The 72,089-nt window shown below is 39.0% G+C and overlaps 2 protein-coding genes across 13 annotated transcripts; both read left to right on the top strand.

The window, feature by feature from the left end:
• Positions 1-13,047: 13,047 nt before the first annotated feature.
• On the top strand, positions 13,048-19,721 carry LOC104589146 (uncharacterized). Of its 2 annotated transcripts, none has more exons than XM_010247357.3 (3): positions 13,048-13,529; positions 13,903-16,942; positions 19,073-19,721. In XM_010247357.3, the coding sequence occupies exons 2-3, from the start codon at positions 14,002-14,004 to the stop codon at positions 19,453-19,455; spliced, it is 3,324 nt and encodes a 1,107-aa protein (XP_010245659.1). In that variant the 5' UTR covers positions 13,048-13,529; positions 13,903-14,001; the 3' UTR covers positions 19,456-19,721. The 2 variants fall into 2 exon arrangements, with proteins under 2 accessions (XP_010245659.1, XP_010245658.1); XM_010247356.3 differs by having other exon boundaries at positions 13,049-13,529; positions 13,951-16,942.
• A 34,891-nt stretch (positions 19,722-54,612) lies between these two features.
• LOC104589147 (transcription factor PIF1-like) lies at positions 54,613-70,718 on the top strand. Of its 11 annotated transcripts, none has more exons than XM_010247358.3 (10): positions 54,613-54,998; positions 55,100-55,210; positions 55,289-56,063; positions 59,387-59,485; positions 59,589-59,654; positions 59,741-59,806; positions 68,228-68,281; positions 69,107-69,493; positions 69,699-69,762; positions 70,254-70,718. In XM_010247358.3, the coding sequence occupies exons 1-10, from the start codon at positions 54,871-54,873 to the stop codon at positions 70,256-70,258; spliced, it is 1,755 nt and encodes a 584-aa protein (XP_010245660.1). In that variant the 5' UTR covers positions 54,613-54,870; the 3' UTR covers positions 70,259-70,718. The 11 variants fall into 11 exon arrangements, with proteins under 11 accessions (XP_010245660.1, XP_010245663.1, XP_010245661.1 ...); XM_010247361.2 differs by having other exon boundaries at positions 54,614-55,002; XM_010247359.3 differs by having other exon boundaries at positions 54,615-54,998; positions 55,295-56,063.
• The last annotated feature ends 1,371 nt before the right edge of the window (positions 70,719-72,089 follow it).

Below are 72,089 nucleotides of genomic sequence, written 5' to 3'. Positions count from 1 at the left end.
TTATAAAAGGCTCCTACCCCCCGGAAATGAGGTATGCTAACTTTTGCGCTATCTGGTTTATCTTGCCTTTGAAGGATTCTAACTTGAGCTTCGGAGCCCTTACGCCGGGTTCTCCCTGGAGCTTCTCTTCTCCTTCCGTTTCAGGTCCCTGTTACTCAGTTCAGAGGCAAGATCATTGACAGCTAAGACCGGCCAGATTGTGCATCATCAATTGGCGCCGTCTGTGGGAACACTTCAAAAGGCCTCCCTCCAAAACTTTCATACCCTTTTCTTCTTCTCTGAAAAACTCAATACTCATGGCCTCATCCAGCAACGCCGGACGCGGCACAGAGACAAACACCACCGGGGAACAGCCCCAAGTTCCCATGGTGTGTGTTGGGCAGTTCACCATCCCCCTCTCGGTGGATGGAATCCCCAATCTGACTACGCCACAAGCAGTGGTGCCTGTAAGCCTATCTGCCGCAAACATCCCCTTCCCTCTTCCCATCGAGACTACCTTCACTGAACCAACCGTCGTCCCCCTGGCAGCCAGCCAAAATCGGTTGGACGACCTAATGCAGTGCATGCGGGCAATGCAAGCCCAGATGCAACAGTTCCAGCAACACCAGCTTCACCAGCACCAAGTGTTGCACAACCTCTCCCAATACCACTACCAACAGTAGTTCCCCCAACTGACACCGAACCAACCACTACTTCCACCTCGCCACCCTACCCCGAAGCCAGTCAAGGCCTCTCCGCAGGATGGGCGCCTCCACCAAGGAAAGGCCTCTAGGCCCCAGAATCCCCCAAACAGCCAGGCCTCGTCCCCAGGCCGGAGAGAGAGAAAAGTCATCCCCGCCTCACGGCTCACAGGCAGATCGGGGACCTCGCCCGCGAGATCGGCACCTCGGGGCTCCAAACCGGAGTTCCCACTGGTGGAAAACCGATTCGGCGCACTGGCAGCAGCGGACTACCAGCACTCCGGGCCCATCGAGCTCAGCAACACGGAGGCCAGCAGCGCCAGTACAAGGCCCACTCAGCAGCGAAGGCGTCGTCGAGGTCGACGAACCGCCACCCGCGTCCTGTCAGAGCTCAGAGGCAAAGGCGAGACGAGCTCGGACGAGGTAGGAGTTGCCCCGATTCTCTTAGTTCCTTCCCCCCTCGCATCAGAACTCCTGGCAGTCCCCTTGCCCAGAGATTTCAAGCTCCCGCCCCTAGACAAGTATGACGGGTCCTTCGACCCCAACGAGCACGTGGACGCTTTCCAGTCCCAAATGCACCTCGCTAGAGCCAGCGAATCATGCATGTGCGTGGCTTTCACCACCACCCTCAAGGGGGTAGCCCGCATTTGGTACAGGAACCTGGCCCCCTGATCGATAAAGTGTTGGGCTCAGTTCGTGCAGGTCTTCACTGCACACTTTGTCACCAGCAAACGATGCCCCAGAGCAGAGGAAAGCATATTCGGGGTAGTCCAAAGGGAAGGAGAACCCATACGGGGCTACATCAAACGATTCAACGAGGCATGCTTACAGATACCGTGGTTAGACCCCGCGGTGCAGCTCGCCGTAGCAAAAAGAGGGGTGACGCACAAGGAATTCAAGTGGCACATGGTAGCTAACCAGCCCGCGACCGTGGCCGAGTTCCTCAAGCTTGCGGACAAGTTCATGAGGACTGAGGAGGAAATCAACCAAAGAACCGAGGGCGGAAACGAGAAAAGAAAGAGGGACGGCGAGCCCTCTAGCTCGGTCGACCGAAAAAACCCGACCCGGGACCGAAAACCGAACCAGTCGTTCCGAGCTCCCCTGCCAGTTCGGACGGATTACACGCCCCTGAACACGAGGCGGACCGAGATCCTAATGACGATCAAGGACGCCCCATACGTGAAATAGCTACCTCGCCTAAAGGGAAATCCGAACGAAAGAAACAAGAATTTGTATTGTAGTTTCCATAGGGACCATGGTCACAGTACCGAGCAGTGCAATAACCTCTGAGACGAGATAGAGGGGCTCATCCGTCATGGATACTTAAGAAACTTTGTACAGCACAACAATAATAGCAATAAAGCGGATCGACTAGGCGAGCACGAAAATGATGCCCCCGAAACCAGCAGCAGGCCTGCCGAACCGATGCAGCGACAACCTCCGGCAAAAAGGCCAATTCGGGGAACCATCCATGTAATCGTGGGAGGTTCGGTGGTAGCGGGGTGTACATCAGCAGCAGCCCGGACTTCAGTTCGCGAAGCGGTCCTCGAGGAGCGGAACCCTCCGAAAAGGCCAAAGACCGAGGAGCCGATCCTCTTCACAGAAGACGACGCGCGAGGAGTTCGCTACCCTCACGATGACGCACTTGTCATTAAACTCAAGATCAGCGACTTTGAGGTTAGGCGCGTACTTGTAGATTCAGGCAGCTCGGCGGACATCCTCTTCAAATCGGCGTTTGATCAGCTACAGCTACCGCGGAGCGAACTAAAGCCCGCAAGCACTCCCCTGGTGGGCTTCAGCGGAGAGGAAGTCAGGCCCCTTGGAAAAATAACGGTGCCTGTGGAAATCGGCACGTGGCCTTGTGCGGTCAGACTCAACCACAACTTCCTAGTGGTCGCGACCCCCTCCCCATACAATGCCATAATAGGGCGGCCAATCACGCATATTCTGCGGGCGGTGGTCTCCACCTACCATTTGTCCATGAAGTTCCCTACGGACTTCGGTGTGGGGGTAGCGCGGGGTGACCAGCTCGAGTCCCACAAGTGCTACGTTGCCGCCCTAAAGGGAAAGACCAAGGCGGCCGGCAACCTCGATCTGAAGCGGCCCACGGAACAAGGCGAAGAACGAGCCTCGCCCACAGAAGAAACAGTCGCGATCCCAACCTCGCCTGCGGACCCAGCTCGCGCGCTCCAGATCGGTGCTTCCGTCAAAGAACCCCTACGGACCGAACTGGTAAGTTTTTTACTCCAAAAATTAGATATTTTTGTATGGTCTGCAGCCGATATGCCCGGTATTAACCCTAGTCTAATAACTCACAAACTCAACACTGATCCTTTAGTCAGACCCGTTAGACAGAAGAAACGGAACTTAGCCCCGGAGCGCTGGAAGGCGGTCGACGAGGAAGTCGAGAAGCTCCTCGCGGCGGACTTCATAAGGGAAGTCCATTACCCGAGCTGGGTGCCCAACCCTGTGCTAGTGAAAAAGGCGAACGGCAAGTGGCGCATGTGCGTCGACTACACTGACCTGAACCGAGCTTGCCCGAAAGACTGCTTCCCCCTTCCTAGGATCGACCACCTAGTGGACGCGACCTTGGGACATGAACTGCTAAGCTTCCTGGATGCCTACTCAGGCTACAACCAGATCCGGATGGACCAATCCGACGAGGAAAAAACCAGCTTCATAACCGAGTTCGGTCTATACTGTTACAAGGTCATGCCCTTCGGATTAAAAAATGCCGGGGCGACCTTCCAAAGACTTGTAAATAGGCTATTTCGGCCCCTGATTGGCACAAAGATAGAGTGCTATGTAGACGACATGGTCGTCAAAACACGGTTTTCGCGAGAAATAATAAAAGACCTGGACTCTGTCTTCCAAATCCTGTGTCAGTTTAACATGAAGTTGAACCCCAACAAATGTGTCTTTGGCGTCACCTCGGGCAAATTCCTGGGCTACATTGTCAATCAACGCGGTATCGAGGCCAACCCGGACAAAATAAAAGCCATCCTAGATATGAGACCACCTTGGAAAATAAAAGAAGTCTAGAGGCTAAACGGTCGCATAGCCGCTCTAAGCCGCTTCATGTCCAAGTCGGCAGATCGCTGCCTACCCTTCTTCAAAACAATAAAAGGCAAAGGGTTCGAATGGACCCAAGACTGTTAGCTCGCGTTTGACGAACTAAAAGGCTACCTCGCCAGTGTGCCAACCTTAGCTAGGCCCGAGGAAGGCGAAGTCTTAGAACTGTACCTCTCGGCTAGCGACAAGGTGGTCAGTTCGGTACTAGTAAAGGAAGCAGACCGGGTCCAACGACCCATATATTATGTTAGTAAAATCTTGCAGGGAGCAGAGACAAGGTACCCGTAGATAGAAAAGCTAGCGTATGCACTGGTGGTAGTAGCACGGAAACTCCGCCCGTACTTCCAGGCTCACACCGTCATCGTCCTGACCGACAAACCTCTGAGACAAGTTTTACTCAAACCCGAGGTTTCCGGCCGGCTGACGAAGTGGGCCATCGAACTCAGCGAGTACGATCTCCAGTACAAGCCAAGAACTGCCATTAAGGCCCAAGCCCTGGCAGATTTTATCGCAGAATGCACGTTTAGCCTCGAAGCCCCCGAGCCGGTCGAGCCCGAGATCCCCAGTTCGGGCGAACTCGGAGCTCCCAAGCCAAACGAGTCTGAACCCCGTGAAGTAGCAGCCAGTGTGGCATCCCTCCTAGTTAGACCAAGCGCGAACTGGGATGAGGAGCCTTGGATCCTTCACGTAGATGGCTCCTCGAACCAACAAGGCAGCGGGGCTAGAATAGTGCTACGCGGCCCGAGCGGAACAAAACTGGAATACGCACTACGCTTTGAGTTCGCGGCGTCCAACAACGAGGCGGAATATGAGGCACTGATAGCCGGACTAAACCTAGCGCACAAGGTCGGAGCAAAACACATGGTTATCTGCAGTGATTCCCAGCTCGTGGTCTACCAAGTTACAGGCGAGTACGAAGCACGCGAGCTCACTATGATTGCGTACTTGGCAAAAGTAAAGGAAGCTCTGCTGAACTTCCAGTCACACTTCATCAAGCAAATCCCGAGGTCAGAGAACGCTGAGGCCGACGCCCTGTCCCGACTGGCTAGCACGAGCCACAACGCCAGGAGAACCGTGTACGTAGAGGACTTACCTCGGCCCAGCATTCTCAGTGGGGCAGAAGAGGTCGCTCCCGTCACTGAAGCAGAGCCGAGCTGGATCGACCCACTCGCGAGCTTCCTGTTAGACGGAACCCTCCCCGCGGACCGCAACGCAGCCAAGAGGGTGCAGCGCCAGGCAGCCAAATACGTCATGATAGACGAACGGTTGTACCGACGATCCTACACGCTCCCCTATCTGCGATGCTTGCGCCCAGCCGAAGCCGAGCTGGTACTCCGCGACATCCATGAAGGCTTGTGCGGCGGACACCTCGGGGGCAGAGCCCTCGCCCAAAAGGCACTTCGACAAGGATACTACTGGCCAACGATGAAGACAGAGGCAATCGAGCTCGTTAGAAAATGCGACAAGTGTTAGAAGCATGCCAGCATCCACCATCAGCCCGCTGCCAACCTCAAATACCTCACCAGCCCATGGCCCTTCGCCCAATGGGGGATTGACCTCCTGGGGCCATTCCCACCAGCGACAGGCGGGAGAAAATTCCTAGTGGTGGCAGTAGATTATTTCACAAAGTGGATAGAAGCCGAACACCTGGCAATAGTTACAGCCCGAAACATACAAAACTTCTTTTGGAAGAACATTGTATGTCGCTTCGGGCTACCTCGGGTACTGATCTCCGACAACGGCAAACAGTTCGAAGATATCAAGTTCCAAGAATGGTGCCAAAGTATGGGAATTAGTCAGAACTTCACATCGGTCGCACACCCACAGGCAAATGGCCAAACAGAAGTAATGAACAGAGCCATCCTCCGCGGACTGAAAGCGCGATTGGACCGAGCCAAAGGTTTGTGGGCAGACGAACTACCAAGTGTTCTATGGGCACACCGAACCACGGAAAAAACCGCCACAGGTGAGACCCCCTTTAACCTCACCTACGGCACCAAAGCAGTGATCCCGACGGAAATTGAAGTGCCTACGTTGCGACTAGAAGCGTACGACGAATAGACAAACGAGGGCGAGTTACGCACCAACCTCGACCTACTGGACGAAGTGAGAGACCTCGCGCACATCCGAACTGCGGCCTACCAACAAAAGGTAGCTCGGTACTACAACGCGCGAGTAAAGAAGAGGAACTTCCGCGTCGGCGACCTGGTTCTCCGTAAGGTCATGGTGCCCGAACCTGGCGTAGGGAAACTTGGACCAAACTGGGAAGGACCCTACAGAGTAATGAAAGCACTTGGTGGGGGAGCATACGAGCTCGGAACCCTAGAAGGAAAACAAGTACCCCGAGCATGGAACGTCGTCAACTTAAGAAGATACTACCTATAAACCACCAAGGCAAGCACCCCGAAGCCTAGGCAGAAAACGGACTGAAGGACCGAAATGGTCAGTTCGGCAAAAGATGCAGCTCGACGACGACCAGAAAAACAGCCATGTCAGAAAACGAACTGAAGGACCAAAATGGTCAGTTCGGCAAAAAACGCAGCTCGAAGACAACCAGACTTGAACAAAAGCCATTTCATTCCAGATAGATGTGTACATTCAAAAAAAAAAGCCATTACAAGCCAGGGGCCACTTCATCATTATCAGAAGCCACTTCGACAACGCCCGAAGGACCTGCCTGCCCCTCGGAGTCCGGTTCGACATCCGCAGCATTAGCCATCTCTTGAGTAATGCGCGAAGTGGATATGGCGCTGGTATCGAGGTCGGGGTACGTATTCTGGATCATCCACCGGCTTAGCTTGAAACCCCTCCTGTAGGAGTCCACCATCAGATCATCGAAATCCGGCGAAGAAATGTAATCACTGACAGCTTTCTTCTTCGCGTCCTCGATGCCTTGAGAGAAGATCTGAGTCCTCTCCCTGATATCCTCCTGAAGATACTCGACCTGGTGCTCCAGGTCCAGCTTTAATTCTGCCATATGCTTCACCACCACTCCCATGGCCTCGGCATCTCTCTGAGACCTCAGCTGCCTAGACCGCGCGCAGCGAGCAGCAGCCTCAGCAGCATGAGCATTCTCCTCGGCAGTTCGAGCAGCCTCCTCGGCAGCTCGCGCCTGCCTCGAGCATCTCTCCACTTGGTTCGCCAAGGCGTGAATGGAAGAGTTCACCTATCAAAGGAAAACGGGATCAAAGGAACGAATAGAAGAATAAAATCCGAACTCTAAAGAAGGGAGCACTTACCACCATGGCATGAGTAACAGCACGACAGGCCACTTGGTGTAGAGGGAGCTCGGTCCACGTCGCAACTTCCTAGGGAAACATCGCCTCCTTACTCCGTTGAAGAGCATGAACAGGCGACAACACGCTCCTGAAGTCCCCTGGGGCCTCCGAGCCCGACGGCCCAGCTCGCGTATGGGCAGACTCGGAGTAGGCGGGAGCCCCCGTGTGTGTGATTTCGGCATAAGGAGCCCCCGCCGGCTCCTACATAGGAGGAACCATCTCGGGCTCCTCTGCCGGATAGTCCGGCACCTCGGGCTCCGCACCCTGGGATGGCTCGGCGCGAGCTCGCTTAGCCACCCATTTTCTCCTCTTCATGCCTTGGAACAAGTGCCCACCTCGGGTCCCTCGAGAGTCTATCGTACCTGCGAAAAGGAGTTCGGCATCAGTAAGACACGTAAAAGAAGAGCAAGACAGGATCACTAGGGAAAGAACCTACCCGAACTCAAGCCCGCAGCAATAAGCTTGGCCTCCGTCAGATACCATTGACAATCCAGCCCAAGCCGCGCCCATTGCCGGAGGCCCTTCGCCGTCTCCTTATCAAGTGTGATGCCGGAATCGGGAGCGGCCATCCCCCAGCCGGTCTGAAACGGCCACCCCAGCGCACTTCGCACCCCGAAATAGTCCCGCTTCCACGCCGGGACCTTATTGGGGAGTCCGTGTAAGAGCTTGAAGCCCGGGCGAGGAGACAGGTAGTATGCCCGCCTACGCCCAGGAAGGAGACCCGCTTGTTTTTTCAGCATTAAAATAGAGGAGAAAATCTCCAGATCCAAAGGAAAGTTCTCGTCACAAAATAAGGAGATCGTCCCCACTAAATTTCTAATAGAGTTCAGGTGAAGCTGGCCGACCGTCATACCGAAGTGGTTTAGAACCTCGACGAGAAGAGGATGAAAGGGAAGTCGTAGCCCCGCAGCAAGCTGTTCCCGGAAAATCACGATCTCATTAGGACCATGTTCCCAAGGGAAGCTGCCCGTAGGGATGAAGTAACCGTGCTCCCCGGGCAAGTTGTAGTAGTCTACGAGGGATTGAAGTTCCTCAGGCGTCATAGTCGAAGGGCCGAACTGATCTACAACCCGGCCACGACGGGAGGTGGACGCCGACCTACCCAAAGCACCTCGGGCTGTAGGCCCGACCCCTTCCTCAGGACCTACATCGGGCTCACTTGAACTACCGGGGGACGCAAACTGGTTCGTAGAACCTACATCAGACCCGCTTGAACAGTCTGAACCCTCCAAACTAGACATCGGGAAACGGAACGGGATTCCAAAAGCACTCACCCGGGAAGAAGACTGAAGCAGACCACGAAAGCTCGAACAAGCAAGGAACCTGGGACGCGAGCTGAAAAGCCTGGACGCGAGCTGAAACTTAGGCGCGAGCTCAAGATGTACAACAGTAGCAAGGACTCCCCCCCCCCCCCCCCCCCCCCCCCCCCCCCCCCCGCGCGCTATTTATATCCACAACGGCCGGAAAGCGACGGCCCAGATCGAAGCCAATCCAACGGCCCACAGTCGCGGTAAACCGCACGTCTTCCAAAACCAATCAACGCACGTCTCTCCGAAACCAACGAGGCATCGCGCACGTCTTGTCAGAGGACAGGACTCCCAGACACGCGCCCTTTTTTGAAAATCAAATTAGAGCAAGCGCGCTCAGCACGAACCAAAACCCTCCTGCTACCTTGCAAACTCCCCGCGCCAAGACGGGACCCTTGTCGCAGGGAGTGGGGGGCAATTGATGAAGGGGAATTTGGCCTGACCTCGCAGTTACCCGACACGTGGCAGAAACAAGCAACTCGGGACAGTAGAGCGCCCGAAGCAAGCACCGAGAGCAAAGTCCAAGCTCGCTACTGAGCCCGAACTCCAGACCGCCCCACTAGGAGCCCGAGCTCCCCACCAAGGGCCCGAGCTCCCCGCCAAGAGCCCGAGCTCCCTACCACGAGTCCGAGCTCCCTGATAAGAGCCCGAGCTCCCCGCCAAGAGCCCAAGCTCCCTACCAAGAGCCCGAGCTCCCTATTTAAGAACTCGGAGCTCCCTACTGAGAACCCGAGCTTCCTACAATGAGCACAAACTATATTGGGCCCCAAGCCTCGCAAAGCTGTGACCCAAGCTGGCCCGTGGCAGCTTGGAACACTCCCCAAACCGAACTCAAGACATCTCGCTCACTCCCAACACTTCGCCTCCGAAACACCAGGCTGATCAAACGTACCTGACGCCAGGGACGTCCGTATCCTTGGGCGACGCACCTGACTGATTTGGGATCCGACGCCTGACAGCCGCACTTCAAACGGCCTCCTGCTACCGCCACCTGCCACCGTCGTTACTAACCGCAGAGACGGCTCTGACAAAGGAACAGTGGCGGTCCTGACCGGCCAGAGGAAATGACATCCGAACTGGCAGGAGTTCAGAAATAATCATGCCCGATCTGACAGAAGCCTGGGAGTGAGTGCGCGAGGTGGTTATAAAAGGCTCCTACCCCCCGAAAACGAGGTATGCTAACTTTTGCGCTATCTGGTTTATCTTGCCTTTGAAGGATTCTAACTTGAGCTTCGGAGCCCTTACGCCGGGTTCTCCCCGGAGCTTCTCTTCTCCTTCCGTTTCAGGTCCCTATTACTCAGTTCAGTGACAAGATCATTGATAGCTAAGACCGGCCAGATTGTGCATCATCACTTGCCTATGATCATGTTCATCATCTCAGTACACAACAGCATCATACTCCAGCTTTTAATGGAATCTTCCCCTTATTATACCAGCTCTTCTTATGTTTCAAATTTTCAACTTAAGTTTTCCCAAATAAGAATTTATCTAAAAGGGGTTTTAAGCTGAAACTTGCCCTGAAAGGGCATGAGAGGAATATAGGAGGAGGCCCTTTTGGCTTACCAACAAAATTACTATATAGAAGATTCCTGAATTGTTCAGATCCATTTACTAAATGGTCTGACTATCAGACGCATCACAACTTCAAACTTATAAAATAAAATGCCCCAAGACCCAAACAAATCATTCTTATTCTACACATTGTGCTTGATCAAAATTGCAGCAAAAACAGATATATGGTGATGTGGTAAATACATGGATACCTTTTCCCCAGAGTCTGGTTCCACTTCAAAAAAAGAAATGATGTGTGGCCCATCAGGGCCTGACAGCTGCCCCCTGAACATGCCCATGAGGCCCCGAGTTTCCACTCAAAAGAGCCCTCCAACCCTGAGACACATCATTGGCTTACAAAGCTGCAAACAGCATATCCCCAACTCTCTTTTGTACTCTAAAGAAGTCATTACCTAGAATATTCTAACATGTCTCATTTATTTGTAAGAAACCAGCATCTCTCTTTGCAGCTCCATCCAGGTTGTGGTCCTTGTGGACTCACTGCTACTTCCTTTACTTTCTTCATTTATTTATTCCTCCTTACAATTTTTCTTATTTTTTTTTTAATTTGGGGTGGTGATTTGAGTACAACCCATGTTTAATAAACCACCACACTTTCATGGGTTATCTTCCATTCTTTTGTCTTTTCCTTTATCAAAAACATGTGTGCCCAAATCAGCCCCTTCTAATGCCTTCACACTTATTTAAATTAAAATAATTAAGGCCCTGAATCCAACTGTTTGGTTGGAATATGGGTCTGGAATTGGAATTGGAATTGGAATGAGCTATTTAGATTCTAACCGTTTGGTTTAATATCATTTTCTCATTTGAAAGAATGGTCATTCTCTACCTACCTCTCCTTTAAGAATGAAATCTCATTCTTATTAATTCCAATTTTTATTCTCATTTCTCTCTGAATCAAACAAACCATAAAAATAGACTATTCCGATTCCGGTTCTGATTCCACTGCAAATCAAACCCACCCTAAAATCGTTATTAGGAACAATTATCTCTTAAGCAACTCAAATAATTTAAAATTAACCAGAGGCAACCCGCGCTGTTCAGCGAGTCTTACTCCAGTTGTCTATTTATGTACATCGTATAAGTAGTTAAATGCATTATTTTTATTAAAAAACACGTGTCAGTATCTCTGAAGTTGTAAAACAATAATTTGGCATCTTAAATTTTTATTATAAAAGTTAATTTGGTATTTGTGCTTTGTAACAGAGATACTATTGCAGCAATTATTTCTACTTTTAAAAGATTGTCAGTATCTCTCTGATTATAGACAAATTTGATATCTTAGGGAAATACTTTTGAAGTTTTTTGGAAATCAACTTTGGCCACCAACTTGCAATTTGCATTTATAAAAAGCAGAAATACAGAAATATCATTAATTAACACATGCCTTTTCTTGATCCTAGGTTGAGAATGGAGAAGGGTTGCCTAGATTTTTTATTGTGAGTTGCAAGCAATGAGGAATCTGTGGGCCCAAATATCAATTGATCAAATGATCATCTTTCTCACCCACAACCACAAGAAGAAAGAAAGAAAAAAGTGCTTTTAAATCATATTGTTTCAACCATGGGATTGGAACAATTTGTGGAAACCACTAGTCAATGTGATATTGTCCCACTAGATCAGTAATCAGTTTCCTGTGTCGGAAGGACCTGAGAAAAGCACTTTTTAGGTCCGAGGCAAATAAATCCTTATGCTCATTATGAATTGGTGGGCCATCGTAATACATTTTCCATTGGACTTTGGATAACTTAAATTAAGAAAAAAAAAATCTGGAAATACACAGTTAAAAATAGAGCCATTTACTTAGAGACCCCTCTACTTTGCCTTATTATTTAGTAAAACCTACCCTAGTTTATAATCACTTTTTTAACTGACCTTCTTTGGGATTTTTTTTTCTTTTTTTTTTGTAATTTCGTTTGAGAATAATCACATGATCTCTGAAAACAAGTGGAAAAGGCATGAGCTTAGGGTTAAATCAACAATTTGTGTTTTAATTAATTTGATTGAACAGATAGATGTTAGGGTCACAAACATTATTTCGTAATTAGGGTGTGGACATCGAAAATGTATAAAGGTCTGGTCTTAGAGTTTTTTATTCCAAAAATACCCCTATCAGAAGCTCTCATATCAAACTTCTAGATACAAAAACTAGGGCTAAAATCAACAATTTGTTTTTTTTTTAATTTTTCTTTTGATTTACTTGGTCGAACTGATGTTAGGGTAAAAAATATCATTTATTTAATAGAAATGCAATTCAGGGTGTCTCGAATTAGCATTTTATATTGCTTTAGTAGGGGTGGTCACGAGCCAAACTCTTCACGAACTATTCGAGCTCGGCTCGACTTGATTTCAACCAAGTTTTGAGTTGAGCTCGAGCCCAATTTATAAGCTCGTTTATTAATCGAGCCAAGCTTGAATAGTTACATAGTAATAATAATAATAATAATAATATTATTATTATTAATAAAATTGTAGAAAATAATATATATATATATATATAATATTTTTATTTTATATATAATAATAACTAATTATTATAATTCTTAATTTTTTAAATATCAAATAAAAAATATTTTTTATATATAATTTTTTTATTTTTATAAAACAATTTTCTAAAATCGAACTTGAACCGAGCCGAACTCGAGCTTACAAGCTTTTGACTTGAACCAAGCTCGAACTTATTAGCTTTTAACTCGAATCAAGCTCAAGCTCAAAGTTCTAGCTCAAACCAAACTTGAACTCGAATTCAAACCTTGTATTGCCTTGGCGAGCCAAACTCGAATAATTAATTATTCGGCTCGACTCTGCTCGAATCCACCCCTATGCTTTAGACTTTAGGTCAGGTCCTATTCCCAATTCCATCTAAAAATGTAGCAAAATGTAAAGCGGTTGCAAATTATAAGGTGTCGTAATAAGAAACAAATTATAGGGTAGGTTTTGGTAGCTATAGACAATTAAAAAGTGTATTTATGTAAATATCATTAAAAAGAAAAAATAAAAGAGAAGAAAAAAAGAAAAAGGTAGGAAAAAAACTTCCAGTACCTACCCCGAGAAATTGAGTTTATCGAGAAATTAAGCTTCCGGGATATGGCAGGAAAGTAGTTTAACTTCTTACCTTTACGGAGCACTAAAAAATTTAAAAATACAGTTAATTCGAGAGAGGGAAGAGGTGAGAAAGTTTATTTTGTCGGCCATTAATGCTTCAGTGTGGAGCTTTCTTTCTTTCTCTCTCTCTCGGCCCTCGGATTCAGCATTCAGGAAACGATTTTCTTCTCATTTGGGTTTGTATGCTTTTGTTGTTTGATTAGAGAGGGAGCAAAAGGGAGAGAAAGTTGTGATCCATTGCACTTGAGTTCGACTGAGAAAGGAAAAGCTAGATTTGATGCATGAGTTTGTATATCAAAAAGGTGGATTTTACTGAAAAATTTTTGCCTAGAAATCGAAGCTGTCGCTATTTTGAAGATCTTTGCGTGAAAAGGCGAGTTGGGTTTTTTTATCTCGTCTTGTGGGTAATGAATTTTACGGTTTTGATGTCTAGAGTAATCGGAAATGGTGGACTTTGTGGGGTGTTTTTGATGAACTATGGGCTCAGAGGCATGTAACTGCGTTACCTTGTGGAGGTGGGTTCAGAATTGTTTATAGCTCTTGTTTCCTTTCCAGAGTTTGATTGCTAGTTTCTTACAGTTGTAATTTGAGTTCCTTAACCGTTAAGGTGTTCTTTAGTAGATAAAAAAGTTTATTTCTTTTTTCTGTTTATGTATTTCTTATGGAGGAATGAGGGATCAATCTTTTCTTTTATTTTCTTTAAGCTATGGTCTAAGTTATGAGTTTTGATATTTTTGGAATTCAGTTCTGGATTTTCTTCCAATTGGGAACTTCTTTTGCTGAACAGAACAGCTTTTGTTGATAATTGTTTCTATGCGTTTTCATGTATTTCAGATTTCAACTCTGGGTTTCTTCAAAATGTTTTTCTTTTGGTGAATATGGGTGCAGGATACTGGTTCGTTAGTGTGTTAATGTAAGATAGCTAACCTTCTGCAGGTTCTTATATTCTTTTTGGGTGTTAACTTGAGTTGAGAGCCGACTATTAAAATGTTGAGGATTTTGAAGTCGAAGCGAGGTTCTTTTATGGGCTTTGGTGGATTTTTACTGGTAGCAGCTCTACTGATTTGGGTTTCTGAGGGGCTAAATTCGGAAGGGCAATACCTCCTGGAGCTGAAGAGCAGCCTTCATGATGATATTAACCATCTGAGTAGCTGGAATGCCAGAGATGAGACGCCATGTGGATGGGTGGGTGTGAATTGCACACTCGACTACTACAATCCGGTGGTCTGGTCTCTTGATCTTAATTCCATGAATCTTTCTGGGACCCTTTCATCGAGTATTGGTGGTTTGGTCCACCTGACATATCTCGATTTGTCATACAATAAATTCTCTGGAAGCATACCAAAGGAGATTGCTAATTGTTCAAAGTTGGAGGTTATTTACCTGAACAACAACCAGCTTGAAGGTGAAATACCTGTAGAATTGGGCAACCTTCCTTTATTAACAGAATTAAATGTATGCAATAACAAAATATCTGGACCTCTTCCAGAGGAGTTTGGAAATCTTTCATCTTTGGTTCAATTAGTTGCATATACTAACAACTTGACAGGCCCATTGCCTCATTCACTTGGGAACCTGAAGAAATTGAGAATTTTTCGAGCAGGGCAGAATTTGATATCCGGAAGCATACCTGCAGAGATAAAAGGATGTGAGAGCTTGGAAGTACTGGGTCTTGCCCAAAATCAGTTAGGTGGTGAATTACCCAAGGAGGTTGGGATGCTTGGGAACTTGAAGGAAATCATCCTTCAAGATAATGAGTTATCTGGGGTTATTCCAAAGGAGCTAGGGAATTGTACGAACCTCAGGACTCTTGCTCTGTACCAGAACAATCTTGTGGGTGAAATACCTGCGGAGATTGGAAACCTGAAGCTTCTGGAAAAGTTGTACCTTTACAGGAATTCGTTGAATGGGACAATTCCAAAGGAGATTGGAAATCTTTCTTTGGCAACAGAGATAGACTTCTCAGAGAATTCATTGTCAGGAGAAATACCAATAGAGTTAACTAAGATAAAGGGTCTACGCTTACTCTATCTTTTCCAGAACCAGCTTACAGGCATTATTCCAGATGATCTCAGCAACTTAAGGAATTTGACTAAGCTTGATTTGTCGATTAATTACCTCACAGGTCATATTCCAGTTGGATTTCAATATTTGACTGAACTGCTCCAGTTACAGCTCTTCAACAACTCACTGAGTGGTAGCATTCCTCAAGGGCTTGGAGTGTATAGCCGACTTTGGGTGGTTGATTTCTCGGAAAATGATCTAACTGGAGAAATACCCCGTCATCTTTGCAGACATTCTAATCTGATTTTATTGAACCTAGGTTCAAACAGACTGACTGGAAATATCCCTACAGAGGTCACAAATTGCAAATCACTGGTTCAGCTTCGCCTTGTTGGAAACAGCCTTACTGGGAGCCTTCCATCTGATTTATGTAAATTGGTTAACCTCTCTGCTATTGAATTGGACCAAAATAAGTTTAGTGGCCCTATTCCTTCAGAAATAGGGAATTGCAAAGCATTGCAAAGACTTCACCTCTCTGATAATTACTTTACATCTGAGTTGCCAAAAGAAATAGGTAAGCTTTCTAGGTTGGTGACCTTTAATATCTCATCAAATATGCTTACTGGACGAATACCACGAGAAATTTTCAATTGCACGATGTTGCAACGACTTGATCTCAGTAGGAACAGATTTGTAGGTTCGTTGCCAGATGAGCTTGGTAACCTTTTCCAAATGGAGCTTCTCAAGCTTTCAGAAAACAAGTTCTCAGGAAGTATACCTGCATCATTAGGCAACCTCTCCCGTTTGACTGAGTTACAGATGGGTGGTAATGCATTTTCTGGTGAGATACCACCAGAATTTGGTGGTCTTTCAAGCTTACAGATTGCATTGAACCTCAGCTACAATAATCTCTCAGGTGGAATTCCACCTCAGATTGGGAATCTCATCTTACTAGAATTCCTCCTGCTTAACAACAATCATTTGACTGGTGAAATTCCTGGGACCTTTGGGAATCTATCAAGTTTATTAGGGTGCAATCTTTCATACAATGATCTCACTGGTCCTTTGCCTTCCATTTCACTGTTTCAGAACATGGCCATCAGCAGCTTTATTGGAAACAAAGGTCTTTGTGGAGGACCTCTTGGGGAATGCAGTGGATCTCCATCTTCACCCTCTTTCCAACCAACTCCACAAGTAGAAGATCCACCTCTTGCTAAATTTGTCACAATAGTTGCAGCAGCTATTGGTGGGGTTTCTCTCGTTCTAATTGTAGTAATTGTATATTTCATCAGACGTCCAGTTGATACTGTTGCTCCTTTACAAGATAAACAATTATCTTCTCTCTCAGACATATACTTTTCTCCAAAGGAAGATTTTACTTTCCAAGACCTTCTTGAAGCAACAAACAATTTTGATGACAGTTATGTGCTTGGAAGGGGTGCTTGTGGAACAGTGTATAGGGCAGTTATGTCATCTGGGCAGATAATTGCTGTTAAGAAGCTTGAGTCCAATAGAGAGGGGAACAATATTGACAACAGCTTTCGTGCAGAGATTCTAACACTGGGGAAGGTCCGGCATCGGAATATTGTAAAACTATATGGTTTCTGCTACCACGAGGGTTCTAATCTTCTTCTCTACGAGTACATGGGGAGAGGCAGCCTGGGAGAATTGCTTCATGGGGAATCTTGTAGCTTGGAATGGCAGACACGATTCACAATTGCTCTTGGGGCTGCTCAGGGGCTGGCTTATTTACATCATGACTGCAAGCCTAGGATCATTCACCGAGATATAAAGTCTAATAATATCCTACTTGATGATGACTTTGAAGCTCATGTTGGTGATTTTGGACTGGCAAAGGTGATTGACATGCCGCAGTCCAAATCAATGTCTGCTGTTGCGGGATCATATGGTTACATTGCCCCTGGTAAGTTCCATTTGGCCCTTTATATGAAAATATGTAATCCATCCTTCTGATTTCCTGGTTAGTTTTATTGGGTGACTATGTTTTGCATGCTATCTTCACTTAGAGTAGTGTAAAAGGGTGCTTCCTTAATGGGTTTCTTCAAGCCATACTACATGATATGACCAACACAGTCTGAAGTGTTGGTGAAAATTATACATCTAGGATCTGTTTTGAGTATTTAGTAAACAGTTACTTATGTTCCGTAGCTTTTTAGGAAATCTAGAAAATTTGAGAAGAGATTTCGATATAATAACAGTAACATTTTAATTTTGTACTCTGGATTAATAATAATGACAGTAATGATCAAATAACAACAACAATAAAAAAGATAAATATAAAGGGTAAAAAACCAACATGGCAACAACCCCATAGGAAAGTAAAAATTCCAAGGAGCCCAGAAAGCCCCTGGAGGAGGGAGAAAACACTGTAACCCAGTTGATTTGCATAATATTCAACTAAAATAAAATTTTATGCACCTATTTAATTATTAGAGATTTTTTTGAGAAAATTTAATTATTAGAGACCTTAAATCAAAATCTCTTCCATCTGTAATTTTTGTGCCTACATTTTTTTTTCTCAAAGTGATCTTTTACCATAAGCTTTGGTTTTAAAATGGAGAAAAAGGACTAACTTTGTTCTTTTCATAAAATTAATTTGAATATTAGATATCACAATGGAAGTTTATCTAAACAATCACTACTTACACCAAACTTGAGACCAACTTTTCTCCAATTGATGAATAATTATGTTGGTTCTTTCTGATGATTATAAGTTTGTTCTGGAAATATCCAATTTGCACTTTTAGCTCATTTGAAGCTAAATCGACTACTGAAAACTAATAATGATTTTTTATGGATACTTATAGCTATTTTATAATTTATTGAAGCTAACTTAGGGAAACAGATGAGTTTAATTTCACAGGCTTCCAGCTAAGTTCAGGGTTTCATTTCTTGCAAATAAAGATCATCAGACATCTCAGGCAGTTTTTTGAGTTATCGAATAAAAATTTTTAACTCAGGCTTTTAGAGTTCTTTTGAAAACTATTTTCTGTTTCCTGACTTAGTATATTGGAGGAGGCTGTCACTTTTTCTGTTTTCTCTTTTGGTTTCTCACCATGACTAGTTAATGAGTCCATACTGAGTAGTGTGATACTATATGTAGTTATTTTGTTTGAATTCCACTATCCATGTGGTAATTCTTGAAGTATATATTTATGGGATTTCATTTGCTTTGTTCCAATAGAAAAATGCTTTTCCCCCCCTTTTTTCAGGAAATTTTCAAAAGCAATCAATATGAAGATTTATTTCCCCATTTGCTGGAAAATACCTAGTTGGTGAAGTTTTACATGTGAGGGTCATGACTTGAGGTTATGCTTAAATGGTTAGGCTAAGGGAGTGTTCTGTAGTGTGAATATTTCTGTAGATCTGTTGGTTATGGAACATACCATGTCCATTAGGCCTTTTTTAAGGATGTGGCATGTTTTGAAATCATCCATGGATGATTCTGATCCACAAAATTTGTCCATTTTTGTCCACTGATAAATCTTGTCGTTCTGCCCATGCCATGATGAATTGCCTAACTTTCGTGTCACAATAAATGACCAAAGTATACTCCTTAAAATTAACATAGACTTTTGTTGACAACACAGCTATGTTGAACAACACCTTTTAGAGTATGGTGTGGTTCAAAACATGTGGTTTCAACCACACTACAATGGGGTGCAGGAGGTTCATTGACATGACACCTCAACCACACCACAGTACAGAAAACCTCCTAAATGAAGAAGCTTGAGCCACATCTTATGTCAGGTTTGGATCCCCTGCTTATATCTCCGAAGTTAATACATCAAACTGCAAAGCATAAGCCCTATGCTTTTGAGACCCTATGTTATTATTTTTGTTAATCTTTTCTTTTTGGGGGATGGGAAGGGGCAGAAGTTTTCTTAAAGGCTTTTCTATCTGTTTGCAGCAATAGCTTAAATTGCAGGCATAAATGTTGGTTAAAATCCCTCTGTTTCTCCACCAAGTTATGGTTATTAATTTGTGCTAATTTTAGATGCTATAGAAACTAATATAGCTTTTTCCATGTCAGAATATGCATACACCATGAAAGTTACAGAAAAATGTGATATCTATAGCTACGGGGTTGTTCTTTTGGAGTTGTTGACTGGAAGAACACCTGTACAACCACTAGACCAAGGAGGTGACCTCGTTACATGGGTGAGAAACTATATTCAGAATCATTCATTGACACCTGGAATATTTGATGCTCGATTAAATGATGTAAAAGAAAAGAGAATTGTTGATCACATGACCACTGTTTTAAAAATTGCCTTATTCTGCACAAGTTTGGCCCCTTTAGATCGTCCTTCAATGCGACAAGTTGTGTCAATGCTGATTGAATCTGATGAGCAACAAGGGAACTGTATTTCTTCTACAGATGACAATACTTCTTTCAAGGATGATATCCCATGAATGCCTTCAATACTTTGGAATAGCCAAAGTAAATATTCTTTTTTCTTTTTGGTGCCAATTCTTCCTTGTATTATTTGCAGATTGAAATTTATAAAGTATCTCTGTACATCCTTCTTTTCCACATTTTTACACCAATTGTATCTATCAGTTTTTGCAGCTAATGGACATCCTCTGGATTTCTCTATCTTCTTTGAAAGAAATACAACAGAAGTTATAAACAATCAACCATTTGTTTTGCCTCTTATATCATGGAGGCTTTTGTTAGATGGCTGCATAAGATACTTGTCATATTCACCACCAGTTTTTTTTTTTTTTTATCTGTTTACGTATATTCAGATTTTCCATTTTCTAGTTTAAGCCTGATCAACATTGAGCAATTTAGGAGTTGAACATAATTTATCAGGTTGATAAGTTTTACCTAGGTAATTATAAAAAAAAGTTTTACCTAGGTAAAATTCTGTCTAGTATTTCTTATGTTGTATGTTGATTAATTATCTTACATTTTTATCCTCCTATATGCTCTAGAAGCAAACTTTTGGTTTGGTATCCTCAAAATTGAACATGAGAGTAGAGGAAAAACATTTGGTTTCATGTCTATTGTTCGGGTAAAGATTAAGGAGTCATAAATGGGCATAAAATCTTGTTTGGGATGGATATTTGCAATGACCACTCTATTGTTCAATAGAGTGCAAGTATTTATTGTGAATACAAAATTGACAAGTTGATTTAAAGAGTAGAGGACGGAACCTTTTCTTCCATGGCTAAAATAAGTTCTATTTGGTCACTAGTCTTTAACTGGTCACCATTTTTGGCCTCAAGATGCCTTTCCGAATGATGTGGTGGTTCGGGCTTTGGCTACTTTGCATTCTTGGTTGTCAGCTAAAGGACCTATTTAACAATATCCCACATCAGTTTTTTGATCATGCATCCTTTTCACTTAGATAAACAGTTTGAGTTTTTTTTTTTTTTTTCGTGTGTGTGTGTGTGTGTCGCTGGAGAGCCTAGTTTTTGGGTGGCTTATCTGTATAGTGTCTGGTTGTACATGGAGCGTACTTGAGTGATTCTTGTAATTTTGATCTTTTACAGTAAAGATTAATAAAATACTTCATCTCTTTCTCAAAAAAGAAAAAGATGGTTTTCTGAATGGGGGTTTTCAGGAATAAGTCTATGTTCAATTACCACTTAGTATTTATGTTATAGCGAGTTATATAGATTTAGGAAGTCTAATTATGTCTTGAAACAATCTCTTAGATAAGTGATGTAACTTACATGCACACCACACTTTCATTGAAAGAGCTGGTAATTCTTTGATACATTGATTGTTTACGTGAATGGCATTGTTCTTATAGATGATAATGCATTTGAGATCACTGAGTTGAAGTAAAAATAGGAGTAAATACTAAATACTAAAGTACAAAAATATCATTAACAAAGCAATGCTATATAGCACTACAAAATCCAAGCAACCTTAGGCCTTTGAAATCCTTGAGAAACACTTACCCGGTGGAAGAAAGTTTCACACTACACTTTTCACCAGCAACATTATCATCAAGAGTTGCATCTCATTTTTATCAGAAGGAATTATTTTCTAACCTCTTACAGAAAATCTTCAATATGCATGTATTGATTATGCTTATTGAAGCCAATAACCTTGTAGTTCGGTTGGTCACTCAGCATCCCTCCATTCAGGAGACATGGGTTCAAACTTAAAGCCTGCGAAAGGGCAGTCTCTCCACACCATGAATGCCAGTGGGCCATTGCTCATGTAATGGAGAGAAATAGAATGCTGCCACATGAACCTAAGAAGGTAAAAGCATGTAGCATATACAGTTAGTTTCTTCCTATATCCTCTTCATAAATGATGAAGCATAGATTCCATATTCTTCTTGATCAATTGCTTTACTATCTGTCATTTCCAAATTCCAAAGAGCTACTGTCCAAAGAAAGAAGGAAGCTCTGGTAGGAATGGGAGTGGCCTCAGATGAACCATACAATGAATTGGTGACCTTTGCCAACAAAAGGGTGGAAATGGATAACTTAACTGAAAAATGTTCCTTCCTTTCACATACTCTGAACTTGCCTATCATTAACTTGATATCAAGGGAAATGCCCATTTAATCTTTTTCACAAGGGAATCCAATTCCTAGTTGTTTAACTTTCTCCCTAACCTCAAAACCTGTCTAGCTAACCCGTGAAAAAGGATGCTTCATGCCTTCATCTGCCTTTCTGTGAAACATGTCTCGAGCACCATTTTTCAAAGTCAGAACAGAATCCTAATAGGAACAAGGAATAACCCAAAGGGACTTTGCTGGAATTATACGTCATCCTGAAAAAAAAAGGTTTAACTTACATACAACCAGTCAGCCACCTTTTACTTAAGGGGTAGTGATACTAAGCTCCCTGAACTTTGTTTTGTGACAAAGAACCCCTGAACTTCTGGTTTCCAACACTTTTGCCCTCGCCGTTAATATTCAGTTAGTCACTTTCATGGAATATTTCTTTAAACATTTCTAAAACCCCAAACTGTCCTTATATGTTGTTTTATGAGACCATTTTGCTCTTTTAATTCAAAACCCTAACTTTCACATGCTTCTCTCGAATTTCTTACAACAAAGGAAAATATTGGTGCTTTAGAATGGTTATTTTTTTTTCTTTTCATTTTGATATTTGTTGTTGCTAGTCCATAGAGTCTTGAACGGACAATTTAGTAATTTTACTTTCACAGATAGCCCTGCTAGTTGGTCAAGGGGCAAAGTGCTTCATAAAACAAAATTCGGAGAGCAATGTGTTACCACCCCCCAAGTACAGGGCGGCTATCTGTAATTTACCCAAAAAAAAAAATTCTAGTTTTAACACAATGCTGGGTGTATCCATCAGTATCAGTGATGAGGGATTTCTTTTTCCATTTTGCTAGTAGTTGTGAGTGTCTCATTAATTTCCAATAAATGAGAAAAATAAAGAAGCTAAACAGGAAGGATGCCTTTGTCCCATTTCCAAACAGGAAGAAGTAGATGCTCCCCTAGAAGAGTATCTACTTCTATGTAGTTAGGTTTCTCTTAAATTTCATACCACAGCTCTTCTATGTAGTTAGGTTTCTTTTTCCATTCAAGTGATGTTTTAAAGGAGGTTGCTATCCCTCCAAACTGCAACCTATCTCCTCTAATCTTGAAGAGAAAAAGAATGTTAGGAGGGGTTCTTGTCATCATAGAGTTGAGATTTTCTGCCAACAAATTAAACACATTCCAACCCTTTACCAACCTGATCTAACACCACATATCTCAACATGAGACTGGGACCCATCATGTATGAGATGTGCGGTGTAAGATCACGTTGGTAGAGGAGGGTTGGAATGTGTTTTGTTGGCAGGTTATCCAGACTCATCATCATATGTTTAGACATAAAGAGACCCCTGAATCTATGTAAACAGCATTTCGGTGGGTTCAAAAACCAATACATATCATACCAACGTTTTCGAACTGCCATTGGACTGGACGGTTGGACTGTTCGACCCAGGAACCATCCAGGCAACCGGTTCCATTTTCCCCCAAACCTAGTCCCTGACAAAAAAATATTGAATCAGTCAATGACCTGTTGACTCAGGTGATTGAATTGTCGACTCGTTCAATGATTTTTGGCCCTCTTTTATTTTAATTATTATTTTTTTTATTTTTAATTTTTTTATCAGAACAGACCATCTGTTCGAACCAAACGGTCAAACAGTCGATATAGAAATCAATGGCCAAAACGGTTCTGATTCCAATTCCGAATCATTTTTTAAAACATTGTATCATAAGATACACTGATATTTTGAACCTTGCTTAGAGAGACTTCCCTGCTAACATTCTCCAACAGCTAGTGTGCCCTTAATCAAAAACCCATATCCATTTGCCTACTGGGGCTGCAATCATACTTCTCAAGGACAAAGTTCTAGATAGTGAGCAATTGAGCATATGTTTCAAACCACTCAATGGCACTTCCATCCTGCCTGTCTCCATTCCATGTGTACTTGAAAGCAGGGTCAGGGTGCACCAGATCCAGATATTTTGGTCGTAATTGATTGTTATCTTATCCACTTGGGGGGTGTGTAGCTTGAGTACCTGATTTGAAGATTATAAACTGGGCTCATTCAAATTTTAACAAGATTCAACCCAAGACTGCTCAAGTTGCACTCCTAACATTACTTTTCCAAAGTCTATCCTCTCCCCCCCTCCGTTTTGCTTTTTCATTGGTTTTATCTACAAATTTTCTTTCTTTTTACCAAAATTCCAAAACCATTTATCTAACTGGGGCTGAACTAATTGTAGTAAAGGACAAAGTTCAGTTCAGGACCTCTACTTTGCTTCTGCCCTGGAGAAGGTGGTAGATTATCCAGTCTGGTTTGTCTTGTGGGTGACCAATTGAACATCAACGGTGGGACCCACCAATTGAGAACTAATCATGAGCCCATGTATTCTTCTGGGTCAACCCACTTTTTAAATTATTGCTCTCTATGTGAACCCCCTCTTTGAACTGGGATTTTCAGACTCTTAATCATGGCTGGGCGTTCTACTTGACTACTTGTTTCTTGTCATAATTTGTTCTGCTGTCATGTCCTTAACCCTGAATTTCATCAGTCTTGTCATTCTACACCACACTTACTTGCCTGTGGCTTAAAAACTCCTCCAGTCCTGAGAAGAACTTTTATGCATCACAGTCTTAATCAGTCTCTTATCTAGATGATCTTTAACAGTAATTATTTGACTCAAATCATCTTCGTTTTTGTTTATTGTGAAGCAACTAAGAGCTTATTTTGTTTCATAGCTCGTACTTTGTCTCCATACCAACCTGCAAATTCCAAATGAATTCACCAACTTGGACGTACGAGTCAGTCAAGGAAATTTTAGTCCCTTTCAGTCTACAACATGCAACAGGTCATTGAAGGATCTGAAACCAACCACAACCAGAACCCATCACAGATTCACCTCTCTCTTGTGGGCAAAGTTCAAAGTATCGCAGCTTATCATCAGTCAATGAGTATCGGTTTTTTAATGGGATTTGAGGACACGTGGCTATTTCTAAAAAAATGGTACCCTTCCCAAAGATACCCAGCTGATTCGACTCTTGAAGATTGAAACATTTTTAGCCTTGGTGAATGCATGGCCCCTTTGAATCACGCAATATGCAATTTTTATGTCGATATACTTTGATAGCATTAATTATATTCAACCATAAATGAACATGGGAAATTGGCCATGTTGGTATAAGATTCATGTATATTTGTCTATGACCCAGCTGATTCGACTCTTGAAGATTGAAACATTTTTAGCCTTGGTGAATGCATGGCCCCTTTGAATCACGCAATATGCAATTTTTATGTCGATATACTTTGATAGCATTAATTATATTCAACCATAAATGAACATGGGAAATTGGCCATGTTGGTATAAGATTCATGTATATTTGTCTATGACCCAGCTGATTCGACTCTTGAAGATTGAAACATTTTTAGCCTTGGTGAATGCATGGCCCCTTTGAATCACGCAATATGCAATTTTTATGTCGATATACTTTGAACCATGATTGTGGACTAGCTACTTCCTTCAAAGAATCATGATGAAGTCCCTCTGGGCTATGTCCATTCATGTTGATAGCATTAATTATATTCAACCATAAATGAACATGGGAAATTGGCCATGTTGGTATAAGATTCATGTATATTTGTCTATGACGTGAAGCTCAGGCTGCTAGAGCTAGAGATTGGCATGTGAAACCCGGACTTTCCAGGCTGTGCCTTGATACATTGATACATACTACTTCAAATAAACATTTATTTGTTTATTTCAATATTTTTACTGAAATAAGTCTTTGTTCTTGATTTTCAGGTCTATATATCATAAGCTAAAAAAGTATTTAAAAGGATAATTTTGGTATTTTGAAAAACTTAAAAGGTCACATGATGCACTCATGACTATTTTATATCATTTTCCTGAGATAGAAGGCTAAAGGAGGAGGTTACTTAATATGTAAGTCTGGGGGGGGGGGGGGGTATTTTGATAGTAAAATGGCACATCCCCATAATTTGGTAATTTGGGGGGTTGGAGAGATTTTTCTCTAGTTGATTCCTTTATTCAACATGCTTCACACTTCAGTTTTGCAAATAATAAGCAAGGTTTTAAAAGGATAAAGCCTTAGTTGATGCTTAATGAACCTAAAAGGTTAGGTTTAAATCTCAAAAATTAAGAAAAAGTTAATTAAAACAATAAAAATAACATATGATATACCAAGTTAGAATGAAAGAAGGTATACATCTCCATGAAATAGAAGTATATAAGTAATAAGTTTTTTTATGATAGCAGTTTATAAGCAATAAATTCAAGCTATGTCAAAAAAAAATAAAAAAATAAAAATTAATCAACTAACAATTATAAACCTTTTACATTTCAAGTTTCAAAATCCAATGTTCTCAAATTACATATTCTAATGATCAATCATAATGTTTCAGCCTATACATAAAAAATTCTCCATCAGCAAAAATATTTTGACAAATATTTCGAATCATCCATACAATTGATATTAGATTTGTTTGACTCATAATTACTAAAACACCCCTTTCATATATTTTGAACTATAAAAATACATGAAACATATATACTGTTTGCATCAAATCACTAAATAGTCATTGATTGTTGAGGCTTAAGCCTTTTTATGCCTAGGCTTCACACTTGAAGTTTGACATGTACACCTCTTTCCAATAAGAGCCTCAAAGTTGCGAGGCTTAAACCTTGAGGCAGATTTCTGCGCTTCATCTCGAGGCATATGCATATGCCTTAAGATTTAAACCTTTTAAAGCAATGTTAATAAGTTTGGAACTCACCAACTGAGAACATCTAACCATATTATGAATTGCTGATGACCAACGTAAGATGGTCACGCATGCCCTTACTATAGCAGGCTTTTTGTGGTAAGATCAATGAACCTCACGTGCACCCTGCGCTGTTCCCACCCCTTGATCTCCCTGTATTCTGTAATATTTAATACCAAAAAAACCACTACGGATCTAGCACCCGAGGTTGCATGTCTCTTTCGGGGTGTTACTTTAGAAAATTGCATGTGTATGGCACAAAAATAAGTGTTGATTAATTGGTTCTATGAAGAATCCTTCAAATAACCTTCACTTACAGGATCCAAAGTCCATGCTCAACAAGGCTTTGGGTTTATTTATGATAAACAATAAAAACTCCCTATGGATGAGACTATGATATAGAAAAGATATTGATGAGGGCAGATTTGGCCCTCCGATGAAATTGTGACACCTGATACCTCATACAAACCAAGTGTAGCATCTTGACAACTGGGCAACTCGGGAAGCTCGGGCAGCTCAGCAGAGCTTGCCACAGGTTGCCACTTAGAGACAGCTCGGCATGGCTCGCCACAGGCAGCTCGGCAGAGCTCACCACAAGCAGCTCGGTAGAGCTCGGGGAGCTCGGGAAGCTAGGGGCAGCTCGGCATAGGCAGCTGGCCACTCTACAGGCAGCCTGACGTCTTACGAAGAGCTCGCCACTTAGGGGCAGCTCGACACTTACAGGCAGCTCGCCACAGGCAGCTGGCCACTCCGCAGGCAGCCTGACGTCTTACGAAGAGCTCGCCACTTAGGGGCAGCTCGGCACTTACAGACAGTTCGGCATAGGCAGCTTGCCATAGGCAGCTAGCCACTCCGCAGGCAGCCTGGCGTCTTACGAAGAGCTCGCCACTTAGGGGCAACTCGGCACTTACAGGCAGCTCGGCATAGGCAGCTCGCCACAAGCAACTGGCCACTCTGCAGGCAGCCTGGCATCTTATGAAGAGCTCGCCACTTACAGGTAGCTCGGCATAGCTAGCTCGCCACTTAGGGGCAGCTCGGCGTATCGCAGGAAGATCTCCTGCCATACAACCGTACCTGACAGATCCGGACACTTGCACCCACGTCTCTCACTAGGCGGCGCCATGCTTGCCAGCCCTGAGAGTTATCCCTTGACTGGCAGATCCGTACTCTGCAGTAACCGCCTGCACCTGCCACCTCATCTTTGGCAGTAACGGCTACGACAGAGAGACAGAGGCGGTTACGCCTGAATTGACAGAGGCTGTTACGCCTGATTTGACAGGACACCACTATATAAGGACTCCGACCCCCAAAGACAAGGGGGAGAAAATGAAAAGATGGAGGTAATCCCTGCTCTCTAGCTCTCTCATTTCTCTCCAAGCTCCCTACAATCAGAATGCTAACTTAGGCATCGGAGAGTCCCCGCCGGGAAAATACCATCGGGTCCTCTGATTCAGTTCTCGCAAGTTCCTCAGCTCCCGCCGCCTACAAAGAGGAGGAAAATATGGTGAGCTACCACCAGGGAGCTCGTCACCAGGGAGCTCACCACCAGGGAGCTCGTCACCAAGTAGCTCACCACCAGGGAGCTCGTCACCAAGTAGCTCACCGCCAGGGAGCTCGTCACCAGGTAGCTCACCGCCAGGGAGCTCGTCACCAGGTAGCTCACCACCAGGTAGCTCACCGCCAGGGAGCTCGTCACCAAGTAGCTCACCACCAGGGAGCTCCCCATCCTCTCCTGGAAGCAGGTCAAATGGAGAGGCACTTAGCCAAAAAAAAAAAAAATTGATACATCACAAAAAATTGGTATGTGACCAGAAACGGTTATATCAATTGGCGCCGTCTGTGGGAACATGCTACAAAAAGCTAAGTTCTCATCCTACAAAAGCTAAGTTCTCACCCTACAAAAGCTAAGTTCTCATCTTGCAAAAGCTAAGTCCTCACTTTTTAGAAATTGAAGCTCTCGCTTTATAGTTTACATTTTTTATGAACTCAAAGACTATGCAGGGAGCTAACAGACTAAGTAACTTTACTTTCAATTCGGATAAAGCTTCATCAGTCCTCTTCGCAAGGTCCCTCCCATACAAAGATGAGCTCTTCGTGGCTTCCGCGGGAGTTGGCGGCCAACAGACTACATAGGCACCCTTACTGGTCGAGCCTTCCAAGGCTCCCGTGCGAGCTGGCGACCTAAAGTTAGTAGTGTTGCCCCCAAAGGTCGAGCTCCTAGTAGCTTCTTGTAGGAGTGGGTGACCAGCATTACGAAGCTGACGCAGCACAATCATAGCTCTAAGGCACCCACCTGGTCGGCTCGGCACCTTACAGGTAGCTCAACACCTGGTCAGATCGGCACCTCACTGGTAGTTCGGCACCTGGTCAGCTCGGCACCACGCAGGCAGCTCAGCACCTAGTCAGTTCGACACCTCACAGGTAGCTCAGCAGCTAGTCAGCTCGGCACCTCACAACTAAAGCCTACGGGCCACATTACTGCTTAAGATCCAGCCGCCTCTTTGACACAGGCAAAGTCAAAAAAGAGTGGACTACGAGTCACTCCCAAAAGCCTATGGGCCACATTACTACTTAAGACCCAGCCGCCTCTTCGGCACGGGCAAAGTCAAAGAAAAATGGACTACGAGTCGCTTCAAAGCCTACGGGCCACATTACTGCTTAAGACCCAGTCGCCTCTTCGGCATGGGCAAAGTCAAGAAGAGTGGACTACGAGTCGCTCCCAAAGCCTACGGGCCACACTACTACTAAATACCCAGTCACTTCCTCAGCATGAGCAAAACCAGCAAAAGTGAACTATAAGTTGCCCCTAGAGCCTAAGGGCTACACTACTGAACTAGCGGAGAACTCCTCACCTTACAGGCAGCTTGCCATTGACAGGCAGCTCCCAAAGCCTAAGGAATTGGATCAGCACTTACTAGCTTGTCGATTTATGGGGAAAGAAGAAATCTACTCCCTTTGCTGAGTTACTCTCAGCTCGGGAGTGGGGAGCAAATGATGAGGGCAGATTTGCCCCTCCGGTGAAATTGTGACACCTGGCACCTCATACAAACCAAGTGCAGCCTCTTGACAACTAGGCAGCTCGGGCAGCTCAGTAGAGCTTGCCACAGTTTGCCACTTACAGACAGCTCGGCATGGCTCACCACAAGCAACTCGGCAGAGCTCGCCACAAGCAGCTCAGCATAGCTCGAGGAGCTCGGGAAGCTAGGGGTAGCTCGGCATAGGCAGCTGGCCACTCCGCAGGCAGCCTAGTGTCTTACGAAGAGCTCACCACTTAGCGGCAGCTCGGCATAGGTAGCTGGCCACAGGCAGCTGGCCACTCCGCAGGCAGCCTAGCGTCTTACGAAGAGCTCACCACTTAAGGGCAGCTTGGCACTTACAGGCAGCTCGGCATAGGCAGCTCGCCACAGGCAGCTGGCCACTCCGCAGGCAGTCAGGCATCTTACGAAGAGCTCACCACTTAGGGGCAGCTCGGCACTTACAGGTAGCTCGGTAGGTAGCTCGCCACTTAGGGGCAGCTCGGCATATCGCAGGAAGATCTCCTGCTTGACAACCGTGCCTGCCAGCCCTGAGAGCGGTCCCTTGACTGGCAGAGCCGTACTCTGCAGCAGCCGCTTGCAACCGCCACCACAGCTCTGGCAGTAACGGCTGCGGTAGAGAGACAGAGGCGGTTACGCCTGACTTAAAGGTTGTTACGCCTGATTTGACAAGACACCACTATATAAGGACTCCGACCCCCAAAGACAAAGGGGAGAGAATGAAAAAATGGAGGTAATCCCTGCTCTCTAGCTCTCTCATTTCTCTCCAAGCTCCCTACAATCAGAATGCTAACTTAGGCATCGGAGAGTCCCCGCCGGGAAAATACCCCCGGGTCCTCTAATTCAGTTCTCGCAGGTTCCTCAGCTCCCGCCGCCTACAAAGAGGAGGAAAAGATGGAGTTCTCGCAGGTCTCTCAGCTCCCACCGCCTACAAAGGAGAGGAGATCACCTCATGCAGAGGGCAGTTGGGTTGCGCTACACCAGGGAGCTCCACCATCCCTTGAGTTACAGGCTGCCTAGCAGCAGGTCAAATGACGAGTCCACCTAGGTAGCTCACCACTAGGGAGTTCGTCACCAAGTAGCTAACCACCAGGGAGCTCGTCACCAGGTAGCTCACCACCAAGGAGCTCGTCACCAGGTAGCTCACCACCAGGGTGCTCGTCACCAAGTAGCTCACCGCCAGGGAGCTCGTCACCAAGTAGCTCACCACCAAGGAGCCCGTCACCAGGTAGCTCACCGCCAGGGAGTTCGTCACCAAGTAGCTCACCACCAGGGAGCTTGTCACCAAGTAGCTCACCACCACGGAGCTCATCACCAAGTAGCTCACCACCAAGGAGCTCCACCATCCTCTCTTGGGAGCAGGTCAAATGGCGAGGCACTTAGCCAAAAAAAAAATTGATACATCACAAAAAATTGGTACGTGACCAGAAACGGTTATATCAGATATGATATCCAAAAAACATTTGACCAATCAACTGGAATCATAAATGTGGTAGTGAATCAGGTGTTATTTATCAGAATTCATGGGTGGATTTTGATTGGTCAAAACTCTTTCCATACTATATCTTTTTGGCATCATAGATTTCCCCTCTACAAAACCTGGTAGAGACAATTGTTCTAGTTTATGATCTAATAATATAATGCAGTCCATTGATCCTATTCTTTTTTAGACTCATATTCTAGGGGTGTTATCCAATATGAATGTTTTTATTCCATTTCTTGTTTCTAAAAATGCCAATAGAAAAATGCTTTTCTTGTTGGTTGTATTCTCTATGTTTGGTTTGAAAGAAAAGGTAGAGAAAGTAGGAAAATCTATAAAAATCTTACATGGGTTTCGCTACCTTTTCCTTCAAACCAAGCACAGTCTAAAAAGGTTGGGTGTTATTTAAGTATTGAGAAGGCAATTTTAAAAGAAGTATCAGAGTATGTTTTGGAAAAACTTGAGTAGCTAAATGTGATGGCTGTCTAATCAATAATAACACCCCAAGACAGCCATATGCATGCATTTTGAGAGGTTGAGTGGTTCAGATTAATTTTGGATTTCACACTTCAACAACTAAGTGTTAAGTAAATTTTATATTGAAAAGAGGTTTAGTACATCTCAAACACTGTTAACAATTAGAGAAAAGGTTAAAGACATAACAAATACAACAAAACACTGAAGATAATGAGAAAGTAGTTGGAGTGATTTGAACTCTTTGAGAATTACCCATGATGAGTGATCCTCATGCATGTCATATGCCCCCTCCCCCACCCCCTCGAAAAGGCAATTTTAAGAGAAGTATCAGAGTATGTTTTGAAAAACCTCAAGTAGATGAATGTGATGGCTGTCTAATCAATAATAACACCCCAAGACAGCTGAGAGAGTCCCCCCCCCCCCCAATTTTAAGAAAAGTATCAGAGTATGTTTTGGAAAACCTCGAGTAGCTGAATGTGCTGGCTATCTAATCAATAATAACACCCCAAGACATCTATATGCATGCATTTTGAGAGGTTGAGTGGTTCAAATTAATTTTGGATTTCACACTTCAACAACTAAGTGTTAAGTAGATTTTATATTGAAAAGAGGTTTGGTACATCTCAAACACTATTAACAATTAGAGGTAAGGTTAAAGACATAGCAAACACAACAAAACACCGAAGATGATGAGAAAGTAGTTGGAGTGATTTGGACTCTTCGAGAATTACCCATGATGAGTGATCCTCATGCATGTCATATGCCCCCCCCCCCCCCTTGAAAAATCAATTTTAAGAGAAGTATATGTTTTGAAAAACCTTGAATAGCTGAATGTGATGGCTGTCTAATCAATAATAACACCCCAAGACAGCTGAGAGAGTACCCCCCCCCCCCCCAATTTTAAGAAAAGTATAGAGTATGTTTTATAAAACCTTGATTAGCTGAATGTGATGGCTGTCTAATCAATAATAACACCCCAAGACAGCCATATGCATGAATCTCCTCCAAGTTGGACAGGGTGGAACACATTCATCTTGGTGCAGAGCCATGAGAATTGAGCCTGAATCTCCTCCAAGTATACACACACTGTGCATAGCATCCAGCCACACATTCATGGGGAGATGTTCCCAATGTGTGGTCGAATTCCCATTCTTGCAGAGTGTGTACAGAGTTTTTGATTGTAGGGAATCCCATCATGCTTAAGGTACATCAAGGGGCTTAGTCATGATGTCAGCGAACTGATCATGGGTCGAAATGAACCACACAGTGAGAAGACTCTTGGCCATTTGATCATGAACAAAATGGAGGACGTCAAGCTCAATTGCTCCGACCTTGCATGGAAGATAGGATCGACACTGAATCTCTCTCAACTTCTCTGCCCAATAGTCAGTGTTTGTAACATCTCTCAACTACTATTAAATTCCTCATTTCCTCTTGAATCTCTTAATTTGATCCCCTTTTGATCATCTCTAATAAATTAAACAAAGGTATCAACTAGATGAATTACCAAGACCAACCCTAAACATGCGTGGACTCAAACGGATGTCAAAACCTAAATTTGTGAACCAAATAAACCTATACATTTTATGGTTGACATGGGGTGTTATTGATAACACACAACCCTTGATGCAGTTAACTCCACTTTAGAAATGCATGGATATGAAGAACAAAATCAAAATACCATAATATTTAAGGAAAAATTCATCTGAAAACTAAAAATATGTCTTCAGCACTACATCTAAGGCTCAAAGGAATCTCATTATAATAGTTTGTATGAAGAGTGAACCATTGGGATACAGTAGGGAAACATTGAGAAATGGTAAAAAACTAAATTATATAAATCTCATTAGTGCCTAAAAATATCAATTTTAATTATCAATTAATTATTTTCTGAATATTTGACTTATAGTCAACTAAGAAAATAGTGTGTATAAAGTTAAATTTTAAAAGTCATATAAATTTAACGAGGTACTGAAGTATGGTGTAAATTGTAATTAATGTCTGAGTTACCAAGTAATTTGAATTTGAATTTAAATGCCTAAAATACTGAAATTAATGAGAGGCTGTTACATGTCGATGATTCTACTTGGCCCATAATTATGGGAGATGGGTCCCCCCTACAGGTATGACGTATGAACAAAAAAAATACTTTAAACCATGGTTCAAGTGAAAATGTTTCCTGTCTGTTTCATAAAAATAAATTTGTTTCCAATACCAACAAAATGATACTTTTCAAAACAAAAACATATTTTCACTTCTACAAAGTAAATTCGCACCATTATTTGATGAGTGTTACACGCTAAAATCTCCTATATACCCTCTTATTTCAAGTGATCCATGTTTTGAATCTTTAATGGATCATACCAACCCACATTTAAATGAAATTGGACTCTAAGTGCCTTTCAAAAAAACTTGGGTCCAAATTACAAATAAAATAGAAAATATAAAAAAGTAAGAAACATAAACTAACACCATGAAATGAAATTATGTTTAGTTTATGTTTCTTACTTTTTATATTTTTTTATTTGCAATTTGAACCAATTATTTTTTTCACCAAAGAAAGAAAGGAAATTATGCTTTTAAAACTAAAAAATCAAAATTTTTGTTTTAACAAAAATAATTTTCTTAGTAATAAAGGATATTATTATTATTAGTAGTAGTAGTAGTTGTTGTTGTAGTAGAAGTATCATCGTCATTATCATTATTATTATCTAATACAATGTGCAGAGCATCCATAATATTCTTGTTTTTACAAAAGCAATTTTCATAAACCATTTGTCGAACCCAACTTTTTGAATCACATAAAAAAAAAAAAAAAAAAAAAACGGAAAAGTATGGACAGGCTCAATACAGATTTCTGATTTCTACTGCAGAGCTATAAACATTCAAAATGTCAACAATTCACACTTTATGCATCAATATCCACCCATAAATTGACATCAATTCCGAATTGGCACCTACGCAAATAATACTTTGGGCCACCGTGGGCTGAAACGTCATTTTCCCAAAAAAACAATCCACATTGAAGATCACCTAATTAATAATTTGAAGAACACCTCCTAATAAATAATTTGATGTGACTTCCATTGGACATTTTCTCATTCGGTCCGACTGAAATAGCTCCTCACATGGCTTGGAGGTGGCCACCAATTATATTCAGAGGATTACTGTCCATGTTAAAATTTGGATAGAGAAACCTATGATGTCCAAAAGATACGGTATTAGAATAGCTTTGACCAATCAGAATTCATATAAATACCACTTGATTGATTATCCCATTTATGATACCGGTTGAATGGTTACAAGTTTTTATGATATCATGTCTTTTGCATATTATAGTCAAATCAGGGAAAATTTATGATGTCGGAAGCATATGATGCCGGAAGAATTGTCTTTCTGGTATCATAGTCGAATCCATTCGGATAATTGAAAGAACAAAAAAAAAAAAGAGAAGAAGATGTGTGATGAACAAAAAAGATTGGTATTGCCACGTGGTAAGTCTGTCTTTCCATCTTAGAAGCCTACAGATGGAAACGAATTTTGAACAACGTCCTGTCGCTCAATAATACAGGCTTTTTGAAGCATCTTCTACCAATTCGAAAGGTCATTTATCCGATTCTGCTAGTTTATTAACAAAAGGAAAATATTAAAAAGAAAAGCTCAACGACAGACAAGTAGTTCCAATTCCAAGTAGGTGAGCCATGCTTTGTATGATGGCAAGCCTATGGTGACGAGATCATGCTCAGCTTGGCCTTGGCTCACTACTTAAATGCAATTATCTTAGGTAGTGTTTGATTTTGCAGTAGGTTTATGATACGTTATCTATCAAAATGTAACCTATGACAAAAATAATTTATTCATAGATAAGTGTGTCCAAGCATTTAACCCCAAAACTGCTTATATGCATAAATAAATAAAGGAAACTGTCTAAAACTCACCATGAGTTTTCAGAACTTCTCTTAAATTCATCACAACTTTTCAAAATGTCTAAAACTCACCATGTCACTCACTAACTTGACGTTAAACAGACTGACGTGCGTTAATATATTACCATTTTAACCTTTACAAAAAATATAAAATATATATAAAATAAATTAACGGGTGTTAATATATTATCATTTTAATATTTAGACATGAAAAAAGGAAAAAGTTCAAAAAAAAATATTTTCAAATATAAAATACATAAAAACATAGAAATTACAAAAAATATAAAAAATTGTAGAAATTGCAAACAAAATAAAAAAATATTTTCAAATTATAGAAACTATAGAAATTGAAAAACAAAATCAAAAAATAAAAATTGTAGAAAAACACCAAAAATTTATAGATTGTAGAAAATAGAAAAATGTAAAAAAGCAGAAATTATAAAAACATTAAAAATGCAAAAAAAACAAGAAAATTGAAAACTGAAAAGGCCATTTTTCCTTAAACTCACCATTCAGGGGTAATTTGGTCATGAAAATTGTTATTTATGCTGACATGGACACCTCTGTTAAGAAGCATTAACGGTGCACTAATGGAAGGTGAGTTTTGAAAAATAAAAACTTGCTGACATGGTGAGTTTTAGACATTTTGAAAAGTTGTGGTGAGTTTAAGAGAAATGTTGAAAATTCATGGTGAGTTTTAGACAATTTCCCATAAATAAGTGTTTTAAAAGGCGTGGGAGGCGTAGCCTCCAAGCGAGGTGCTCCCAAAATGCCTTGAGGCGTATGCCAGAGGCACTAACACCTTTGAGGCGTACGCCTCTTGTGCTTTTTTCATGAGGTGTGCTAGAGATGTATGCCTCATGTGCCTCATGCACATCTGATATAAAAAGACAAAAAAAAAAGAAAAAAAGGGAAAAGAATGGAAAGGGAAGGGAAAGAAAAAGAAAGAGAAGAAAAAAGGAGAAAAGGAAAGAAAAGGAAATGAAAGGGAAGGGAAGAAAAGATAAGGGAAAAGAAAGTGGTTTGCCTCCCACCCCTTCGGCTGGGAGGCTTCACCCCCCCCCCCTGGCCCCTTTTCAATGCAGCCCTATTTATTTTGTTTTGTTGTTTTTTTTATTTTTTTGAGTTAGGGGGTCTTGCTCCACTTCGCTCGCTCACCATCCCTCCCCCCCCCCCCCCCCCCCCCGCCTCTTTCAACTAATGTTATGATCTTTATTCTTTTTAATATAAAAGCTTTTTATTAAAAATAAAGAAAAAATGAGATCCCCCCTTCTTCTTCATCCTCCTCCTAACCCCCCCCCCCCCCCCACCTCTTAAGGAGGCTTACGCCTCCTTGTGTTCGGGAGGCTTACGCCTCTTACGTTTTGAATTACGCCTCACGCCTCCGCGTTTTAAAACATATGCAAAAACCCATTGATTTTAGCAAAAAGTAAAAGCCACCAATCTAGAGGGTTAAACCAATGAATTGTTCAAACCATTTGTAGGCCATGGTTCAAATAAATTGATGAATATTACAATCATGTACCATGTCTTTTCGGTGTCATAGATTTTTCTTATAAAATTACCTACAAGTTTCAAAACATTGAAATGTATCCATGCATCATATCATATGCATTGATTTTTAGGTTTACAGATATTTTAGACCTTTTAACACTTTACACTCATTAATAAATATGATACAGCTTTTGCTTGTAGGAGATCTAGACTCCTCTCATGTATCAGCTTTTTAAAACCAAAAAAATAAAAAAATAAAAAAAATAAAAGAAACCAACAGTGTCAAAGATGTTTGGCTCAATACACAAAAAAATGGTGTCAATCATTTCGATACTTTGAACCTTGCTTATAAAGTTGTCCAAATATTTTAATCCTTAAATCCAATAAATGAGTTAAAACAACATAAGTATATTATAAAAAAAGTTTAAAATTTAAATGTCATTTTATATTTTCTTTTTTTTTCCTTTTATCTTTACCTACACATGTACATATATATACCCTTACATTAGTTTCAAGTAAAAAGCTTTTTAATGTTGATGAACATATCAAAAGAATTCAACAGCTCTTTTGGACTGAAATTAGTTATTACATAGATATTTGGTTAAGTTAGGAGATTATGGATCCTTCCAAGCCATGATGTTTGGTATTGTTCCCAATTCTGCCTATGCATTTAAGGCCAGTTTGAAAGGAGTACAAATATAAATACGTAGAGTGCAAAATATTGTATTTTATATTATTTTGTATGTATTTATACTGTGCATATTTGTATTTGTACTATTTTCAAACTTAGTTTGGGAAGAGTGTATATACAAATACATATAGTACAAAACCTTATATACGGTATTTCTAAATCTTGTATTTGCACTCTTCCTAAATTGAGCCTTAGGCTTTGTTTGGTTGCAATGCAAATTTATTTACATTGATGCAAAACCATGGAAGTAGTAGAAGTACAAATGATTTTATTATGATTTATTTTTGTTTCAAAATTTATCACATTTTGTTTGATTGTAGTACAAATGAAGTACAATAAGACCTGAAGCACAATAAAGTAAAATCCAAAATAAAATTAAACCAGAAATTGCGTTCTTTTCATTTGCACTCCCATGCATTTGTATTAATACAAATAAAATTGAATTGCAATCAAACACAGCCTTAATCTCAGTTTGGAAGGAGAACAGATACAAATATGTAGAGTGCAAATCCTTGTATTTTGTATGTATTTGTAGTATACATTATTTGCATTTGTGCTCTTTCCAAACTGAGCCTTTTGTAAAATTGGGAATAGGTGTGAGCATTAATTGGTTAAAACTGAAAAACCAAATCAGAAATCTTGGTTTTGGTTTTTTCAGTTTGGTTATTTCGGTTTAAAAAAAAATGATTCTACTTAACGTGGTTTTGAGTATTTCGGTTTTGGTTTTCAGAATTGAAAATTTGGTTGATAAAAAACTGAATAAACAAAATTTATTATATATAATATATAAGATATAATTTATATATAAATATATTAATATATAATATATTATAATGAAATTAGGTTTTAGCTGAAATAACCAAATACCAAATTAAAATTTTCAGTCCAGTTATTACGGTTTTAGATTATTTCAGTTTTTAATTACATTTTCCCTATATGTGATTCAGTACTTATTTATTATTATTTTTTTTTATTCAGTACTTAATTCTGTTTCAATTTTTAACCAAATCTACTGAATACTCAACCTTAGCCACCATTTTCCAAAACCCAACTCAAGAATGCCCTATGAAGAATTAAGCATGAAATTTTAGTTATGGGTAATATGTTTCCATTTCAACTTAAAAGACCTTTACCAAATAATAATTTTCTAAGTTAACTAAATTTGTTAAGTTAATTAATGTAATTAAAAAACTAATTGATAATTTCTTACTTTAATTAATAAAAGTAACTGATTAAATAACCATGGTTAAGCGTACATTACTTAATTAATGCGCTAAAATTCAATTCCGACTCACTGAAAAGGGGCCAATTTCAGCCATCCATTCACAATGCCATGTTGCTTTTAAACATCATTTTGAAATAAAAAAAAGAAAAATGCAGAAAATTGCTTAGGGAATAAAATCTTCATATATATATACTAGTAATTAAGCACATGCGTTGCATATGAGAAATTTTTCTTCATATTAATTATTTGAATTTTAGATATATCATAGTTAAAATAGAAATCGAAAATTAACAAAAGAAACAATATGATTAAAAATAAACTTAAATATTTATTATTCAATTATGACATCATGGGTTTCTTTGAAAAGTTGGATCACCGACCCACCATCTAGATAAGAAGATAGCTTTGCTTTTGGATTAGTTTTAAATTAGGAAAATTATAGTCGGAGTCGGTTGTACGTTTAAAATTAGGCTACAAGTTGGTCCGTAAACCAACAAAACTCTGACAACTAGCTCTACATTTAAATTATAAAAACCCTCGCCATGTCATCGGAGGCTTATGTGGTTGTTACCAACATGGGACTCTTAATCCATGTTGGATACACCAAAAAGCTTATACTGAAATTGCCTTTTGATGTTGGGTGATTGGAAAATAAAAAAAGGGGTTTTTAGTCTCTCTCTCTCTCTCAACCTCCCTCACACTCTCTCACTCACGATCATCTTTATCTGCTCAATGACTATGTGATTTGAAAATAAATAAAAATGGTTTTTGGTTTTTGTATTTACATTCTCTATATCAATTTCTCTAGTCCTCTCTCTACCTATCGTTCTCCCTCAATCTCTCACATTCTCTTTGTCGATCGATCTCTCATTCTCCCATAATTTCTATCGTTCTCCCTCAGTTTCTCTCCCGCTTCCTCTCTCATTTTCTTTTTATTTTCTTACACACTTATATTGGTATTAATCAAATCGTATAAAAGAATACGAAACCAACTTGGTATGGTTCAAAAATTATTACACCAATTTGATAAAAATTCAAAAAAAGCTCTTAGTTATGAAATTTACACCAATTGGAGAACAATAGAAATTGAGGGAGAAGGAGATATTGACTGAGAGGGAGAGTGAGGGAGAAGAATGAGAAAAGATTGAGGGAGAACAATAGAGAGAAAGGGAGGGAGGGAGAGAGAGAGATAGCGGTTTTGATTTGGCTACATACCAAAGTTGAGAGAGTGGGAGATCGAGAGATGACTTTGAGAGTGAGAGAGAGAAGGGAAAGAGATTGAGAGACAAAGGGAGTGGGAGAGAAACTAAAATCTATTTTCGATAAAGGTTTTTTGTTGTGTCCAACATGAACTAAGTCTCATGTTGGCAACATCCACATAAGCCTCCAATGACATGGCGGGGGTTTTTATAATTTGAAATGTAAAGCCGGTTGTCAGAGTTTTGTTGGTTTCTAAACCAACCTGCAACCTAATTTAAAATGCACAACCGACTTTGACTATAATTTTCTCTTTAAATTATATATTTTATTTACATTATATAAAATATATTTTTTTACTTACCGTACTTAATTTTTGTGTCTATGGTATCATTTGACTCAAACCACTAACCCACTATGTAAAAATAAAATTTGTTTGATTTCTAGGTTGACATTAAATTTTGTATTGCATTTCCATCATTGACAAAAAAAAAAATTCTTATGTATAAAACTTATTTGTGTTCAATATAATGAACGCACAATATTAGAGAAGTACCCAATATTTTATTTTTTAAAATATATAACATTAGATATGTGTGCAAAATTTTCTCTATCCTTTTTTAATTTTGTGATTCTGTGTATTTTCTATTATTAAAAATTTTATTATTTGACTATGACAGACATCATTTCATTTTTAGGTAGATTTTGAATTTGGCATTCCATTTTCATCATTAATAAAAATACTTCTCACATTTCATAGTTATTTATTTTAATCTTTTGTTATTTAATTATAGCATTATTTATTAATTCATTTGACCCCAAATGGTCGAATTTCTTACCCACCACCAAGAGGAAAGAAAATGGTTTTATTTTCAAATTACTTTTCGAAATATTTATTTTTATATTATTAAAATTAATATTGTGGATTTAATTACAAGAATTTAATGATGAGAAAAATATATCTTAAATATAGGATTTAATGAGAGAGAAGGGAAAATATTTTTATTTCCAATTGGTTTTAAATTTTACATTCCATTTCCATCATTAATAAAAACATTTCTTATTTATCATAGTTATTATTGTTTAATATGTATGTTAAAAGTGTTCCCAATTTTTAATTTCTATTTTTTTTATTTTATCTATTTTTTAATTTTATTATTTAATTGTGGCAACATGGATTAACCCATTTGACCCAAAATGATTTAATTTCTTACCACCACCTAGATGAAAACACTATTTTTTCTAGGTAGATTTTAAAAGTATAAGTTTTTATGTTATTGGAATTATTAATTTATTAAGTATGGATTTAATTAATAAAACTTAATGATGATAAGAAACAAAAATGATTTAAATATATGATTCAATGAACATGAATGCAGGTTAATAACTTAAATGTTGGGTTTAATGAGAGAGAATTGAATGCATTGTATCTTTAAATTATCTCTTTTCAACTCATTTAATATCAAGAACAGATTACCCTATTTGCCCTCATTTTTTATCAATAAATTTAAATATAAAGGGACAAATTCTGTCATTGGAAAATTCCAGAAATATTCTTGAGGCCATTTGTGCTTTTTAAAGTAGTATATATATATACTCGTGCACCGCACAGAATTGGACTCAAAACTTATTGTTCTATGGAGCTACACAACCTGGGGGTAGGGATGTCAATTTTCTGCATCCCCACCAAGAATTTGGCCTCCTTGATCAAGCGGGGATGGAATGGAGATTGCCTTAAGGGGGATAGGGTGGGGATGGAATTAATAGGAATACCTGAACGAGGACGGTGAATGAAGTCCACACCCCACCCCAAGCCCTGATTATATATATTAAATATATAATATTATTTATATTATATAAATATATATATCAAAATATATTTAAAATATTATTTGCATTTTAATTTTTCCTTTGTTTTAAATAAATACCTTTCTAAAAATAAACTTTTAATTAAAAAATTTAGGGATTCAAGTCCTCGATGGGGAAGCCCTCTCTGTCGAGGACCGGGGATGCAAGCTAAAATTTTTGACAATGATTAATTTAAAACTTGAGGTCAGGATGTGGAGTATGATCCTCGCCCTGAACCCGCCCATTGCCATTCCTACCCTAGGGGTCATCCCCTAAACCCATAAATATAGTTTCATTAATTATGGTAACTATAAATGTAGCATCCAATACTTATAGAAATTATTAAAATTTTCCAATTATTTGTTTGAAAATTTAGAAGTTTTATAATTTAAGTTTCACTAAATTAACAAAATCACTAATCATTGATAAAAAGTTATAGTAAATATCAAAATTACTAAAAATATAAAAAAATAAATTTGTATTTATTGAAATTACTAAAAAATTACTGAAATTTTTAATTATTGATTGATAATATCATTAAATATTAATAAATTGATCAAAATTACAGAAAATATCAATAACTACTTATTGCTAAAAATTACTGATAATATTTAATTATTAATTTTTTATTTATTAATATTTTAATTAATTATTATTATTTTTAGTATTTATTGATTTCAATAATTACTTTTCAAAGAATTCTAAAATTACATTACCAAAATCAGTAACTTCCAGCAAGTAATCCTTAGTAATTAAAATTTTCAATTTAACAAAGTTACGAAAAAATATAGTTTTGGTGTTGATATTTACTAAATAATATTCAATAATATCATTAATCATTAAAGATATAAATAATATTTCAAAAATTAATTTACCCACATTTTTGGTTTTTAGATGGTTTATAATATAGATTAAGAGGTGTTTTAGGAGGAATTTTAGATGGGAGAGATTGTTTAGGAGAAATTTTAGGATGGGGTTGAGCCTCACATGAGAGAGAGAGAGAGAGAGAGAGAAATCATAGATGGAGTGGAACTCTAGTGAAGAAAAGAGGGCTGCCACGTGGCAATATAGATTAAGAGGTGTTTTAGAAAGAATTTTAGGTGGAAGAGATAGTTTAGGATAAATGTTAGGAGGGGGTTGGCTAAGTGATTGAGAACATGAGAGAGAGAGATTTGGAGTGACACTTTAGTGTACAAGAGAGGGCTGCCACGTGGCTACATGGAAGGTGTAAGGGAGAAAGAAGAAAGGTTTAAGGAGAAAAGAAAGAAGGGAGAATGGGAGGAGAGGGTTGTTGACATGGGACCTAGTCACTTTATAATATAGTACAACAGAAGACCTTACAAACCAGTTGATTGACACTTTGCAAATATTAGGCCAAGTTGTTGCCTCTCTCTCTCTCTCTCTCTTTGTAGTAATGAGTAATCAGTAGTTGAATGAACAGAACAGGTAGAGATGTTGCTTTGGGGTTTGTATTCCTTATTTTCTTTCATACTTTCTCTTTGTCTTTCATGTATTCATTCTTTCGTAGATTACTAACAAGGGAATTTGTTAAGCAAAAGCTAAACAAAAGAAATACATAAGAGTATATAATTGTTTTATATTTTTAACTTTTAAATAAGTAATATTTATTTACATTTTGAGTTCGACTATGATATGGGAAAGATATGATATCTGAATTTTTTTTGACCAATCAACTTCTATCATAAACGTGCTAGCCAATTAGGTATTATTTATCAAAATTCATGGGTGGATTTTGATTGGTCAAAACTCTTTTGATACCATATCTTTTCTGCATCATAGATTTTTCCTTGTATTTTATATACTACTTTTAATAATTTGTTTATAATAAAAAATAACAATAATTAATTTCAACTTAGGTTGTTCATCAAACTGATGAAACTAACCAACTCGACCTGAGTTGGTCGGCTTTCTAGTATTTATGGTCAGCTTTGTTTCAACAATTTCCCAACCTGACCAGGTTGGATCAGTTTTGCTTTGGCCATTTGTAAATCAACCAAAATTGAATGACCTGACCAAATATAGATACATATTAATACTTTATATTTTTAATATAATTTTTTAATACAAGTAAGTGGAAAAATTCCCATATTTCTTAGTCTAAAATATTTTATATCATAAATTTAATTTTTTAATAATTCCATTTGGTAATTTTTAAATTTAAATTTTATTTTTTAAGTTAACTCTTTTGAATTGACTAACCAAATTGAAAATCAACGCAAACTAACACAACCTGAGTTGGCTGGTTTTCACTAATTAAAAATCAACGCAAACTAATTGTTTTTATTAAGGAAACTTCTTGATAGGATAGTAATGCTCTTGGGGGGGGGGGGGGGGGGGGGGGGGGGGGAGAGAGAGAGAGAGAGAGAGATGAGTTGAGCTAATTAAAGAGAGTAGTTATTTGGGTAGAGATAGTGAGAAACATGAGTTGTAGAGGTAGAAAGATCTTAGGTATAATATATTGAGCTAATTAGGAAATGGAGATAGAGGGTGCTGAGTTGGCTTAATAGGAGTGGTGGGAAGAGTAGAGGAGAGGGAGTTAATGAGAGTGCAGTAATGGAGCAAGGAGAGGCAGGGTGACGTGGACATGTGGCATTGTAAAGGAAGGTCTTCAGGCAACCGCCTCCACCCTTTAAACACATGGTATTGTAAAATTTCAATAGATAGAATTCTAGAAGAGGTTAAACTCTCACTTTTAAAATAGTATCCACTCACAAAAAAAGTGATAATTCCACTCTCTTAAAATTCACACACCTAGCATCCTAATCCCTAAAAAGTGGCCACTTCAAATGTTATGGTAATAACTGATTTTTTTTCAAACACAACCATTTCAAAAGTAAGGATTAAACAAATAATTGAACTTAAAATATTCAAAATATTAAATGGATAAAAATAAAAATAAATAAAGATGAAATAGTTTATTAATTACAAACTAGGTTTAACTTTTTTGGAAGTGTAACCTAATTTAGCTTTTAAAAATAAATTTATAGATAAATAGTAAATAGCAACTAAAGTGGTTTACTGCTTACAAATAAGACCTTATTTAATCTCTTAAATCATATTAAAAACAACAAAAATTAATAGCGATTTTCAAACAAAGTAGGTCAAAATAGATTGTTAATTACAAAGATATAAGACCCATGTTAATTTTTCTTATTTAATTTTTTATAGTTAAATAGTAATTTTCAAATTAAATGATAATATAGTTGCCCCTTAGTGTGGGGTCATTCTCTAGATAAAACATGACAAGGCTCTTAAATCAAATAAAAAGCCTAACCTAAATGTCTAATATAAATAATTTAAAAATCGAGATAATTCAGATTAACGGTCTTGTGCTTAGTACAGGAGTCATTCTTAGTATATATAGATAAATGAGATCGAAAAAGCATTCTCCTTCTTTCTCTCCCTCCATCTTATGGAAGGAAGAAGTGAGAAAACATCCTAACAGATCGTTGGAGGGCGAGAAAGCAATGAGGGTTTTATAGGAGAGATAAAGGGGGTTTGAATTAGAAAAGAAAAGAAAAAAATATGCTACAACTTTACAGAATTGTTTTTTTTAATATTTTGATAAATAAAAAAGAAAAATAAATAAATGACTCATAAGACAACCGGGACACAAGTTTAATCTATTTAACATGCTAAGCAATTAGATGATGTGGCATATTATGAATAGATGACTGAAAATGGCGTATTTTCGGTGCATCCGTATCAAAATTTTCTCTTAATTAATTTAATTTAATTAAGGTAGTGAAGCTAATTTATTAAGGTAACAACTAACAACTTTAAAATAGTAAAAAAGGTTGGGTTGATCCTCATTTGTATTTAAACATCTAAATAATAACCTGAAATGGAAATAGTGTATAAAATTATATAAAGTGGAAGAATAGAGGGGAATTGGAAATCATTCATAAATTCCTATAAATCATGGGCATAAATGGGTGGAGTTTTAGGGAGAAGATAAATAAGAATTAGAGATAATTTAGGAAAGAAAAATGAATCTATTTTTTAAAGATATGATTGGAAAAGAGAATAGAGGGAACTTGAAGTATCTATTAAATGTATGTAAAAACGATATGGAATAAAAAATGAAAAAATAAAAAGACATAATCATACACTTCCTTGTTAAGCACAACCAAACACCACATAAGACGACCAAAGTAGAAATTCCCCCAAATATCGGAAGCATCTTTTTGATGTTAATGTACACCAAAATCAGTGTAAAATGTAGTATGGCTATATGAAGCTAAAAGTACCATCCAACCGAATATGCTTTTTGTATGTTAAAGTCAAATTGCTAAATGTGACACAAAATCAATCAAAACAGGAACTCAACACCACAATTACGGCCTAAATTTTTCTATCGTCAAGATTGAATTAATTGTCACACCTAAGGCTCTGTACTTCTGTAGTTCTGTTCACTTAGACCCTAATTTGGCTTCTGGCTTTAGAGACTGATCGGAAAGCCCAGAATAGCTATCTTTCAGCCAAAAATATGGCTGATTTGTTCAAGCTTTTTTTAGTGGTTCCTCTAAAGCAATTCGATCAAAACTTCAGCCCTCCCAAAAGGCCCGCCCATTGAGGAGCCGTAGAGCTATCTAAGGCTCAGGAAAGCTACAGTGGAAATGGAGCCGAATTAGGTGCAGGGGCGGAGTTAAAATTTTTTATTGAAGGGGGCCAAAACCTAGAAAACATGGATAAGGGGGTCAAAAGCTAGAATAAAGGGGCTAAAATACAAATAGAACTTAAATAGATTTAAAGGAAATTTTGAAAGCATAGAGGGGGCCATGGCTCCCCTCCGCCACCCCCTGTCTCCGCCCCTGGTTGGGTGTGCATTACAGCCATCAAAGTTGCAGGTTATGATCCGTCCAAGATGTTACCTTACAAATGGTCTAGATCAATGAGTTGGTTGGTCATGTCTGTCGTGAGAGTTAGGTACACTGATGGGTCTTGCATGTTACAGTAAAGGTATTTTGTAGGGGCGGAATATGACAAGGATAATGTTCTGTTTGGACTCTGGACTGAAATTGGATGTGACTGCCGAGCCCCAGAGAGAGAGAGAGAGAGGCAATTTAGTACTACATCTGCTGTAGGGATACTGTGATATAAGCTGCTCCCTGTGGAGAACATCCTGGGATGTGCTTGCCAATGAAAGAAAATGATGGAAGCCGGAGCCATGAACCTTCCAAAGGCTCCTCTCACCCACTCATGGCCCTCTGTCCCCGACCACTAAACAGGGATCTATGCCATAGAGTGTGATGGCTTGTGGAGCATGTAAATGAGTGCATCATTGGCAACTGCTTTGGAAATTCTTTTGATCAACACCCAAGTCATGAATATGGCATCCCTTCATATTAATTCAGCTTCAATTTTGGTGGGTTGAGTTGAGTTTATATTCACTCCTTCAATGAAGGATGGCACAACCCAAAAACAAAAATTCAAGCCTTAGTACAGTACTGATTATGTATCTATCATTGGGGTTCTTAGAAGGATGCATGCAAAGTATGGAAGCAAAAAATGTCTCCAGGTTGGGTTGGGTTTAGGCCAGTACAAGCTGGCTAAATTATTATTATCATCATCATCCAAGCCTTATCCCAATTAAATAAATATATAGGACCTGTTACATGAATCCTGTTTTGCCATTTCGTTCTGTTTAAAGTATAGAAAGATTGATCATGGGAATTTGAAAAAAGTTTTAATGCCGACTGCCAACCTTACACAACCCTCCTCCCACATCCGAACCTTAAATTGGTGGAGCTAGCTGGCTTTTAAGTGTAGAATGACAAATTAACCCAAGAGCAATCTTGTCCAACACAACCTTCAAACCTGGTTTGACAACCAAAGCCCAACCTTAAATATGCATTCCTCAACCCAAGCACCAGTTCAGTACAGTTGGGATTTGAGTCAGATCAGTTAGGGTTGGATTCAATGGCATGAACCAAAACAACTATTGAGATATGAATGAACTGTACTGTAAGCTACCATACTCTAAATGTGGGAATGCTAGGAAGGCAAAGGCTATTAAATCACAAAAGGACAAACTTAAAAAGGGTTATAGTGCAAATGCATGTGTCATGTGAGTTAGTGGGGTATTTAACCTTGTCCTTTGACCTTTGTGATTTCAGGGCAAGCAGCAGTAGCATTGTCTATATTTATTTCATGTGTGTAGGGTTTCCATTACTCACATGTCCATGTTCAGAGAATCAGGAATGGTCACTGGATGGGTCCTATCCACAATCAATGCCTCCATCAAAAAACCTGCTTGATTAAATGGTTTGCTTTCCCCATAAAAAAAAACTGAGAGATGAAGCCATTTCAATGCACACAAAATGCAGTTGAGTTTAAACCCCCTGGGACTCACCTGCAAGTACTATAGGCCCATTTTCCCATGTCAGTGGTTGGAAACTTCAAGTTCATTCATTTAACTACTGGATAAATAAATTGCCTTCTAATTTTAGAAATATAAATTATTTTTTTCTTTAAAATAGAAATTAAATAATTAAAACAATATAACAAAAAAAAGTAACCTACTTTGAATCTAATGTTGCATTTGGTAAGAGTGCAAAATATAAATGCACTGGTGTGAATGCTAATTTGTTCAAACTGTAGATCTGATTCGGTTCTGTACTGAGAGATTTATATAATGTCTTGTTTGGTTGTGATGCGTGCAAATATTCATCTCAATGCTAGAACCAACCTATTCTACATTGGTCAATTTTGTGTGAAACTTTTGCTTTCATTTTGAATGTAAAAATGGATAATAGAAAACAAATTTACCTTCATTTCACTACAAAATCACATTCTTACCGAGTATCTACAACCAAACACATTCTTACAAATTAGATGAAGCCACTATATTGTTTCTCCAACTTAAAATTAAGACTGTATTTGCTTTGATAGAAAATATAAGTGTGAAAGTTATTAAGTAAATTGTTTCTTTTTCTTGTTTGAAGTGTGAAAGGAAGAATACACATCACATGCTTAGACGACTAAGGAAATAATCTTTACTCGTACACTCTGAAAAGGAAACTTCTCTGCTGATTGGCTTGCAAATAATTAATGGAAGCTTCTCTGCTGTTTGCTTTTTTTTTTTTATTTGACCTCATCAAGCAGAACTAAAGTTACAAAGAAACAAAACTTATCAAAAGAGTGAATACAAAAGATATGGACAAGGAAGAAGTGGAGCAAAGAAGGAAATAATGCCCAGAATGAATGAAGAAGATGAACCATCAGTCGGTGCCAGGCCAGAAATTCTGTATCAATCAAGGTATTAGCTCAAGAAGGAAAGAAGGGTTAGCAAGAAGTGAACTATGCTACTATATAGGGAAGGAGTACAAATACAAATACGTATAATATAAATGCATTTTGAACTCTACAAATTTGTATTTACTCCTTCCAAACTGAGAAGGATTCCATAAAATGAAATGTATCCACATAAGTTCATGTTGTGGGGGACATTTTTGATCCGAAAAATTTATAATATCTAGTTTCCATTAAGAAAGTTCATTTACCCGAATAAGGATGAATATATGCACTTATCTTTGATACCCATCATTACCAACAAAAAAAAAAAAAAGTTCCTGACAGTCAAGCTTATGATGCTAACAATTGCCAAAAATTGCTTGTAAGGTTTATTTACAGTTCAAATTCATTATTTGCACTAGTAAATGCATGGTAGTGTAAATTGAGGTTCATTTTGTTTGAGAATTCACCTAATTAATTTCCTTTCCGTATTAGGGTTTACATAACTTGATTTGCAGTGCAAATAGACAAGAAAGTCAGAACTCATATTACACTCAGAATTGGCATCAGTGCAAATAAAATTGCCCTGCAAAAGGAACCAAATCTAATGAGCTTCGAGTATCCATTACCATTTTCGTACAAAGCAAAAGCTTGGATCCAAGGCCACAAGATGAATCGGCCTTATGTCCACATAACTTGCCGTTTAACCTTTATTCAAAAGAATCAGGTTCCGGACCACTAACAAGATGTGGCGGATGCCGGATGCTACTCTCTCTCTCTCTCACACACGAGCTTGGGACTTTGGGAGCTCCCAAATCACAAGAATTAATATCAACCATGTGATCGCGCCGATATTTGATATGAACATTAAAGTAAGCTAAGGCCCGTATGGGCCCCAGATTACTAATTAAATTACACGTGGCAAGTTATGCCACTGTGCTATACAGCTATAGACGAGACCCGTTGATTCTTCAATAAAATCTCCTCCCTCACTGGTTAAATGGCATAACATACGTCTTAAAGCAGCGCCCAAATCCTCCACGCGGTGAAGAAAAAAGAATTTTTGGTTCTCTTCATGTCAAGACGAGGCAGCCTGCAGCTCTGGACCCTAATGAATGAGTAATGAGAGAGATTGCGGCAGGAACAGGAAGGCTTTAAATAGTGGAATGCGACGCCAGGTTGCGGCAAGTGGTATTGTTGACGGTGCAACCAAGGAAGGGTAGGACCAGGGAAGTTGAGGCCGGAGGGCGACAAGCAATACCGCTTACACCATTTAAGTGGATCTCTTTCTCTCTCTCCTACAGTTTTTGCACGTGATTAGACCACTAGTCTGGGACTCTGGGAGGAAGGAAGAAATGTCAATGTTTCGGGTTAAGTAGTAAATCCGCACTAGCCTGACCCATGGGTCGGGTCAGCTTCCTAGTTTCCTCTGTTAATTGGGTCAAACCCATGTAAAAGCGGTTTTCGTGTTCAACTCGTTTTGAGCCAGCTACATTATTATTATTATTATTATTATTATTATTATTATTATTATTATTATTATTATTATTATTATTATTATTATTATTATTATTATTATTATGGATGAGGCACAACAGGGGAAACCACAACCTCCAACCTGGATGAAGGCAGGTGTCAATAGGGGTGATCACTTGAGCCCACATAAAGGCCTGCAAATTTCCAGGCTGGACCTATGCCCAATACTTTAGATTTGGCGTTCATATTTATATATGTTATATTTTATATTTATATATAAATATAATATTTTATATTATATAATTTATAAAATAAATTTTGTGCATATATTAAATACATATAATATAAAATTTGTAGGGTTGGACCCTGGTCTAACTTAGCCCGAGCTATATCACTCCTAGTCTTTGATCCTAAATTTTCACTACAACCAAACAAATATCTTATCAATTAAGGTGGCGTTTGACAAATCTGAAATTTGAAAAAGTTAAAAAGATATTATTTTTATCTAAAATCTGAAAAAAAAACATAAGTGATTTTCTACTTTTTAGAGGCTCTAAATAGATACGTCTGTTTGTATTGGACCAAACCTTCAATATCTGAAATTTCATGAATTCACTATTTTATCCTTAGAATAGGAAATGATAAAAAATTAAAAATAATTTATTAAAATCAAAACAATATTGAAAATTTTGAATAAAATCTAATAAAAAAATAATAAATAAAATATGTAATCGACCTTGGCAATTTTTCCATAAATCTTTCCATTCAAAAATTCCCATCAACTGAAATTCCCTTTGATCGATCTTTCCAGTGCGCAGTGGCCATGACTATTACAGATTCAATTCAGTTTTTTCTTTTTTTCAATTAAAAATAATGGACATAAACTCTATTCCACTAATCAGTAATCGACTTTCAGGGAAAAAAAAGAAAATCAAAATTGCTACTGTTCCAATTGTTGTCTGAGTTCCATTTCAATATGATTCTCCAAGCTCCTCTTGGAAGCAACTCGAATCAGCTCTTTGAGATCATCATCCTCTCTCGATTTGAACAAGTTGACGCTGAAGCTCTTGGGAAGGTCAGAGAGAGAAAGAGAGAGAGAGAGAGAGGTTGCCACTATCGAGAATTGCAGCAGCGGTTGAAAATGAAAAACAAAGGATGGAAGCCGCGAGACCACAAAAGAAGAAGAAGAAGAAGAAGAAGAAGAGAGAGAAAGAGAGAGAGAGAGAGAGAGAGAATGTCAAAGAAATCACTGCCGCCGCTGATTTGCTGCTGTGTCAAGTGGAGAAGATGAATTGTGGGAGGGAGAAACACAAGCATGTCTTTAATTAAAGGGTATTTTGGATTTCTTGGCTAAAACTAAAACGCATTTGAACACGTCCAATGCCTATCCTAGGTCTTATTATTTTAGATTGAAGATTCATTTCAAATTCAAATTCAGATACACTTCCAAACACATCTAGTGTTTGAAAAATAATATTTTCAAACTTAAGAGGTCAAAAGTGTTATCAAATGCCACCTAAGCTAATTGGTATCTTCCCTATTATTAAATGGCTTGATAAATGTCAATTATACGTAAAACACCTTTAGATTGGTATCTCAAAAAAATCTACTAATTATTTTTTTCTCTTCTCAAAATATTTTATTTTGTGTTTTCTATAAAATGATGATTTTAGATATTTTATATAAAGTTATTGCAAATAAAATATGAAATATATGTACAAAAAGCTTGGGGTATCTTTGTCATCCATTATACTAGTTAATGGTCTTCTAGTAAGAGATTTAGATTTAATATGTAATCAGCAACCCACCTAACTTGAAAGAATGTGACCCGTGTTTCTATTGGATTTTTTATTTGAGTTAAGAAATTAATGAAGTTAGTTTATTATTAAAATATATAAAGCAAATTTTTAATCTAAATAAAAAATTTATTCATCCCTTTTTTCTGTGACTGGGAAATAGCCACGTATTTGAAGATGAAGCCTTCTTATATGGAGACTTATATTTATTGTATATATGCATTACACATTACATAATTTAACTTGGGCATTAATCGAGTGGACCATATAAACCAATCTCAAACCGGTTATAATTAGTTGGTCTAATGGGGTCTATCGGGTTGGGCCGGTACATTGACAAATGACAACCCGGGTGAGGTATTGTGCGCTTGACCTAGGGGCCCATTTGGCAAGTCTTTCTGAGAAGATCTTCTCGTAGCTCTAACAATTAATAGTCGTATTGAGCTTTTGACATAAGATCTGGACAGTCCGAAGACCGTTTGGTATATACATGTCTTTCTGTGCATTATTTTGGGTTTCCATCCGAGATTAAAACGTGAAAGACATGAAAAACTTCAATGAAGTTTTTCAAAATTAACCCAAAATAAGCTTCACGTGTGGCGGCTAAATCTTCCATATGGTAAAAAAATGGAAATAGATCAATTTTTTATCGTACAAAAGGATACGCCAAACAGCACCCTAATTAAAGGGTCAGTGGAGTAAGTGACAGATTACACACAGGGCCTACAAAGATGGAGAACTTGCGTATCCGCGGTTTGATTGCATTAAAACCAAACTGGACCAGTAGACTACGAGTGGATTGGCAAGACCATTCTGACTTCTGACTATAATGCTTCCAGACTATAGGGTTTGCGTGGGGTCCGGGTCTGTGTGTTTTATTATCACACCGGGTCAGACTCTACCCCAGACCCGGCCCAGATCTCAGACACCACATGTTCCGCTTCAATCTTTCAGTAATCCTGCCTCTTTTCTTTTTTATTTATGTCTTTTCACCTTCAACTGCTTTCTAGCTTATTAGCTTAAAAAAATACAATAATAAAATAATGACACGTAGTAGATGCTCTCGGATGCCCTAATCATAAGATATCCTTTATCCTCTCGCCACGTGTCACAAAAAACCTTTTCCTTTAATTCTATTAATCATAAATTATCCATGGAGGATAAAGAGAGATGCACAAGCATCTTGAGATGACCAAATTAGCCTCACACAAACAGCACAATTACGTTTTAGTCCTGTATTCTGAGCCATTCTCTAATCCTGCCGACGTGGGTGGATCGTGAGATCACGCCCCTACGATCCGTCACTTACATTGACTTTTGAGGTCAACACTACGTACGCCACTTCTACATTAGAGGCCTGAAAAGGACAAAGCTAATGATGGCCGTTGAGGTTATTTTTGTCAAAACCAGGAAATCTAGTATTCCAGTTCACAGATCTGGGTCTTACGGGTTGCTAGTTTCAGATTCCCAGAAGTGAAAGAAGGAAAACGATACGACGTATTTATTTCCCTTTTGATTTTATGTGGCCCACCATTTTTTCGTTTTCTTTTTTACAGTTAAAAAAAGTAGAGCTTCATATTAAAATATTATTAAAATAATAATAATTGTGGTTAGGAAACAACATAATTGAGACCGGGTCCCACTCCCGGGAACTTGACTGTCGGTTAACGGGCCAACAATGCACACTTTCGAGTTCGATCCGCGCTACGATGCGCCCCCTCGGTGACGGTTCAGTCTCACGCCGCTAGTTACAACTTACAAGCGAACTTTGCTTCCTAGAGAACTGAGAAGTGAGACCCCTTTGATACCTTGCAATTGGATGCGCATCCAATCTTGACCGTTGATGAAGAATCCGTTTTTGTTGGGCCCACCACATCAGATGGACGATGAGGATACTTGATGGATCATCGGAATACTGAATTTTTACCTATAAGTAGAAGGTGGAGTTAACCGTAAGCAACGTACGGTTGAGAAATAACGGCTGTCCGTTAATGGTCATTTTTCAATGAAGCCTAATCCAACTCTCAGGCTCAGCAGCAAAGCACCGCCACTTAAATTTTTAATCATTATTAAGAAATTAATAATAACCAAAAATATATTAATTGATCTACTTTGCCGTACGTCCTTGGCGTGGTCCCACCGTGCGTATTGGGGGACCCACAAAGATCAACTTCCAGAGCCAAGTGCAATGGAGGAAAAGTGGTGGGGCCCGAGGGTTAACGACAGTGGATCGAAGATTCAGAATTTGGATGGTCTGATTGGTTGGTGTAGAGAACGTACCAATGCTCGCACGCATGTTGGATACAGAAATCTAACTTTTGCTAATTTGGGACAAGTAATTATTATTAAAATATTTTTTGTTTGGTTTTATTTTGTCTTTTTTCTCGCATCCATTTTTTAGACGGAGAGAGAGAGCACGAAGACGCAAACGGAGGAGGGAAATAGGGAGATCGTTAAATAGTATCTCTCTCCTCAGTCGTTACTCATTTGTTTCTTTCTTCATTTAATGCATAGCTGTAGCTGCTAAATAATCAATCAAATTGACGCTATTCAGACTTAATATTTATCTGCTGTCTTTCGTCTGCTTTTCCTTCTTCTATCAAAACGAGCTCGTTAGGGTTTTACAGAAGAGAAATGGAAAAGATCGGTGCGGCTATGTATATTGTTGTTCTATGTTGATCGTAGCTTCGCATGTCGGTTCTTCGTTCACACTTCTATTTTCCCAATTTTCTTACCAAATCGTCGCCTTCGTTTTTGAAAGTGGTGAATTTCCAGTTTTGATCATCCGAAAACATTTGCAGTAGGTAGTTGTTGCCTTTTTCATTTACTGATTCATTTGTTCTTCTGCCTTTTTCTTTAATTTTTTATGTTCTTTTAATTGTGACAATATCTATCGTTTAGTTATTTCAAGAATTTGTTGGAGAAGATGAATCACTGTGTTCCGGATTTTGAAATTGAGGATGATGCTATCCCGGCTCCATCTGGATTATATCGACAGAAGAAGTCCACTCTGTAAGTACTTGAGCTTTTCTTGGAGATAAAATACAGAATTTTGGTTTGTGTTTTTCCTAAATTTTAGTTTTTCATAAGAGACAGTCGTGAAGAAGAGGTTGTAGAACTTCTGTGGCAGAACGGCCAAGTGGTTATGCAGAGCCAGAGATCTTCAAGAAAATCTCCGCCGAAATTTCCTTTCGAAGATGCCGTTATCCCAGCCGGAGGATCACCGGCAGGGGAAATTCGAGCTACTACTGCTGCAGCGGCAGCAGAGGAAGAGGCCACGAATCAGCTGTTCATGCAAGAAGACGAGATGGCTGCTTGGTTACATTATCCCCTAGAGGATACGTTCGAGCAAAATTTCTGTGCTGATCTCCTATATTCTGCTGCGTCCGGTGGTAGTCAGATTCCTGAAGAACGACGACCGGAAAATAGACCAACAGCAGTTCAACGGCCACCAATTCCACCTACAACGCACGCTGAGTTAGATTCGGCAGCCAAATTTCAGCAATTAATGCATTTCTCAGTACCAAGAGAGAAAAACGAATCTCAGCCGTCAAGTTCGAATAAGCCGGTGAGAGAATCGACGGTTGTCGATTCGAGCGTTACACCGGCAGTGGGGCCCAGATCGGCGGTTGCGCAAACGTCAAGAACCACCGCACAGTTTTATAGCGGGAATCTGCGGAGCGGGAGTATGAGCGGTGATGGTACAGCAGCGGCTGACGGGGCTAGGGAGTTGGTAAGCTGTGACCAGACTATGACGTCATCGTCGGGCGCTTCCGGCGCCAGCGCCGAGCCGTCAACAAAGCCGCCGACGGATGATCGAAAGCGGAAGTCGAGAGAACAAGATGATAATGAGTGCCAAAGCGAGGTTGGTATTCACTTTTCTACGTTTTGGGTTTTGGTAGCGGCCTAGCGGGATGGATTTGAAATTCATTTCTGCTTCAATTCGCCTAGCCTTTACGGATTCTGCGTTTCTTCTTTTGGATTCTGCGGCGCTGAAAGAGCGCTGGCAAAATCCTTAGATTGGTGGAATTCAAAAATTCAATTTCGCCTCCAATTCCAAATCCACCCAAATCGTTTTGGTTTTGTCGGGATGGTTTTGAAACTGGAGGCAAAATTGGATTTGTCAATCCAACCTATATCCATATCCAACCAATTTGGTAGCTTGGCGCCTCTTTTTGATACCGATTACCGAATTTGGAGGATAAACGCGGCCGACAAACTTTGTTTTATGACGAAATTCGAATTCCCATGGAGGGCTAGTCATTTTAGTTTGCAAGGAATCGTGGCGGAATCCAGTTTCAACTCTAAATCCAATTCCGCTCGCGAGGAATGTTGTAAACTGCGAGTGGGACTGTGGGAGTATAGTAGCACTCGCTCGTCGAACTAGTATCAGACGGCTTTGTAGGGCTTCTGCGTGCCACTAGATTGGAATAATTGGAGCGCTTGATGGGTCCAACAGTTGTTATTATTCTTTTTTGTGAATCCGATTTCTTCAGAGCCGCTCTGGCATGAGCTCTCTCTGGACCACGTCCCATACAGACTGTCATTGGTTCTAGGCCCCACTACTAAGCCAACATCTGACAATCCTGATTTTCTCATATGGATCTTATTAGTCCCTATTACCGGCAGCACTGACCGAGTTTTGGCTCTCGTAGCTGTTCGTCATGATCTGACCGTTTTCGTTGTTAGCGTCAAATCACAGAGAACGTCATAGCCCTCATAGGGATGTTTGTTTTTACCACGTGTACGGTGGCGATTGGAAGCTTGGAAAGGTTAAGTGGAGAGAGGCAGGCTCTGCTATCCGTAGTGCATGAATCCAGCATTCTATGGACACGTGTACCCTGGGTTTGGTTCCCTAAACCCTGTCTCCATGTGCGCTAGTGTCTTGGTGTGGTATTTTGGTCCGTCAGAAAATTGTCCTTTTATGTGCCTCGGAATGAGTGCTTGTGCGCACTGTTCTCTGTCAGACCACTGTGGACTCTGGACATTATAGTATTTTTACTTGTATTAATGGGACGAAAATGCCCTTATGATGGGGGAATCCGATCCGGCCCGCGGCCCCTACTCCAATGCTCCATACCCTGAGTTCGTCGATTTTGATCCTGACTTAATCCATGATCCAAGCTTTATTCCAATTATACGGAGTCGGGTACATAAATTCCGTCTTGCTATTCTGTTCTATTTAATATTATATCTATTGTTTATCCACATCCAAACCTATTTCCTAATTAGGTAGTGGATATGAAGTTTGCTGGATCAGCACCAGGTCGAACCTTTTTTCATTACTTAATCAAAATAGCAGCTCCGAGTAGTTGTTGTAGCTAGTTTGTACCCATAAAAAAAAATAAAAATAAAAAACTGGGCCCCACTTCCAGGCATTCCTGTTAATAAACCAAGGTGCCCTTAAGGTAGGATTTTGGGCTGACATGGACCTGAGGATTGAACAACTAGCCAATCCAACCAGTTCCCCCATCATGGGATTCAGACTATTCCAATCATCCTTCCACCAGTCTTGAGGAAAACAGCATTGGTGTAGCCAATTACTCAATTAGGAATCCTTCTCCAGTATATGAATGATCCAATAAGCATATGCACATTTTTAGAGTTTTTTTTGGCTACCAATATATGTGGAGAGTCATAAACTCATAATGGAAGAAAATGGAAGTATCTATTTGAGATATGAAAAGTCGTATTCATGAACCCTTAACTGTTTTTATTCCTTGGCTTTGGCCTTTATTTGTAATTCTCCCATTGTAGAAGATTCAATTTCCGAGGTGTAGGGACTAGGGATCTCAATTTTTTTCTTAAAAAAGATATCTTCAAAATTTTAAGATCCTTATTACTTATTAGTAGATAGGACTAGAAAGTAGAAAGCATACCAATATGGATGCAACTTGGGCGGATCTAACCCAAACTCGAATAAACTCAACCCAAGATTTTACATCGATGGACTTGGATTTTCAGTCCTTTTGACTTAGAGTTTGGGCCCAAAACCTCGATTATTTTTATTTATTCTTTTTTCAAGATGGGCCCAATCCTAAATTAGCATTGACTTAATCTGGATCCAGCCCATCTATAAATCCATTCATGTATACATACACACATTCAATGCCTTGGGCCTAGTAGGGCTTCTTGATCAATCTGAACCCAGCCTAAGTCTGTTAAATTTTAGTTAGGGATGGGATCATGGGACCTGTGTTGGGAAGATTGGGCTTATTGGTAACTCGAGCTGGCCCAATCACAAGCTGACCTTGACCCAATCGGAATCCAGCCGATCCATCCATCCATCCATACATCATACATACAATTAATTCCCTAGGCACAAGAGGCCTGCTTGACCAACCCCAACCCGGCCTGTGCCTGTCAGATTTTAGTTAGAGTGAGCTGGGCCAGGGCTGGGCAAGTTGGTCTTAACCTCGGGCTTGATTTTTATTCTCAAGAGTTAAATTTTGAGTTGGACCTGGGTCGATCTTAAACCTGACCAGCCCGCCCAAGCTACACCCTTAGGCTTATGTTTGGTTTGAAGGAAAAGGTAAGGAATGAAAGGGAAAGACAGGGAAACTAATACAAGGGTTGTAAAGATTTCCCTACCTTTCCCTTCCTTTCCCTATATTTTCCTTCAAACCTAACATAGCCTGTTCTCACCCCAGGAGTATAAAAGGGATGGGCTGGCTCAGTGACTACCGTGATATTGATTCTGTAAGTCATTATGAAACTGGCGAGTGGTGAGCTAGTGACGGACCGACCATACATAAGGATTCTTACCACGACGAGGTTTTTACAAGCCAACTTTTCTTCCCTATTGGTAGATAAATCATGAACCCCCGTTGCCCGATGACTGTTAATTTTATAACCACCTCCGTTTTCCTGGGATGACATGGGATGGCATGTTCTTAGTTAACGGGGAAAAATGAAAATGATCTTTTATCATAAGAGAATGAAGAAAAACTGGTACCTCATAGTAGTGGTAGCAGTTTACTGGTTCCAGTTTTATTGGATGTCGCCGAAGAGACAATAGTTGTAGTAGTTATTTATGGAGTTATTCATCGAAATGTATGCTGATCTCTGTATTGGGGGGTCGGATCTTCTTTTATGGGTGTTAAAGATGCTGCACCATAACAAGTTTCTCTTCAAAATTCCCTTCCGGTTTTCTTGGATTACATTAGCAGTTTATTTTTGTTGCAAAAGGATGCTGAATTTGAATCCGTGGAGACAAAGAAACAAGTCCGTGGATCAACATCTGCAAGAAGAAGTCGTGCTGCAGAGGTCCACAATCTCTCGGAGAGAGTGCGTTTCTTTTCCTAGTCTATTATGATCTACCTTAATGACATTGGGTTTGTTTTCCTCTACCACCCTCCCACCCCCGACTAACATCTTTATTTTAATGCAGAGACGTCGAGATAGGATAAATGAGAAGATGAAGGCATTACAAGAACTCATACCTCGATGTAACAAGGTTGTATTTATGTACAATGAAGAAATATTGGTAAGTTGAAAGTTCTACTCTTCCATTTCTGACGTTTTTATTATTCCAAATTTCAGTCAGACAAAGCTTCAATGTTAGATGAGGCGATTGAATATTTGAAATCACTTCAATTACAAGTTCAGGTATGTTCTGACTGTACTTCTTGTTACTAATTAGAACATACAGACAGAACGTTTTTGGAAAATGGCATGACATTTTGCTGGTGGTTGAGGGAGATGCCTTCATCCACTAACTTCACTGTGCAAGTCTTTTTATTTTCCCGTTTTTTTATTTTTTTATTTTTTTATTTTTTTTATTTTTGATGTATCTAAGACATAAGATATCCTTCATCTGCAATACCGTAGCCAAAAAGGTTGACAAGAGAACATGCTTGTTCCTGCTGTACAAAATACTACCAAACTAGCTAGAGAGGAATGCCTTCAGCTAAAACTTAATTAATTCCCCTTCTGATTAGTCTTAGTTTTTTTTTTTCTTTTCTTTTTCTTTTTCTTTCTTTTTTCTTTTCTTTTCTTTTTTTTTTTTGAGGGGTTGGGGGGAGAGCATGAGCACTGGTTTTTTGGAATGGAATCATATGTTCATTTTGAGACTTGGTAGGCAACATATAGGAAGGGAATTGCACCAGAGACAGCATGGAATTTGAATGTGTTTCTTATCTGCTACATAAACAGTAGCGGACAATAGGAGCACCTTATGGATCTTAGCTTCTAGAAGTATAGAATGTGTAATTTGTCTTTCAAAGTAGAAAGCTATACAACCAATGAAAACAAAAAGAAAAATATGCACCAGATCTACTACCATATTGGGTGATCAATAAAAAATGTTTAATCTTTTTTCCTTTTATTCCTGTTATGTGGAAGAACTAAATGCAGGGCATGTCCCTCTTTTTGGTCCAGTGCCAATGAGAATTTGACATCTCATGAACAAGTGAATGCTTAAGCTGCAATGATCATTTACCTTTTCCAACTGTATAGGGAAGAATTGCTTCAAAGACCCAAGGACTGACTAGAGTAGGTGTACCACATTGACAACTATTATTGTTTACACTTCCACTTCCAACTTGGAATTTAAAACTTCTTAATTTCTGTTATACCATTTCATACTCAATCGTGCAAATAATATCTGCGTGTTTGTTTTAAGTAGGTCCTTTTATTTACTATATTCTGTGTAAGGCAAGGATGTTCACCATGGATCAATATGGCCATAAGAAATGCTCCAATATAATGGAAAAAGTTAGATTTTCTAACATTCATAATCAAAATAAACAAGATCAATTGGTCCAATTATCTGGGATTCAATATCCCAGATTTGTAGATATATCCTTTGCCTTTGGGTTTATCTTTTAATGGGAATCAACACAAAGTTCATTTTCTCACCATCTCCATTCTCCATTTCCATAACAGTACCAAAAATACGACTCTTATCTATTAGCTTCTCAGCTAAAATCAATAGAAAATGTTCGTGACAGAAATGTATGAGAGGAACCTTGGCTATGAAAAAGACAATTACCCAATATTGTTCCCAGCTATCTGGGGTCTTGGGATGGTGGACTGGATACAGACCTAACCTTTGGCATTTTTTCCTTAAAGTATCCACTCTCGAGACTTAATCCATGTTGTCAGCCTGAAATTTTACCATTGCATCAAGCAGTGGCCCCTAAAAACCTTGGCTACAAGCCTACATGACCATATTGGATGAAGTTATGCCAATATTCTGTAATATAGTGCAACTTCACAACATCTCTCAACTCTCTATCTGGAAGTGAACAGGAGAAACCATTTCCAAAAATTTATGGAGAAGACGAGCCATTACTTGTCATCCTCATTATATATTTTCTAGGTTTCATTTTTGTAAGGAACTCAAATAAAAAGAGGTTGTTCACCACTAATTCATGGATTTCATACCTGAAGTAATGGTAATACCTGAACAGTTTGTCATTAACCTGCATAGTTCTATGATGATAATCATGTTATAAAATACTCTCCTCCTTATTATGGACCTGCATCACTAAATTGCTAAAGTAATATTATTGACCTCCTTAACAAGTTTAAGGACCTCACTGAAGATGTTGTGCTCCACTACCTTTGCTAATGACTTAAAATTTCCAGGTTCCATCTGTGTTGCTAGCTTTTTTCATATAGAATGAATAATACTTCAATGTCATCTTGTTTTAACATTAATGAAAGCCAATTAAAATTGCCAGAGAAGTTGTTGCTCCTCTATGTTCAGAACTATGGAAATGAGGACTTTACTGTTTTTCTTGCAATATAATGAGTTTAGTCTCCTTGAGAAGCTGACATATGCTCACAATTTAATAGGTGATATTACCCTGGATATAGTGGAATTGGCAACCTATATAAGATTCATTATGTCAAACCTATGGTTGGATAAATCTTTGTTGAGTTGAGCAAGTCTCCTTAACAGAACAAGGGGATACCAGAAAAATAATCATCTTTAAGCGTCAGATATACTCATTCCATTTAGATGACAACAATCCTTTTAAGTACTATTCATCGCCTTCCTTGACACCTTTTCCAACTGCTAAGTCATTGGTCTTGTTCTACTGTTTCTCCAGTTGAGTGCCCTTATAACCACTAAAGATTTTCAGATGCAACAATGGAGCATTCAAAAGACAGTCTGAAAAAGGATAGTCAATCAGTAAGGGTGATCATTTATAGCCTGGGTCTGGCCTGGCCTATTTTATATATATTTAAATATTATGCATAACATATTATATTATATAAAGTCATCATCACGAATACTGTTTTGCCATTCCATTCTATTTAAGCCATATACATTGTTAAATTAATAGTGCTTATATAAATTATAACATAAATTTGTACATATATACATATATAGAACAAGGTAAGGTATTGTATTAAATATCAAAGAAGATATACACCCCAAAATCCACACAGCAGGAAGCTGTGCTACCATCACTTCCATCTATACAAAAAGTAAACTTTAAAAATTATAAAAAAAAAGGTGTATCAGAATTCAAAAATGAACTGTAATGTATATTTAAAAATCATCTGTGCACTGCCGCCCAAGAATGAATTCTGCCCCACAATTCCTTAACAATTTCCTCTTTTGTCTTTCCAATATCTTCAAATATTCTGGCATTTCTTTCCAACCTTACCATCCAAAAAATTGCTATTAGGAAGCATTCCCTACACCACTTTTCCTTTTCTATTCAGATTTTTTAACTGTCAACTTGTTAAAAATTTCCATAAAGTTATTAAAAATTTTATACATATATTTTTTTCATATTATATATATATATATATTAAATGTTTTATATTATACATTTAATATTTCATATTTGACATCATAGGCCAGGAACCTAGGACAGCCTAGTCCATGATTACCCCTATCTATCAGCCTATTTCTTTCAAAAGTTCATTAGCCTTTAATTAGTGCTTCTACACCCCAAGAGTTGGTGCTGTTTTCAGCTTTAATATGGATCTTAACATGGTACAAATTGGCAGAGTTTAGGCAAAGTTGGCCAGCTAACCTGATCTGGTAAATGCCTGGGTCTGTGTTGGACCTGTTATATGCATGGCAGATTCAAGGCTTGACCTCTAAAGGCAAGATAATTTGGGCCATGGTGCCAGCTACTATTTTATGGACAATTTGGTCAGGAAGAAATAGCAGCATTTTCAGACCGATGGCAAAATCTGTGGAGGAGCTCTTTAATATTGCTGTGTGCAGAATCGGGTCTTGGGTTCCCCCTGCATTGAAGGGATAGGATATCCATCTCATGGACGCCCAAATCTTGCGGAATGGATAGGGCGAATTTCAAAAATTTCTCCCATCTTTGCAGGGAATCGAATTCCCTATTTCAGAAAACATATTTTCAATGATCAATCTTGAATCAAGAACCAAATCAGATCTAAACCAAAAGTAGGAGGGAGGATATACCTGATACAAAGAATCAATATCTCCCAATGGAGGTGTTCACGCCCAAGGAATGATCCAAAATCTGTCCCACTGAAGATGGCGCAGTGAAGGATGGAGCAGAATCAGCAACGTTCTTCCAAAAGAACTTGACCCTTCGCAAGAATCAACTGGATGGCTTGTGGGTACAGCTCCAACCAATCTTTTCCCAAAAGATTGGAATCAAGATCAAATCTTGATTTCTCCCAAGAACTGGAGATCAAACTAAAGGGAATGGCAATGACAGGAAGGAGGCGGCAGGAGAGAATTTGCAGTATGCAGGAAATCTCTCTTTCTATGATTTCTTTGCTTTGAAGAGAATTGAACCTCAATCACAAAAACTATATACACCCCTTTCTTCTTTCATAATCTTAAAGGGATCAGCTCCTAATCAGATTAGGAGTTGCTAATCCAAATCATATTTGGGTTAGAAGTCCCTTTAAGTGATAAGGGATAATCCTTATCTTATCTGCAGATCAGATCAGCCATCTCCTAATCTAATTAGGAGGTTTCCAGATCTAAATCTCATTTAGATCTTGAACTCTCTAAGTGGATAGGGTCTAAGCCCAATCCCATCAGCTGATCCACTTCAGAATTCGCCCATTTAATTGGCTGATCAAATCAGCCCAGTTCGAAATGGGCTTGAGGCCCATTTAAGGTTATGTACTCAATTAGCCTTCCAAACTGCTGCCCAGTTGGGCTTCCTTGTATGGCGTGGGACCCAAACATTGATCTACACATCAGCCACATGGGTTCAGCCCAGCCTTTGTTACAAGGCCTGGCCGAATACACTGTTATGGACAGTGCACCCCCTGAAACCCATCTTATGGGCTCTATGGGCCCAACACTTACCCTAAGTGGTCCCTGGGCCAAGTCACCTTGTAACACCCAGGGACTGTGGGCAGATGCAAGATTAGCCCATCAGGTATTATCCTCAATGGTCTTACACTTAACCTCTCAGCCCATAATGATCAAACACTGCCCGACAAGGGAGGACCTCTCCCTTGACTGCAAGGAACAGTGTTGCACTCTCCACTTACATGGATCCCGGGAATTAAAACCTTTTGCAAATCATTTCGAAACCATAACATATATATATATATATCTTTATATATAAATATATTTTGCAAAACAAAATCTCAACAATTGAAATTGGCTGCCGGCAGTCTTGGTTTCCATCAGAGAGAGTGCATCCCCGATCATTACCTTTGTCCGACAAAGGGGCTGATCCTTTCACTATGATCACCCACTCAGATGAATTCTCGGATTGTCCCAACATACCCAGGTTTTGACCCTTGCTAAGGATCTCACTGATTGGTACATCAAAGACAGCCCAATCCGACATCCAGTGTAGTATCATAATCGAGTCTAGGGGTTAGGTGTAACTTTCCAGTTTTGCCCATCTATCTCCAAGGTCCAGGGCAATACTAGAAATCTGGTCCGGTTCAAAGGTTCTATTAATCCTACACTGTATGTGCCTAGGGTCTCACCCTAGCAGCTGAGACAGGCCACCCCAACCGACTTGGTGGCGCTACAGTGTCAGCCTTGTCAGGATAGGTCTCCCCAGACCGATCCACTGGCTGTGAACATTCTAAACTAACACGAGTCTCAATAAGTGTCCAGTTTAAGGGTATTACACAGAAACATACCAAGGGAACATGAATCAAATATGTACTTTTATTCATTTACAATAAATTCATAAAGTACATCATTCTTGATTGAAGCTAAGGGCATACAAAACTGTCTAACATGCATACCCCTTTATGATCTATTTATTATGTTGATCTTGTTCTGTTGTGATCTGTGCTGCTTGAGTGGGGCTCTTTAGTTTTGGAGCTCTGGCAAGTGGCTTGTTGTAACTTGTATCGTTATATCTTTTCATCAATAAAATTTAACTTATCTTTCTCAAATAAAAAAAGGGCGGGTAATGGGTCTTCACTGGCTACTTCAAGCCCATGGTGGGTCATCATAACATTCCTACTATTAGTTGTTTGTAGAATTATTATTTGATCCCATGTGGAAAATAAAGATCTTGCAAAATCTCTATTTGTTTAAGAAAGTAGCGTTGGATTTAATTTACATTTTGTTTTATTGAAATTGCTATTTTAATTGTAATTTTAAGAAGATAGGAGATACATTTTAAGATTTATTTATCTAGAAGATTTCTTTTCAGAAATTTGTTGGAAATTAATTTAACTTTAAACTAGGAATTTAATCAAAATTTATCATAAATGGAGACTAATGTATTCTTCATTTTATTAATAAATTAAAAATGAAAATTTTAATTCAAAATCTTCTTACTTATTAAACTAAAGAAGTCAGATTTTGAAGCCTTGTGATTTCCTGATTACTGTACATGGACACAAAGACATGATTGTTCCTCCCTCCAATCAGAACTCTACAGCAGCCTACATTTGAGATTCTATCTTTCAACTGATATAGTTAAGAGTTGGAAATTGCTCTCGCTATGGAATGTTTCTTTTTATGGAGTACTGTGTCCTCACAAGATTCTTGAGCATCTCACTGTATCCATGTGTATAATTTGCTTTGATGTGGCTTGAAACTTGGATCATCATCATCTATGCCTTATCCCAACTATATGAGGTCAGCTACATGAATCCTGTTTTGCCATTTCGTTCTATCCAGTGCCATATTCATTGTAAAATTATGAGTGCTTAAATTATTTCTTACTACTTCCACTCATGTGCTTTCAGTCAGCCCCTAGCTCTTATAGCCCCTTCAACATGTAATAGATCACTTCTAATGGGTGCTGTAGATGGTATTCTAAACATGTGAACAAGCGATCTCGGTCTACTTTCTCTCATTTTATCACCTAGTGGAGCTACTCCTAGGTTCCTTTGTATGACTTCATTTCTGACACTGTCCTTTCTAGTTTTACCACTCATCAATCTAAGCACATGACCTGGATGCTAATAAAAGGTCTAATAAAATTAAGAGTCAACCCAACAATCTTTATCCCAACCATATACATATAGGGTTCGCAACAATTTATTCCATTTGATTATTCAATTATACAACATATATAGGTATATAAATGACTTGACAGTTCTTTAGAAAAATATAATATAATATTATTTTCTGTAGATATAAAATCATAAAAATGGTTGTTTATTCAAGTATATCATATGGAAATTTTTGTTGACTTGTGCAAAATCTTCATAATTTATACATTTCTACTTGAAAATTTTTAACTGATACTTATTATGAATATTTTTCCTTAATTTTGGAAAATAACCAGTGGTGTATCTAAACATTGTTCAAGAAAAGCTTTATTTTCTTTTTAAAAGGTAGATGAAATAGATGCATTTAGATTTTCTTTTTAAAAGGTAGATGAAATAGATGCATTTAGATTTTCTTTTGCCTTATTGTTCTTGTGTATAAGATGAATATTTTTTATGTATCTGTATGATTTACATAGTTTTTTTAACATTTTCTTGTGTATCTTAGTACAGTGTATCCCCATAGTTTGTAAATATTTGTATAGCATAGTAGTGATACAGTAAGCTTTTGTGTGCAATTGGAATCAAGAACAAAGAATACAGGAAAAAGTTCAGTCAAATAAGCATGATTCAGAAAATGATAATATGTATTTTTTTAACCTTTTTTGTATGTAAATATGTAAATATTGTAAAGAGACTGGGCCGAATGGGCCCTAGTATCTTCTCTTGTAATATCTTTTCTTTTAGTGTTGGCTAATGGGCCTCCCTTAATGGGCCTGTTATTTCTTTTTTGTTTAATCTCTTTATGTTACTGCCTAGCTGGCCACCCACTTAAGGGCATACTTGTCATTACTCTAACTTTAATTCTTAATAAAAAAGGGTTAGAGGAGAAAGGAGAGACGATTCAATTTCTGCTTCTTCTTCCTTCTCTTTTCGCCATCTTCTTCTCTTGTATTGCTGCTCTTACTTCTCTTCTTCCTTTTTCTTCTAATCTTCAAATTTACACCTAATATTTGAGGATTGATTTGCATCTAATATGTATACAATATGTTAAATGTATTCCTATGAAAAAGTTGTAATTAAAATTTTAAACTGTATATAAAATTATAAGTTCCGGATTTTTTTCTTGTACTTAAAATAAACCAAATTATTCACTTGTTATACATTTTCCCAGAATTATTCTAGTATTTTTCCATATTTTTGAAAAAAACACAATTTGGGTCATTTTGTTGAGAAAATGTCAATTCATGAATAACACACATTTTTGGCAAAAAAGTAGTGCATAACACATTATATATGTTAATTTTGTAAGTTTGGTGTATGAGTGTTTCCATATTCATCTAACTGTACAATAATTAAAACTGTTTTGTCAATATTATCCCTTTGTACCAATATCTTAATCCTTGCCAGTGCCCAATCGTGTATTTTAATTGTAACCCCAAACCTTCTTCAAAATTATTGCTTTCATCCTTTTTCCTTGTGCAAACCCTTAACATTTCAAATCTATGTGGAAGTTTTCCAACTGCCACAGAGTGCTCAAGCATGTTAGATTCTAGAGGTAGCCACTGGAAGATTTTTAAGAGGGTTAAATCTTTTATTGTGCGCTAATGTGATGGGGTTTCATCTCACTTTATTATTCATTGATTGTAGCTGTGTCCTTGGCTCATTATGTCAGCAATAACCAGAAAGCACACTGTAGCTGTGGTGAGTGATAAATCATGTCCAGATAATTGTCCACATAAATGAACCTATATTCCAGTTTGAGAGAAGCTTATGCACCCACATTCTTTTGGTTTTTAATTCTTTTCAATGTGAAAAAAATAGGTATAAGTACACAGAAGTGTTGACTATCATTGACACCTAACCAAATAATTCCATTTTACATTCAAATCATCCCAATCTTTAGGTTGACAACTCCCCAATACAAACCAATTTTTGTTCAACCCTTGCCTAGATACTCTCTCTGCCAAGTGCCATATTATTTTCCAATCTCCAGTCCAAGTGAGATGCTATCAATTCACTAACCAAACTTTTCATTTCCCTCGAGATGCGTCTCAAGTGCTATGTTCCCAAGCTAGTGTTTTGTGACAATACTATTTTTTTATATATTTTTGGTAATGGAGAAAAAAGATCCTCTTTCATAAGTTTATCTTACCTACATGATTTTAATGTTAAGGGAGGTAAGATAAAGCAATAGAGCCAATACTAATATAAGAACAAGAGGCTAACAAATTGGAACTTACCCCAACAGAAAACATAGCTCATTCCAGTGATAGCCTGCAACCTTTTCTTACTGTCATTGATTTTGGCCCTTAAAGTTTTAATTAAGAAATCCCAGTCATATTTTTATATGAATTCTCCAGTTTATTTGCAAATTTCTAATTTGTTTTTTTTTTTTTTTGTCTCAAATGGCATAACCTTTATAGCTTCTTTCAAATGTTAAACATCTAACATTCTTATTCTCTTTCTGTCATTCCTGGATTCCTGCATAATTTAAAAAGATACTTATGTTTTAGCTATTTTCCACAGATGTTGTCCATGGGATGTGGTATGGTCCCTATGATGTTTCCTGGTGTCCAGCAATATATGTCAACAATGGGGATGGGAATGGGGATGGGGATGGGCATGGATATGGGAATGAACCGACCAATTCTGCCATTCCCCTCAGTTTTAGCTGGCTCAACCATGCCTACACCAGCTGGAGCAGCTCATATGGGTCCGAGGCTCCCAATGCCAGCATTTCATCTACCTTCTGTTTCTACTGCTGACCTATCGAGAATACGGCCAACTAGTCAGTCAGATCCTGCATTAAACTCAACTGGCATGACGAATCCCAACCAGATGCTAGTTCCAAACTTCACTGACCCTTATCAACACTATTTTAGTCTCCACCAGATGCAAGTAGCACCACATCAGGTTTGTCTATCATTTAATTGTAGTTGGTTATATACAACGGACCTGCCATCAACTAATATTGTTGTTGGTCTGTTCCCATCTAATTTACTAAGACATGCAGACACAAAATTTGTGGCTCTCCCATGTGCTTTATCTGAATTCTGAAACAAGGAAAAGAAGAAAAATAAGAAACTCCACATTTGAAGTGAATTTGATCTTTGTGCAGATTCAAGCCACAGCCCAGCCAAGTGCCAGCAAAGGAGTTGAGACTACTGAAAATCACCAATCTGGTAGGTTTATTGATATGTAGTAATGTATATTTGTGTTTTTTTTTTTTTTTGTTAGTTGATTCTATATGAACAGAAAGATGAGCAAAATTACAGGAAAGAAGACCTATATGAGGCTCTAAAATAAAGCATGGTTTGATGCACAAATTGTAAATACCTGTAGTCATGGAACACATATAGAGGGTGGTGAAGGACAAACCTCCTATCAAGCCCCATCTCGAATATCTGAGCAGGAAATGAACCTACTTTTCATGATTTTTTTCATCCATTCTTAGACTATTTCCTGCATGGTCTTATTTGTCATAACCTTTCCAGAGAGAAGTTACAGATTTTTTACATTCTTCCAATCGAATAAATTTAGCCCAAGAAATTTTTAATCCCCATTGACTAGATGTGACATGGTGCCTCTATAGGCTGGTATATATTCGCCCTTGATGGAGTGCAGCTCCAATGGAAACTTTACATCCATTTTTAAGTCACTTTGTGAATTGCAGGTTGAAATGTTGGTAGATTGATTGGAAAGGCTCTGCCTGTGAAGTTTTGTAGAGAGAGACAGTGCACCTCCTGAGTACAGTCACCCTTGACTGACTACACAGTATGATGCGGCTAACTTGTAATTATTACCCCAGAAAATCCCACTTTTCTCCTGCCATATCATTTATCCTGCTTATTTCTTATTTCTTTAGTGGTGTGAATATGCTTTATAGTATGAGTAAATATTTGATGATTCTGAAGTAATGATGGAATAAGGTTTTTTTTTCTTCTCTATTTGATGGAGGAATTTCGTGTGCCCTAATGCTTGGAGGGCTGGAATTGTTGAAGAGATTACAAGTAGTTCGTTTAAAGCTTGAGAGTGTTTGGGCACCCACAAGAGGGTACTAGGCAGTGAAATCAACAGATATATTCCTTGCTCATCTTCCCTCCTTTCCCTTTAATGGTAAAAGTTTTTGTTTCTGATATTTTCTGCTTCAAATTTCAACATTCCAACAGTGGGGTTCATCTATAGAATGAACATGAAGAGAGACCAATTCTATCAGATATGTCAAAATGGAAATGCCTTGGAAGCTTATTTATTACCAAAAAGAGAGAAAGGGAGAGAACCTTCTCCAATATAAGATCACTTCGAATGTGTAACAAGATCATATTATGAGAAGTATTGCCACAGTGCTACTTGATGTATAATTTGAGGAATGAACAAGAACAGGAGGGTGAAAAAAGGAATCACCAGAAGAAATAATCCCAGCAAGCATATAGAAAGGGATGGCATTGAATAAGTGACTTCTTCTGCCTAAAACATTCTCCAACTTTCAATATGAAGAGGAAAACATACATATACCAGTGTGGAGACTGCTAGCTGTGCTACTGCAGAAACTCACTTTATGGAAAAACATATTGAATATGTAGCAGTGTTGGACCATGTCTGATCACCTCGTATACTTTTATTCTAGGCATAAGTATATGGTTTAAAATGTCCACATATTTCTTAAATATCCAAACAACATATCGATCCCATTGGTATTGACATGAAATATTACAGGAATCAACATATTTCGCAATGAAAACTACGGGCACCGTGCAGAGTACATGAGATAGTATTATAAAATGATGAATTGGGGACAATATTGTTGAAATGTGGAATGATAATATTAGTGTCTACCCAATGGAAATGATGACTCCAATTCTTAATTTTTGTTTGTGCAACTGATTATTTGGTTGATCTAGGAGAATCATTCACACTTTCTGTTGAGTTTTAAGTTTTGTTTGAGCTACTTTGTTATGAAGTTTAAACTCTTAAAAGCTACAAGACAACTTCATAATGTATTATTTGTCTATCAATCCTAGTTTTTTGGTTTTGCTTAATGGTTTCAAGCAAGATAACAATCTAATTATGCTTTTATCGTTCTGTAAAATATCATCATATATTTCCATATGTTCATAATTTTTACAATATTTTTCTACAACATTCATGACATTTCCTATATTTAGATGACGGATATTTCTATCCACATCTTAATCCATGCACGATATCATTCAAATAACTTTAATCAAGGTTCAAACTATCGGATACACTTATCGTATCGGGAAGGCAATTTTAAGAACGTATTGAGATACGCTTTGGATATGCATGTGTATCGGAGAAAACTTAAGATACGCACAGGAACATTATAAAAGCTTAAATATAACATAAAAATACATTAATAACACTAAATATAAGGCTTTAATAGATATATACATTAAATTAATATATGATAATAGAATTCACGAGGAATCACATCATACTCAAATACTCAACATATGTGAACATCTAAATAATGTTTGTTAAAATTATA

Source organism: Nelumbo nucifera, chromosome 1 (assembly GCF_055504915.1).
Source record: "Nelumbo nucifera cultivar China Antique chromosome 1, China Antique-T2T, whole genome shotgun sequence".
Lineage (NCBI taxonomy): Eukaryota > Viridiplantae > Streptophyta > Magnoliopsida > Proteales > Nelumbonaceae > Nelumbo > Nelumbo nucifera.
Note: the sequence above shows the minus strand (reverse complement) of the source record. Positions and strands in the feature narration are given on the sequence as shown.

What these genes read in the sequence shown, in the direction of transcription:
- LOC104589146 (XM_010247357.3), top strand. Translation starts at nt 14,002, where the DNA reads ATGTTGAGGATTTTGAAGTCGAAGCGAGGTTCTTTTATGGGCTTTGGT. An exon ending in ATATGGTTACATTGCCCCTG is followed by an intron (nt 16,943 to 19,072) that starts GTAAGTTCCATT and finishes TTTCCATGTCAG; the next exon opens with AATATGCATACACCATGAAA.
- LOC104589147 (XM_010247358.3), top strand. Translation starts at nt 54,871, where the DNA reads ATGTTGATCGTAGCTTCGCATGTCGGTTCTTCGTTCACACTTCTATTT. An exon ending in CGACAGAAGAAGTCCACTCT is followed by an intron (nt 55,211 to 55,288) that starts GTAAGTACTTGA and finishes GTTTTTCATAAG; the next exon opens with AGACAGTCGTGAAGAAGAGG. An exon ending in ATAATGAGTGCCAAAGCGAG is followed by an intron (nt 56,064 to 59,386) that starts GTTGGTATTCAC and finishes TTGTTGCAAAAG; the next exon opens with GATGCTGAATTTGAATCCGT.